This window comes from Gossypium raimondii, chromosome 12 (assembly GCF_025698545.1).
Source record: "Gossypium raimondii isolate GPD5lz chromosome 12, ASM2569854v1, whole genome shotgun sequence".
Lineage (NCBI taxonomy): Eukaryota > Viridiplantae > Streptophyta > Magnoliopsida > Malvales > Malvaceae > Gossypium > Gossypium raimondii.
The window spans coordinates 53838664-53908927 of NC_068576.1; the positions used below are offsets into that span (position 1 = coordinate 53838664).

The 70264-nt window shown below is 31.6% G+C and overlaps 8 protein-coding genes and 1 long non-coding RNA gene across 18 annotated transcripts; 3 read left to right on the plus strand and 6 right to left on the minus strand.

The window, feature by feature from the left end:
- Positions 1–1474: 1474 nt before the first annotated feature.
- Positions 1475–4308, minus strand: LOC105765240 (uncharacterized). Of its 5 annotated transcripts, none has more exons than XM_052624816.1 (8): positions 4033–4308; positions 3259–3411; positions 2829–3162; positions 2396–2540; positions 2166–2302; positions 2014–2073; positions 1848–1911; positions 1475–1746 (listed from the first exon to the last, which is right to left on the minus strand). In XM_052624816.1, the coding sequence occupies exons 3-7, from the start codon at positions 3018–3020 to the stop codon at positions 1876–1878; spliced, it is 570 nt and encodes a 189-aa protein (XP_052480776.1). In that variant the 5' UTR covers positions 3021–3162; positions 3259–3411; positions 4033–4308; the 3' UTR covers positions 1475–1746; positions 1848–1875. The 5 variants fall into 5 exon arrangements, with proteins under 5 accessions (XP_052480776.1, XP_012439696.1, XP_052480775.1 ...); XM_012584242.2 differs by having other exon boundaries at positions 1475–1750; XM_052624815.1 differs by having other exon boundaries at positions 1848–1916.
- Positions 4309–10413: 6105 nt separating this feature from the next.
- LOC105765242 (serine/arginine-rich splicing factor SR45a) lies at positions 10414–13138 on the minus strand. The gene is made up of 7 exons (XM_012584244.2): positions 13000–13138; positions 12553–12575; positions 12407–12466; positions 12189–12300; positions 11799–11948; positions 11020–11083; positions 10414–10905 (listed from the first exon to the last, which is right to left on the minus strand). The coding sequence occupies exons 2-7, from the start codon at positions 12573–12575 to the stop codon at positions 10721–10723; spliced, it is 594 nt and encodes a 197-aa protein (XP_012439698.1). The 5' UTR covers positions 13000–13138; the 3' UTR covers positions 10414–10720.
- A 981-nt stretch (positions 13139–14119) lies between these two features.
- Positions 14120–16359, minus strand: LOC105762276 (uncharacterized). The gene is made up of 3 exons (XR_008191844.1): positions 16191–16359; positions 15956–16042; positions 14120–14356 (listed from the first exon to the last, which is right to left on the minus strand). It is a non-coding gene; the product is annotated as an uncharacterized LOC105762276 (long non-coding RNA).
- Positions 16360–24407: 8048 nt separating this feature from the next.
- Positions 24408–25803, minus strand: LOC105765241 (uncharacterized). The gene is made up of 4 exons (XM_012584243.2): positions 25220–25803; positions 24997–25131; positions 24777–24905; positions 24408–24671 (listed from the first exon to the last, which is right to left on the minus strand). Exons 1-4 carry the CDS (start codon positions 25610–25612, stop codon positions 24573–24575), a joined length of 756 nt encoding a protein of 251 aa, XP_012439697.1. The 5' UTR covers positions 25613–25803; the 3' UTR covers positions 24408–24572.
- A 7271-nt stretch (positions 25804–33074) lies between these two features.
- Positions 33075–35576, plus strand: LOC105765243 (uncharacterized). The gene is made up of 8 exons (XM_012584245.2): positions 33075–33320; positions 33417–33438; positions 33913–33969; positions 34055–34136; positions 34581–34676; positions 34774–34898; positions 34992–35010; positions 35097–35576. The coding sequence occupies exons 1-8, from the start codon at positions 33221–33223 to the stop codon at positions 35343–35345; spliced, it is 750 nt and encodes a 249-aa protein (XP_012439699.1). The 5' UTR covers positions 33075–33220; the 3' UTR covers positions 35346–35576.
- Positions 35577–40737: 5161 nt separating this feature from the next.
- On the minus strand, positions 40738–42907 carry LOC105765244 (V-type proton ATPase subunit E). Its single transcript, XM_012584246.2, has 6 exons — positions 42651–42907; positions 42444–42544; positions 41951–42107; positions 41622–41815; positions 41228–41327; positions 40738–41070 (listed from the first exon to the last, which is right to left on the minus strand). The coding sequence occupies exons 1-6, from the start codon at positions 42750–42752 to the stop codon at positions 41035–41037; spliced, it is 690 nt and encodes a 229-aa protein (XP_012439700.1). The 5' UTR covers positions 42753–42907; the 3' UTR covers positions 40738–41034.
- A 2153-nt stretch (positions 42908–45060) lies between these two features.
- Positions 45061–48368, plus strand: LOC105765245 (BTB/POZ domain-containing protein At1g63850). 4 transcript variants are annotated; one of them, XR_001124808.2, is made up of 3 exons: positions 45061–46492; positions 46706–47772; positions 48000–48368. XR_001124808.2 is itself a non-coding variant. In XM_012584247.2 (3 exons), exons 1-2 carry the CDS (start codon positions 45503–45505, stop codon positions 47645–47647), a joined length of 1932 nt encoding a protein of 643 aa, XP_012439701.1. In that variant the 5' UTR covers positions 45061–45502; the 3' UTR covers positions 47648–47689; positions 48000–48368. The 4 variants fall into 4 exon arrangements, 3 of the variants coding, with proteins under 3 accessions (XP_012439701.1, XP_012439702.1, XP_052481100.1); XM_012584247.2 differs by having other exon boundaries at positions 46706–47689; XM_012584248.2 differs by having other exon boundaries at positions 46706–47677.
- Positions 48369–48995: 627 nt separating this feature from the next.
- Positions 48996–50842, minus strand: LOC105765247 (phosphoglycerate mutase-like protein AT74H). The gene is made up of 5 exons (XM_012584249.2): positions 50296–50842; positions 50072–50191; positions 49524–49737; positions 49361–49441; positions 48996–49266 (listed from the first exon to the last, which is right to left on the minus strand). Exons 1-5 carry the CDS (start codon positions 50837–50839, stop codon positions 49173–49175), a joined length of 1053 nt encoding a protein of 350 aa, XP_012439703.1. The 5' UTR covers positions 50840–50842; the 3' UTR covers positions 48996–49172.
- Positions 50843–64495: 13653 nt separating this feature from the next.
- On the plus strand, positions 64496–68481 carry LOC105765248 (homeobox protein BEL1 homolog). Of its 3 annotated transcripts, none has more exons than XM_052625029.1 (5): positions 64496–64936; positions 65116–66218; positions 66496–66878; positions 67320–67380; positions 67496–68481. In XM_052625029.1, exons 2-5 carry the CDS (start codon positions 65307–65309, stop codon positions 68156–68158), a joined length of 2019 nt encoding a protein of 672 aa, XP_052480989.1. In that variant the 5' UTR covers positions 64496–64936; positions 65116–65306; the 3' UTR covers positions 68159–68481. The 3 variants fall into 3 exon arrangements, with proteins under 3 accessions (XP_052480989.1, XP_012439705.1, XP_012439704.1); XM_012584251.2 differs by having other exon boundaries at positions 65194–66218; XM_012584250.2 differs by having other exon boundaries at positions 65200–66218.
- The last annotated feature ends 1783 nt before the right edge of the window (positions 68482–70264 follow it).

The following is a 70264-nucleotide window of genomic DNA, read 5'->3' on the forward strand; positions in this document are numbered from 1 at the left end:
AAGGACCTCATCATCAAAGCACCATTCCTCACCTTGTACCTTCAAAACACATATTTTATTATGACTTCGCCAGGCCATCGCTCTCTTATGAAATATGATGTATTACGATCCCCATGGAGTAGCCAATCTGATCTAGATTTCTAACGCTTAAAGAGCTCCTCAGGGTCTAAAGTATTCTCCAGTTCTCTCCTAAGTTTAGATTCCAGATTAACCAACTTCGTAGAATAGCAACGTTTACGAGCAGCTTGGTTCCCTTTTAGACGTCCAACAACTAACCTCTTGTGTTTTTTACCTATTATTCCAAAGGGGTCCCGATTCCACACTTTAACCTCCTTAGTAAAACTAGCAATCAAATGCGTCAAGCAGCCCAGCCTACTCCAATGACGAGCTCCAAGTCTTTGAAACTATCGTGGGTCTCCCAACCAGCAAAATACCGAAAAGGTCGAATCCAGCTATTACTTAACAAGTGGCCCACCGATACTAACAACGCGTAGTGTCTGACGACCTGATTTTATTCAGCGCCAGAAACTTCAATTTTGAAATCCAACTCTGCAAAATGAGTTGATTGAAAATTTAGTTAAAATAATTATGTGTTCAGTAGGAAATAATAATATTAATATACCGAGTGATTAAATTGATTAAGCTATTAAATTACAAAGTGACGAAAATTATAGTGAGATTTAATTGAAGAGAATTGAAAGTCTTTAATATGCAATTTTATCAAGGACTATGAAAAATTAAACCAATTATAATTCGTAGAAATGTTTTCGTATGATTATATCATCAAAGTCCATTATCCATCATTAAACCATATTTTTAACTAATAAATTAAAGTTTAATTAATGTTAAATTAACTAAGTACATATTTATAATATGATAAGTGGGAGAGTGGAGAGGTGACCATTATCCTCATCCTTTCACCACTGGAACCAAAGAAAGGAAAGAAATAAAGAAATTGAAAGTTTTCCAAGCTTTTTTTGTCTATTCAAAATTCACAAGTTAACGATGAGATCGCGACATCGAGGATCAAAGGCGAAAACAGGCAACAGGCTACGAACTCGATTTGTGCTCTTATAATTTGACTTTGATTTATATTTTATTAAATAACTAAATATAATCGAACAATAATGATGTCAAACAAGAATCAAAGTACGAACTCAATTCCTTAATTTGTTCAAATTACGCTAACATATGTATATAACTGTTTGCATTGTGATCAGGTGATGCTATTTATATTGAAATATTATTTGATAAATGTGTTGATTATGGTATCATGTTATTTGAGTTATAATATGATTTAATGCGGCTTAGATATGTCGATATATATAAATATATTCAGGGTTTAGAGACTATGATCTGACCATCCATTTGATGTTATGCCACCCCCCATATGGGCAATTGATAACACATATCAACTATTTTCAGCAGCAATAGTTTTAGTGTAGTTCATTAAAGGATAGGTTGTATAAGGATATATGAACTAATGGGAATGGTAGATGTACTGGAAACTAACAAAGGGCATAAGCCCTATATTACAAAGTTAGAGAAACCGGGGAGAAATCCGGTCGGTCAATCGACAACTCTTGCCGAATTAGTCTTTTTTCTAATCTAAGGTTAGAGCGCTAAAATATGTATGTCCTACATACAATGATGAAAACATTCATAGTTGCTCACTCTGCGCGTCGTCAGTTTTCAGTCTCTTAGCAGCGGTGATGAATTCCGAGATCACCTTAACCTCATTTAGCGCTGGCTGTATCGAAAGAAAGGATGTTAGATTCAACGAAAGCCGTGAAAATACGGCACATTTGTATGTGCGCATGAGCCTCTTAACAGAGAAGAGAACTGACCTGTGACACAAAATGCCGCTGCACCGTATTAAGTATTTGTTCCCTTGGTGAATAACCATTGATGCTTCCCTTCAAATAAAGATAAAAGAACCCCATGAATTCGATGAATTCGATGAATTCGATAAATATAATAATTCATTGAAGGCGAGAGTTAGTAGGGACCGACAAGTTTGAAGTGCCTGCAATATCTTCGCAAGGAGTCAGTGTCGAGTCTTGCCAAATTTACCTTCAAAATTAGGAACACATGATACAAGTATATTTAGAATCATAAAACAATGGCATAGATGATACATACTGCAAATTTTGGCTTATACTAACCGATTGTGTTGCATGAATAATGGATTGAACATCTCTGTAACCTGTACGATTCGTTGATTTCATGGATGCAGATGGCAGCCATGGTTTTGTATTTCGAACTCTGGGTTTGGCAGGCCTGTGGAACTCAATGTTACTAGCTGTCCAAAAGCAAAAAAAAAAAAACATGAAGGGGCATGATCTGTTAACATGAAAAAACAAAACAGAAGGTTAAGAACATTCGTTTGACTTACGGAAATCGCGGTCCTTCTCGCCAATGTCCGATCCACTGCTCGAGTTATCAAAATCAGGATCATCATCTACTTCATTCCCTGTAGGATGTTCCAACACACTCAATGCATTCCTCTGAAGCTTAACTTCAACCCCATTCTTCAAAACCTTGAAAATGGTCACAAAACAAGATTCTTCAATCACATATATAAACAATATTATTAAGGAAACAACATCATAAACACAACAAAGTTGATGTCTGGTCCATCCTGTCGGACTAAAAGCTATAGAAAACTAATCAAAAGTTAAAGCTACAAAAATCAGTGTGCAAAACAACTTAATCATTGATATATATTGACTATGGAGAGAATTTGCATCAAATAGTGGAATTTAAAAGGGAAAAAAAAAGAGAAGAGACTATAATAATGATAAATGAAAGTAAAGCTGAAAATATACCAGCCAGTGCCAACCACCTAGGCCCACAGCTTTCTTGACCACGCCTTGCAAGCCAACCAATACAGATTTTGTTCTATTATTTCCCGTGACAATAACTTTTGTGTGTCTCGGAAGAACCGAAAGCTCTTCATCGCCGCTTTCTTCCCTGAACGGCGACAGAACCCGAGAAGAACACAGTTCATGCTCCAACATTTTTGTTAATAATTGTCGAGACAAAGCTAACTTAGAGGAATAAGCAGCTGACTTTAGCTAATCAAAAACCCCATCAGCTCCATCAGTTTCCACGTTTGTTTTTGTTTTATTAATGGAAGATTCTGAGTCTTAGGTTATGATTCTGTAAAAAAGGACAAGGTTTTTTTTAATGAAGTACAGAGAGAATCGTAAAGATTAACTAAATAGAAGCCAGAGAAGAGAAAGGTTGATCACTGACACGAATATTTAGAGGAAGAAATGAATGCGGGTTTTGTCTTCAGAGAAACCGATCACTGGTTCACGAGACTTTAATTGATCTCAATAAATGAACTCCCACGAAAAAGAAGACGATGCTAATGCTATCTCATCATTAAGCTTCCGCTCATATCACCTGAAACAAGCAGAAATGGATTAAAACTTAAAACCCTTTTTTGTATTAAGAACTTTAAAGTTGAAAACAATCCAATTTGCAATATATTAGTCACCAACCCATGGTGGGAAAAAATAACTTTTTAAAAAGCTGGATTATAAATATCAATAGCCAAGAAAAAGTAGACCAATGAAGACAATTACGTTTGGTTGCTTAGAAATTTTAACTATAGAACAAAAACTTAAAAAAAAAAAAACACTCATGAACCATTTAAAGGAAGCATCAGAAAAAAAAAACTGGTTACATTCTAAAACCCTCCATTAATCTAAGAAGAAAAGAGATAGATAGAACAGAAGAAGATGTAAGATTCTCTTGGCCGCATTTTCTTTGAGGAAACTTTAGTAAAACAAAAGTTGAAAAAGGTCAGAATTTTGGCATTTAAAAAGAAAAAGAACGCTATTAGTCACTTTCAGCGTTATGCTCAAATTCAATAAACAAAACAGCTAAAACCCAAGTGAGAATTAAGAAGCTATTTGGTATACAATCCATTAAAACATAAAGCCTAAAAGGCTATTTTATAAAAGAATCTTGCATGGAATAAAAGAAACCCCAAAATTAGAAGAAAAAAAATTCTGATGGTACCTGAAGAACACGATAAAAATGCAAAACGATTCAAAAGAAAGAAGAAAAACACAGTACAAAACAAGGAATGTGTTTTACGGGTCGGGGATACTGGATTTCGGGTTCAGAAAATTGGGTTTGTAAGCATTTCTTTCTAATAAAAATAAAAAGAGGGGGAAAGAAAAACGCCTATTAGTTGAGCAAAGAGAGAAACTGTAAACGCAGAGGTTTTCGAGAGAAAAGAAAAGTTTGAATCGAAAAATGGGAAAGGGGGAGAGAGAAAGCACAGTGAATGCTTATCAACTGCCATGGGAAACGACCTGCCATGGTGTCGTACGGTCGGTCCTTTCGTTTTCCTTTTGTAACCGGGCAATGCAATACGCCATTGAGTTTTATTATGTTGAAAATGGCTCGGCTAACGGCTATAATGAGCGGAGTGGCGGTATTCAATGGATGTGGGACCCAGAGGGATATGGAAGTGATAGTGTGGGTCCCATTGGATTTATTTGTTTGGTGAGGAAATTGTTTTGCATGGTTCCTATTCTTACCTACGCACTCTCCCGCACACGAATTCTTCATGACTGCGTTAAATGTTGTGGTGTGTCGCCATACCCCCTAAGCTTAAATCCCTTAATTTTGTTCCTAACTTCATTAGTTTGAATTTCTATTTTAGGTTAAATTCTGCTATTATTTTTTTTTGTAAACTTTTGTTATTACACCTCGTATTTTCTTTTATACTTTAATTTTGTCATTTTTGGTCTTTGTATTATTTTGAAATTTGATATATCAAATATATTATCGCGTGTAATGCTATGTCTGTTTGTTGTTTTCATATATTACTCACAAAAAATTAGCTAATGGATTTAACAACGGTAATTAAAACTAAAATTTTGAAATTCAAAAATTATAGTCACTGAGAATGATCTAATATGCAAATGCGGACTAAATCATAACTTTAATCAAAATATAGGACTGATGACATAATTTAACCATACGGATTTAATTGTTACCATTGAATCAATACTAAAATTTCGAAATTCGAAAAGTAAACGAGCTAAAATTAAAGTACATGTACAAAATTTACAATTTACGCAAAGTACGGGTCTAATTACAAAATTTGACCCTTTTATATTTTATGAAGATTATGAATTTAGTATTTATATTTTAATTTGATCAATTTTAATTTTTATTCTTTAAGAATTTATAGTCCTCGACAAATCTTAACCATTGAATTCATTTTGTTTGATAAAGTGTTGAAGAAAAATCAATCAACTGTGAATTAATATTTTCATAACTTAATTTTTCAAAAGCGTTTGATAACCCACAATGAAACCTATTGGATAGATTTTTTGCTACAAAAAAAAGTGTATATAATGATAAGTAGATAGGGACCTATGTATCACTTAAATAGAGAGTAAATTTAATGGTATTTTATTTTATTTTATTTCATTTATGATTATATTATTCTCTGTCAAAATTTTAGTTGTATTTAGTGTTTAATTTTAAATAAAACACCAAACATATTTTATAACTTAAATTCAATATTTAATTTTTTAGTACTTATTTTTAACACTTAATTTTTCAGTTTATCAAGCATGGCCTAAGTTATGATATTTTCAAAATCTATTATGCGAACATATTATCATATGTGTAATGTCATGTCAACTTGTTATTTTTACATATTACTCACTAAAGATTCATGTAATAGATTAACGATTATCATTTACATCGATCTTGAAATTTTAGAATTTGAAAAGTATAAGGACATAGAGAGATCCAATTGGAGTATGTGGGCTAAATTTGCAATTGTATATATAGTATAGGTCCAATAATTAAATTTGACCAAATGGATTTAACTCCCATGGTTTCAGTTGGGATCAAAATTCTAGAATTTGAAGAATATAGGGACTAAAATTTATCAAAGAAAAATACAAGGATTAAATCCACGACTTTTGTAAAGTACATGGACTAATACTGAAACTTAACTTAAATTTTATTTATTTTAATTTAATTATGAAAATTAATCATTTAAACTCATCCAGTTTCTACTTGAATGGATTCGAGTATGAAATTGATACAATTTTAAAATATTCAAAATTAGAGAAACCCCGAATTTGAAGTATTTCAAACTTAAAATAATTTAGACAAATAACTATAAATTACTTGAATGCGTAATAATCTAATTCTAAAACCCAAATGACTTAATTCAAACATTGAGTATTTTATTAAAAAAATGGGTAAAGTACAAAAATACATTTTAATCATTTATGTTTGAAGTGTTACGTTTTAATCACTTATGTTATTGTTTTGTTACGAAGTGATCACTCTGCTGTTAAGCTTTGTTACCTCCCTAGCGACTATCCTACGTGGCAATCCAAATAGGTTTTAAATGCCAACTTTGATGTCTAACTGAGATGAGAATAGTTTTCAAATCAAAATGGAAAAGAAAACTAAAAGAAAAATGAGACGAATGGTTTTTCTTCAGTTTAAAGTGTAATTAATTTAAAATTTTCGATTAATTAAATTTATTTAATTAAAAACCTATTCTCGTCCCAGTTTGACATTCAAGTTGGCACTTAAAACTCATTCGGATTGCCACGTATGATTGCAGTTAATGAGTTAACGGAGCTTAACGACAGAGTGACCACTTCGTAACAAAACGATAACGTAAGTGACTAAAACGTAAGATTTCAAACATAAGTGATTAAAATGTAATATGAGGCAAACAAAAGTGACTATTTTTGTAGTTTATCATAAAAAAATTTAAATGAGAGAGAATGTGTCTATTTGTATAGTTGAGCTCCCCCAATTCAATGGTACAATTTAAATTACATCGAGGCTAATATTAGAATCCATCTACAATATGCAAGTCCTAAGGGATTTAAACATTATACAATCTTATCCCTTAAGATTTACAATATTCATCATGATAGCTCTACTTTACTAGAATGTTTCATTGGGCCATAAAAACTTCAAATAGATGGATTTTTTCGTATGTTACATGAATCAAACCAATTCAAGTGGGTCAAATGAGTCTCATTTAATCAATTGATCTCAATGGGTTGTTCCATGTGCATCTGTCGCTGATATTGATCCGCGGTCTGTGACAAAAGTACCTGCAAAGTCCTTTTATTACAAAGACTGAATCAAATTAGTCTTCGTACCATTAAATGTATCAATTTAATCCATGTATTGCTTAAAAAAATCAAATAAGATAAATGAAGCTAGCATTTTATGTTTAAAAAATGATATGAAAATTATTATTTTTATTAGGGATGATGTCATATTTGCTACTTGTACTATTATAAAATATCCAATGTGGCACATCCACTTCCACAAATTGTCCATTGTGGTACATGTACTTCCATAAAATGTCACCATGGTACTTCTATATTGGACATTTTCAAAGTATAAGTGTCGCATTGGACATTTTATGAAAGTATATGTACCATGATATGACACATATTAATAGTTCAGGTATCACATTAGACGTTTTATGAAAGTACATGTACCAATGCGAGATCATCCCTTTTTATTTCAAACTAGATATTTTTTGCGTAACCATAAAAAGTTTTAAAATACAACTTTATTATACAATAAATGTTAATTCTATTCATATTTGACATATTATTTAATTATTTTTAAAAATATAATAAAAATTAAATTTATTCATTTAAAATTAAATTGATCCAATCTCTATAATAATAAAAAAGTGTGTAAAGTATATTCACAAATTTAATTAACAAGTTTGTCCAAAAGTTGGATTTATTACATTTAGAAAAAACATTAAATTATTTTAAGAATTTTCAATTAAATATAAACTAAAAAATATTTTTATTGAGAGGGTTTTGCATAATAATATTAAGCGATTTTAATTTGTTGGATATCTTTATTCCTAGAGTTGTTTACAAGACGTCCGACAGCGATTTTTAACGGCTAGGATTCAACTGATTATTCTGACAGTGGGCAACTTTGTCATTTAGTTTAGCACATCTAATATCCAAGCCGCCGATTTTGTTCCCATGCATAGCCAAGCCGATGACCGGTTGCTCCCGAAAAAGGAGAAGCATGTGAAGTACACGTGTTTGAGATCCAGCTGTCACATATTTATTAGGTACTATTACACCTGTACATACTTGTATAAATACCAGATTTTGGTTAAATACGTTCATAAATATATGTATATTTTTATTTTTATAATACTATTTAATTTTACATAATTAGTGTGAATAATAATCACTAAAAGATAAATAAAATATTCTAAAATTTATTTTTGTATCATGATTAAAAATGAACAATGGAAAAATATTTATATTATAAATACATTAAATAATAATGTTATTTTGGGTTCTAAAATAAACTACATATATATGTTATCACTGTTGAGTAATATTATTATTTAATATATTTTTGCTTTTGACCTTTAAAAAAGGAAAAGTAAAACTTTTTTGTAAGTCTCTTTTGATTGTTTTGTTATTCTTCATCGGCTCACAATGTGTCGTGGCATTATATGGTTGGTTTAAATTTCGTCAGGAATGGACATGAAGATAAAAATTCAAATATTACATTAGATATTTTTAAAATGAAGAAAATTTACCATTATCACTAAAATAAATTAAGTTCGCTAAATAAATTTATCATCTAAAAATATATCAACTATAAAATTCAATTATTGAAATATAAAATAATTCCAGTATGACAATGATCTCATGTTCAAGCTTTAGTAAATGTACTTTAGTATTTTTTTATCTTTTATATATTTTTTGCATTCCTATAATTTTATAATTTTTTTTTTGCAATTTTTAAATATTTTAAAGGCTTTTAGAATGATGACGTCACAACAACGTAATTTGTATGACATGTGATAACATATAATTGATTATCTAGTTTTTTTAATATCCAAAGGACTAAACCGGGAGCGTTTGATATCATTAGGGATTGAAGTAGGTCAAAAATTACTTTAAGGATCAAAGCGGGAAAAAGAAATACTTCAAGGACTAAAATGTGTATTAAGCCAAAAAAAAAAAACCATAGGTATTAAAAATAAACAATATAAATATATAAGTACTTTCACTAATATAGAATATAAAAAAATATTGTTGGGGAAGTCATACTTGCTTCAAGAAAAATCTTCGAAGTGTCTTTCGCTGGGAGTTGATAGACCTCTCGACGATAGAGGTATTGCGCATGGGGTGTCTATACTCAAATTTATCCTTGAGTTTTCTCTTTAGATTTCGCAAAGACCCTCGATATGTTCACAAAGTGGGAGCACCTCATCCACCAAGGAAATGTGAACACTTAACCGTGGTGGGAAATATTTAATCGTGGTACCACTTGAGGAGGTGAGACTCGTTCTAAAAGAAGTATTCAAAATGTCATATGTTGGGAGCAAATGGACCTCTTAACGATGGAGGTATTGTGCCTAGGGTATTTGTGCTCGATTTTATCTTTGAGTTTTGTTTCTCAACTTTGCGGAGAGTCCTTGATGGGTTCACAGAGTGAGAGTAGCTCGTCCACCAAAGGAATGTGATCATTTGATCTTAGTAGAGTTTAAATTCGTGCCCTAAGAAGACAAAATTGGGAAACTAAACATAAGCAACCTACGCACAATACATCTACTATTGAGAGGTCTATTGACTCCCGACAGACGATACTCCAAAAATTTTCACAAAAAATCCAACATTCCCTCAATAAATATATTTTAGAATTAAATGAAATGAAATTATGAAATAAATTTGAAATGTAAATTTTTAGGTAGAATCTAAATACGGTATTTAAGCAAGTCCACTTGGAACTTTCTTACAAAATTCGAAAGATTTTATAATTTTCATCCAAATAAATAAATTTATTTTTGAAGTTTTGAAATGAATTGATTTGAAGTCCGCCCTTCAACCAGATTTTTTCCCAAAGTGTGGGCCATTACCCTAATTCCTAACCTTACATGTTTCCCCTCTTTTCAATTTTGTTTTTAATTTTTAATTCTAAATTGGGGTTTCTTAACAAATTTAATTTGGATACATATACTATTTAATATAATTATATTAATAATCATATGATAAAGATATTACCTACAAATCAATCTAAAATCTTAGTTCATTACTTAACAAAATACATTTAAATTTAATCTTAATTACATATAGATCGCAAACTTTGTAATATTTTACTCGTTCAAGAATATTAGATTTTAAAAAAAATTAAAATAAATGTAATAACTTAATTTTTACCAAGCATTATAATTTTATAAAATAATAAAATCCTTCTGGGCCTAACATAGTAATTTACTTGCTTATGGATATTTTTCTAATAAATTCTTGGACACATTTGTCTCATCTCAATATGTCAAGTTATTTTCCCTCAAAAATCGATCCCAACATGTTCTACTAAATAAAGCAAAAGGAGTAGTGCTGGTTAAAGGCTTTGCTTGCTGTCCACTCAAAATCAAAGTCCAAATGTTCATCACACTTTCACATGCTCTAGTGGTTTTTGGAGAAACCCCTTTTTTATTTTTCATCTTTGAATCACTCGTATCTAATTGCAAAAAACAAAGCCAAGTTTAGGGCACATCATAAATATAATAAACATTCAGATAGATGAGATAAAAGGGTGACATTCATAATGATCCCACACAAGGGAGTGCCCTCTGAGCGCGCCCTCCCAATATAAAGTCATATTTATCGCTTCTCCGTCGATATGGAGAATGAAATTTCTCTCATCTACGATGACCACTGCCATCACCAGACAAGGAGCGCTCTCTGCGCCTCCTATGTAAGTCAGGATCATCTCTTCTCCTACCATATGGAGAACGAGAACGGGGTCTCCCTCGTCTACCCCTTGAATGATAATCTCTGTCGTTTTGTCGAGGTGAATAGCTACGAGACCGTCTGTGGCCTTGTCCTGTGTAATTTTGGCATGTTGATTAACATATAAGAATAAATGACAAGGGTGAAACTTGAAAACATCATAAAGAATTTCCAAAAAAAGCAATAAAAAAAAAATACTAGTATCCACCTCTTCTATCTCGCACACCTTGATACCTCCCAGGTGTCGGTGTTCTTCCTCGGGACCTTTTTGCCTGCATTGTTAGCTCAAAAGTTAAAATATGGCAGATACAGCGAGAACTGGTGATTTACTCAAAATAGTTATTATCACCACAAACTGAAAAAAGTTCCTATGTTGACTGAACCATGGGTAGAGTTGCAAGGACTTAATATTAAGTCTTCAGTTAACACCAATCTCGGGTTCAATTCCTGGACAACCACTAAACCATTCCCCTTATCTGAAAATAAAAGACAGTTGCCTACATTACATGATATTGACATACACAAGAGGTTTACATAACCAACAAAAAATTTCTTAAGTATTACAACCATGCAAGATCTTTATTGTAATGAATATGATAGGATATTCACCTTCACGGAACAAGCAAGAAAAGACCAAAAAAATTGATGAAACATGCATGTCAGGCGGGTATTTCAAAATTGAAAAATAATAAACAGCCTCTCCAGATACTGTTACTGTTGTGGAAAAGGAAAAAAGGGCATGCAACCTTCTGCAAAATAGTGAGTTTGAATCCATGAGTTTGGAATGTCGATGCAGAACTCATGTCGTGAGAGGGTACAGGTTGAACTGTTAAGAGCTTAGTTTTCGATGAAGCTACACATACAAGACCTGCTGCCAAAATTTATCAGGCAACACTTCGGAAGAAAGAAGAAGTTAAGATAAAATTCTATATAAACGATTTAGCTTCGGTATAGACTAACAACTCGATCCTTCGTAGAAATTAATACCTTTTCCACAGTGATTAATCGACCTTCAAGCACTGAACGATTCAGATACTTGATGCAGCGCTCTGCACCCTCAACAGTTTCCATGGTCACGAAAGCAAATCCACGAGATTCTTTGGTGTGTGGATCAGTAACTAGATGGCACTCCAAAACCTGGAACAAAAATTCATCAGATCTAAATCCTCCACTCACTTAAGATCCTAAGGGAATTCTCGTTATATTGATTTATACTTTTTTTCACTACAATGGAGGTTCTTAATGAAAACAAGGTTGATGGTTCATACTACAACTTGAAGCACAACCCCGAAATTACCTCTTTATCGAGAGACATAAAAGAAATTGAAGCACTTGAAAGAACAAAGCATGTTGTCTCCATAAACAATCACTCCATACCTTTCCTTCATTGCTGAAATACTTCTCGAGATCAACAGCAGTAACTCTTGTGGATAACCCAGTAACATATAAGTTATTTCCTGGATTGGATGCATCCTGAGATTCACGGCTCCTGGGGCAATAAAAACTAAATCACTACAAACAATTTAAACTGTAAAAGCCAGATAATACATGATACTAATATACTAAAATAAACAAATAACTAAGCTTTCATATACCTAGACCTGGAGCGACTCCTACCAGACCTAGGCTGACGTCTTCTTCCCGGAGAAACCGACCTGAAAGTGTCAGTTTGAAGGAAAATTCAATTTACTTACATCAAAACAAAATCACCTAAGAAAAGAGGAGGGGGGGGGGAACTGACCTTCCTTCCCTTGAATATGACATCTGCCAATACAGCAAAAGACAAATTCAAGATTTTAAACATGAAAATTTTCACTTCCTTACCTCAATGATTTTAAAAATTCCTTTCTTTTTATATTTATTTTCATTATTTCCTACACTATCGGTCATTTTCTCAGCAACCAAACATAATAGTTTTCAGCCTTTTAAGTGATAAACAATAAAATATTCATGATTCCACTATCAATTACATAAAATTTATGAGTTTTGCTTCTTGAATCTTAATTTTCAGAACATGCAAAAATAAAAATCATAACACAGATTCATAACAATAAAATCACTGAAAATCCTTGGAAATAGAGTAGATTTATTTCTTTAAAAAACGATATTTTACTAAACTGGCGAGGCTCTCTAAACAGTCAAAATCTAAAATTATAAAGGAATAGAGGAATAAAAATTGAAGATTTACCTATTATGCTGAGAGAATTGCCGGAGTCAACTCAGATGCCCCAACTCAGTAGGCTGGTCTATGTTGAGAAACAAGGGAATCCATAAATGAATGGTTAAATTAAAAAAAAAAACTCACTTTTTCTACATAAATTGAGAGAAAAAAAAGCTTAAAAGAAAAAAAAATCGGGAACGTTAATGATTAAACTTGGGCTTTTTTTGCAGCCTTGAACAAAGCCCAGCCTGTCTAAGAAATGTGCTTAATTTTACTTTGCTGAAATATAGTCCAAGTTAGCTGATTGAGTTTTACCTTGATTGGCATTAATATTATTATCAGTATAGAAGGACGTGGGTTTTAGTACACTGAAGCGTATAATCCTCTTATTTATGGGTTAGGGAGAAGCTATGAATAATTTTAGGTATTCTGTCAAAAAGAACAGATATGATCAGAATTTATAATAAAATTGTTTCCTTCTACGTCTCACAAGTTTAATTTTATGCAGTATATATTTGAATAATTTGAAATCCTTCATATGAAAGTTGCGGAATTCTTATTATCCAAATCCGTGAAGGTAAAGATTAGGTACTGGTCTTGGCCCCTTAAAATTGGTAGATTATTAATTTAATTCTTTAATTTTTTATAAAATTATACATTTACATAATGATAAAATTATACTTTGACCTTCTCAATAATTTATAATTTATCTTTAATCTCTTAAAGTAATTTTCCTGCTTCGTCCAAAGAATCTAAATATTTGATTTTGAATGTTAATCCAATTATATTTTCATAGAGATAAACTACACCAAAACAGACTTTTAGCGACGGTTTTTTAGGCTTTTAGCAGTACTTTTTAGCGCCACTAAAAGTATTTGGAAGCGTCGCAAAAAATGTCGTTATAGACAACGTCGCTAATGTTTGTGGCGTTTATAGAAATAAACGCCGCTAAAGATCATGTTCTTTAGCGGCGCTTTTCCCACAAACGCCGCTATTGTTTGGTGACCTTTAGCGGTACTTTTTTTAAAAACGACACTAATTTTGAAATTTTTGTAAAATAAAATTTTTCATATTTTCAGCCCTCTTATAGCAACAAATCAAAATCAACCCAATCTAAACCAGCCAAAAGCAATAAATCTATATAATATTTTAAATTAAACAAATAAAATAATATTAATATCAATAAATCAAATATAAATCATATTATTTTTAAAAATGTTAAAAGTTAAAATGATAAAAATATTTATACAATACACTATGACGGCGGATGTTGCAACTGCTGAAACATCTTCATCATATTCTAAAATTATTGTTGGAGTTCGTCGTACTTTCTGCTCTGCTCTGCTTCCCTCGTTACAACCTCTACGCTTCCCACCATTTTCAGCTGAAAAATGGTATATTATTATATAAGAATTTGAAAAATAAATCAATTATAAGACAACACGCATGTAAATTAAATGTAAAATTACTTTAAAATTCTGTAGGATCCTCAGGTGTAATCGGAACATTCGAAGATCCAATTCCTGTCTGTTGTTCACTATTTGTTTCTGCGGACAATGCTTAAATCTCGCATTTTTCTTCTAGGCATTTTATCTAGTGAACAACAGACATGATTTAAATCTAAAACATCATAATTTTTAGTGTGTTGATTTTACTAATTCAATCAAAACGACATTTATTTTTTACATCGCTTTTTATTAATATATTTGTTAAAGATTTTTCCCACATCGCATATACATAAGAATTTAATACTATTCAATTAATTTCAAACTATAACAAAAATAACTAGGAAAATACAGTAAAAAAATAAATTACAAGGGTAATTTTGAATCTGTATATTAAAAAATTTAATTGAAAACAATAAAATTCTAATAATGCATAAAACTAATAATGTAAGCACTTGCTATGTATTTTACTAGTTGGTCGCATGAAATTAAAGAAAAGAATAATGAAATTAAAGAAAAGAAAAGAATAATGTAAGCATTTGCTATACGTATTCCATAACTCATAACCTGGAAGCAACTGCACTTTTTAAGTTATGTGAACAATGCAAAATCTTTGTTGGATTCATGAATTAACGTCACCATGCAAAATCACCATGCAAAATCCTTTTTTTTTCTTTCCTTTTTGGCAGAATATTGATTACCAAACAAAAAAAACAAGTTAACGTCAGAGAATCATTAAAATATAATTAAATTAAAAACTGAGATTGCTCAAAGTCCATTGCCTCTCAAGCTTTGATAATTTCGAGTTTCTTTCTAATGAGCTACAGCTTCTAAAAATGGATAAGATATCCTTTAAAATCGTTGCCTTCAAGCTTCCAACTGGACAACCTTGTTGTAGTACATATCTTGCCATATAGTCGCATTGAACAACTTTGGAAGGGAAATATAGTAAAAACTAATTCATCTTATCCCTGTCTTTTAGCTTAATTTAAGATGAATGGTTAAAATTTTATTAAGATTAAAAATTAGCAACAAAAATTAGTTTACTTAGTTTCTCTTTTCTACCTAAATTATTATTGTTTTCAGCAGCCCCTGTACAAGTTAAAAGTGTTCAACCTCAAAGGCACTAAAAATCTAATCAAGACACCTACAGTTTTTGAACAACTTTGGAAGGGAAATATAATAAAATCTAATTTGTTATTGTTTTGAGCAACTACAGTTTTTGGTAGAGCTTGACTTAAGTGAAACTCCCATTCGGAAGACCACCATATTGCATTCTTCAACTTAAAAACCACAAAGTTTTGTATTTCAATGGGCGCAAGGGAGCATCATCTAAGTTACGAATGAATCTACCTCCCTTATTGAAGTTAAACCAAACAGCAATGATAGAACCCATGCATATACACATACAAATTTAGGCATTTTTAAAACAGTTAGGCAACAAGGAAAAATAAAGAATAACCATCGAAAAAAATCCCTAAAATTGACAGAAACAAAACCCTATATGCTTCTCCCACAATCGACAGAAAAAGGCATACCTGGGATCGGAATTTCGCAGCTTTGAATGCTCGATTCGACCCTTCCTTCGGTTCAGTTGTAGCTGGACTTCTCCTCTGCTTCTTTCTCTTGTTCATGCGTATCCACATACAAATAGCAGCATTTTAAAACAGTTCAGTAGAAAGGAAAAAAGAAGAATAATGACCGGGAAAAATCCCAAATTTGACAGAACAAGAACCCTAAATGTAGATCGACAATCGATAGAAAAATGGTTACCTGGGATACAAATTTCGCAGCTTTGATAGATGGAATCAACCCTTGCTTCGGTTCTGAGTTCTCCCCTGGAACTTTTTCTTTGTATTTTTTCCCCTTTCGATTCAAGCTTTCCTCTGCGTTTTTTGAATTCCCAAATTTCCTTCATTTTCCGACAGTAAACGCAATAAGGCAAGTTAAAACTGATAAGTTTAATACCGTGTAAAAAACGGCGCCGTTTAGATAAATTTTAAGAGATAATTGCGGCGTTTTAGGGAAAAACGCTGCTATTTTTTCTGATATTTGCGGCGTTTAAATAAAAAACGCCACCAAAAAATAAAGTATTGAACGCAAAACGGTGCCGTTTTATTAAACTTTAATGCATATTTCCGACGTTTCGAGCAAAAACGCCAGTATAAATTCATTTCATGAAGCAAAACGGGAACATTTTGCGGAACATTAATTCAATCTTGCGCACTACAAGATTTTATTCCAGTAGAGAAACGGCGCCGCATTGGCAAACATTAATTCAGTTTGCGGCTTTTTATTAAAAAAAGCCACTATAAGATTTTATTCCAATAGAGAAACGGTGCTGAATTGGCAAACATTAATTCACTATTGCGCCGTTTTCTTAAAAAATGCCACTATAAGATTTTATTCCACTAGAGAAACGGTGCCGCTTTGCCAAATTTTAATAAATCCTTGCGGCGTTTTCACTAAAAATGTCACAAAAAAAATTTCGTTCCTCTAGATAAACGGTGCCGTTTTGAAAAATTTTAAAACATAATAACGGCATTTTCCGTAAAAATGACACTAAAAGAATTAAACTCCTCAACTGAAACGACGGCATATATAAAATTTTGAATACATATTTTGCGGCGTTTTTAGTCATAAACGCCGCTAATGTTACCTTTTCCGGCGTTTACAGAAGAAACGCCACTAATAAATCACATTCTTGTAATGAAATGACAACGTTTTAGAAAATTATAATACATGTTAGCGGCGTTTTTACTATAAATACCGCCAAACCTCTCATATTTTACAATTTTTTATATTCAAATTATTGTATATTGCATATCAATTTCAAATTAATAATCTTTACAATTATGTAAGAACTTATTTGATATATAAATTAAAAATACTAATTAATCTAAACCTTAAACCCTAACCCGACCCCAAATCTCTAATCCCTAATCCCTAACCCCTAAGCCATAACCCAAACCTGAATCCCTAACTCAACCCCTAATCCCTAAACCTTATTTAATATATAAATTAAAAAACACTAATTAATCTAAATCATAAACCATAACCCGACCCCAAACCCCTAACCTCTAAACCTTATTTAATATATAAATTAAAAAACAGTAGTTAGTCTAAACCCTAACCATAACCCAACCCCGAATCCTTAACTCGGCCCCTAACCCTTAACCCCTAACCCATAACCCCTAAACATTATTTAATATGTAAATTAAAAACACTAATTAATTTAAACCCTAAACCATAACCCGACCCCAAATCCCTAACCCCAACCTTTAACCCCTAACCCCTAAACCTTATTTAATATATAAATTAAAAAACACTAATTAATCTAAAACCTTAAATCATAACTGACCCCAATCCCCAACCCGACCCCTAACCCCTAAACATTATTTAATAAATAACTTAAAAAACACTAATTAATCTAAATCCTAAACCATAACCTGATCCCGAATCCCTAACCCCTAAACCTTATTTAATATATAAATTAAAAATACTAATTAATCTAAACCCTAAACCATGACCTGGCCCCAAATCCTTAACCCTTAACCCTTAACCATATATTAAACCCTAAACTATAATGATAATTAATTAAATATTTTAAAATTAACCATATACCTGAACCATATATATTAAACCCTAAACTATAATGATATTTAATTAAATATTTTAAAATTAATACTATCGTATCTTTTACAATTATATATGAAATTATTTAATGTATAAATTAAAAATCAATTAGTCATGTACTCAAAAAATTTAAAATTATTTTAAATATAATAGTATTTTAATTTTTCCATTTTTAACAAATATTTTTCTATGTTTTTTATTTGAAATTATTTCTACGTCTCGTTATTTCAAAATTATATATTTTTAACAAATATTCAATTAAAAATAATTTGAATTGTAATTAATATAAATAAACAAATTAAATAGTAAATAGGCAGATAAAATATTTTTGCAGCGCTTTTTCAAAAACGCCGCTAAAGCCCCGAAAGGTTAAAAAACGGTGCCGTTGGGCTTAGGTTTTTTGCAAAAGTGCCGCTAATGCTCATTTTGAGCGGTGCTTTCAAGAAAGCGTCGCTAATGCTCGATCTTTAGCGGCGTTTTATGTAAAGCGCTTCTAATGCTCTCTTTTTAGCGGCGTTTTTTTTCAAACGCCACTAAAAATGCCGCTAAAAGCCGGTGTAGTGTGTGATTGTTTTTATACAAAACTAAAATATACCCTTTGCTATGCTTGAGGAAATTGGATTAAGACTTTAAACAATATTTAGAATAATATTAATAAATAAAAATATAATATCAACATTTAAGTAAATTTATTTAGATTTAACATGTCATTATGATAAATTTATACGAAATGTAATTGAGTACATAAAAAATAATTATACGCAATATAAAAATAGCAAGAACACAACATAAGTATATCAACGTGTTAATATCCATATTAAATAAGTCATTGACATGTAATGTTTTGCACAAATATAATATTTTAATCACATAAAATATAATACAAAAGGGACTCAGTTTAACTCAACATTGCAAAAAAAAATCATATTAATCAAATAATACTTTTGGATACAATCAATGTTAATTATAGAGGTAAATATCAATTTTACACATTAACTTAGATTTATCGTGTAATATCATATGCTAATTTTAATTTATTTCAATTATACATTTAACTTTTATTTTGATTCACTTATAAATATTTAAAATAAACAAATTCAATAATTTTCATGTTAGGTAAATAAAAGTAAACCTAAAATGATATACTATATCGAGTATAGTGTTAATGATTTGTAAAATTAAATTAAATTTAATATTAATGTACCACATTGCATAAAATTAAAGTTTATGTATGGAATTGAATATTAAATCATATATTTCATGTACCCTATTTATGATAATTTGTATTTTAATTTATACAAATAACCAAAGCCTTTCAAAAGTTTTTTTTTTTTTGCTACTATGACATTTTTATTGTTAAAATGATCTTTTTTACATATATTTATGTGTGATTAAAACTGTTATGGTATTTACCTCTACTCAATTCTTAGACCAGCACAGTTTCCATACTAACCCACAACCACGCCAGCATGTATAGGTCGTTGATATGCAGTTCGCTTGCATGGGTTCGCATCACCATGCAGGCAAACCTCCATATTCCAAGAAACAGGTGTTGACCCTATACATGTTAACCTGTATGAAGAACTACTTAATCTTAGTATACCAAATCATGAAACCGTAACATATAAATAGAAAATTGGCTTTAATGAGTACACAAAAAACAAACCCTTTCAATTCTAAAGCAAACAATTCTAACGAAAGGAGACGACTTTCAAAGATAGTTATAGTTTGTAACAAGTAGTCGTATTGCTGTATACGGAGAAGGCTGCTCTTGTTTTAGAATGAAAGGACTTTTGTTTGAAATAGTTGACGGCGATATTTCCTAGTGGTGAATGATATACAGTATTGGCATTGAACAACATGCAAGACAATGGCGAATAGCAAGTTTTAACAAAGAAACTTTACATCCCAAAGCAAATCAGCAGTTGTGTTTGGTTCACAGCTCAAATTGATAGCAGGAAAGGTTTGTAGTGAGACATGAAAATGGAAGTTGGTAAGAGACCCCACCCTCACCAACACCACTTTTGAATCTTTTGACATATATAAAAGAGAATTTATGGGATTCTTCCACTCTGCAATATACTATTAGTTTCACTTCCCAACCATTACCAATACCTAGCTAGGGTCTCTCTAGCATTTGACTACTTTTTTAGCGACATCCCCCTTGTAGCATGAATCTCTCTCCTTACCTTCTATTTGCTGTTTTAGTCATAGAAAAGCAAACCAAAGCGAAAGCGAATCTTGTGTACGAGTATACGTTTAATATGAGTATATTTTCATTAGAAAAAACTTTCTTCATCATCAAGTCATGAAAAAGGCAAATCTGAGAAATTTCCCTCTTCATTTTCTTGAAAAATTATTGAGTTTATTAAGCAACCAGGACTAGGTAGCATTATAACACATCACCCAACAAAAGGAATACACAAGACAAAGCAAAGTGGTAAAGTAGGGTTCTGATTCTATATAGCAAAGAAAAAGCAGGAAATAAACATCACTTCAGTCAAGGTAAAAAAGGGAAGTAATATTATAAAACAAATGATTAAAAAAACCATCACCCAAGAGCCAACATCTTCCATTTGTAGGGGAGACATCAAGAGACTGTAACAGTACTGTTTAAACACTTTAATAGGCAGTAAAGTGGGGAGAAATCACCCAAAGATGCCATTGTTTGAGTTCCATACTAATTACAGCAACAATGGCAGGTAGTTTTGGTTTAAGCCTTTAATATCTTTACTTTTTTATATAAACTACACTGGTAGTCCTAACTATCGGTAAGTTTTTTGTTTTAGTCACTCAACTATTCAATTCTGTCTTTTTTTGTCACTTGTAGTTAAAAGACTATTTCTAATGTGATAGCTTTTAAAATTGATATAATAACAAATTTAATCCTCAACATTTATACATTGTGTCAATTTAGTATTGATTCTAAAAATTGTTTCAAAGAAAAACAAAACCGAAAAAGGGATCAAATTAGACAATGCATAAATGTTGAGGGATAAAGTTGCTATTATGCCAATATTTTAAAACCTACCAACTCATTTTCCTTTGGCTAATGATCGAAAAAGAAAAATCGAATAATTGGATGTCAATTATGTAATTTTTCATAATTAAATAATCAAAAAAAAAATACTAACAGTTGGTTGACTAAGGTAGTTTACCCTTATTTTATTTTTCTGCATATTTATGTTGTTTACCCAAAGTTACTTTCATTATCACAGGCATGAGATCTTGTAAAGTAAAATGAAAAGGGTTGGTCCATTCAACCAATCATATCCCATCCATGTGCATACTTATGTATGCTAATATATTTAATAGTTGTAGCCAACAAAAGCCCTTTTCTGCATATTTAAGGCCGTTTGATTCTATTCTCGGCATCCCAAAAGAAAGAAGTTCTTTTTTTGTGTGTAAAGTTTCTAATAAGTCTACAAACCAATCATCTAAATAACTATAGCCTGCAATGCAATGATATGATATTGAAGAAGTGGCTTTTAAGAATCTTTTTTTCCAATATTGAGTTGGTCAAAGTGTGCATGGAATCTTCTCCTTTTTAGTGCCTCTCTCCATATATATAAAATATATATTATTATGATTTTTTTTTTTGGTGTTTTTCTCCCCCCATTAATGTGGGTGGTCTATCTGGTCTCTCATTCATTCCTGCAAGAAAATGTTTGATCATAAATCCTAAATGCTTGTCGTTCTCTAGTTGAGCAGGTGAAACTAAAGATCTTCAAGGGTATTAAAAGTCAGTAATAACTCAATGTACGTTTACAGGAAAGTAGAGATCTTCAGCTTTATTTTTAAGGGTAAATTACACTAGGAATTACTAAACTATTAATAAATCTCTTTTTTATCACCTAATTATAGAAAGGTATAAAATGGTCAGTCAACCTATTAATAATTTTTTTTCTCACCCAACTATGAAAAGTTATAAAATGGTCACCTAATTATCAATTTGGTCTTCTTTGATCACCGACAGGTTAATGGTGGTAACTTTTAAAATCGGTATGATAGCAACATTAATCCTCAACATTTATAAATGATATCAATTTAATCTTGATTTTTTAAAATTAACCCTAAACATTTACACATGGTGAAATGTTGTATTTTTTTGCAATTTTGCTTTTCTTGGTGACATTAAGGGTTAATTTTAAAAGAATGAGAAAAGATGAAAATTATTATATTGGATTTTGGGGTGTTTCATATTTTTGTACATTTTCAATCAAATTTAATTGATAAATTTATCTTTTAGTTTTTTAGGGAAAGGGTCACAAAGAGTTAGTTTGTTTTGGTTGCTAACATACAATGTATTAGTATAAGTATATATGTAGCTCAGCAGAAAATGAAAAATCATGTAAAATTTCATTTTGACAATATTTCAAAGAATTACTTTCTCATCTATTTTAGATTCATTTCTTCTCTGTATTCTTTACCTTTTTCCAGTACTTCTTTCACAAAGAAAGCAAAACTATAAAGAATACCTAATTACACCATGTGTAAATATTTAAGGTTAGATATTTTTAGAATCAAAGTTAAATTGACACAGTATATAAATGTTGAGAGTTAAAATTACTATTATGCCAATTTTAAAAATTGCCACCGGACCAAAAAAGAAATTTACTGATAATTGGATGATTACTAGTGTAATTTACCCTTATTTTTATCGAATTAGCAGCGCTATGGAAGAACCTTCATTGAAGTTCTAAGAAAAAAAAAGCCATTGCCCTTTTGATGACTTTAAAAATAAGAAGATTATAGTTTAATTTCTAGCTTCTGATACAAGGAGCTGCAAGCTGCCATTGCCAACCAGTCTAATTCTCTTTGAATTCCCATTTTTCAAAATATAAAATGCAGAGGTATAAATTCCAGATATAACTATAAGCATTAGGTTAAAGTTCTTGAACTATAAATATCATTTACAGCCTTGAATTTCAATCATCAAAGGCTTTTCCATAGGCTAAATCATTATAGACCCTGGATTTGACTACACTAAATAGAGTTAAAAGCATGTGATAATATAAACTAATCCTCTACCCTTGGACTTGGAAATTGCTTTGACTGTTCTTTCATTGGAAGATATTTTTAGGTTCTGTTTTTTTTCTATTCAGGAAAATATATTTGCCTTTCTTTTTCCTTCTTAATTACTTTGTTTCCTTTCCTGTTTTAGCCATTGGATTGTATTTCACCTTCTTTACTAAAAAAATGGGTAAATTAGTTTATGTTCATTGGATTAAAAAATAAATTGATTATTTCTGTTAAAATTCTTAACTATTTCTATTATTAAAAATTAGAGTAATTAACGGAATAATCAAATAGTTACACGTGGCATGACACATGTACCTCATATTGACATATAAGAACTATTTTTTAACGATAAAAATGAATGATATTTTTAACAAAAATATCAGTTTACTTTTTGGTCTAGCCTTTTTTAATAAAAGGCGACAAAAACAAAATCCAACCCATAATATAAGGACCATCATAGTACTTTTACTTATTTTGTGATGTGCTCGAATCTTCATTCATGTTAGCACCTCAAAGATATAACATCCAGTGGATTTAAAATTCGAAGTTTCACGTCTGGAATTTCTTCTTCTATCCTATACTGTTATGGATTTATATAAGGGAATTTTTATGTTGGTAAACAACCCTTTTTGTTTGTGTGAACAATTCAACATTCTGTGATGAACATTGAAGGGCATAAAAATACATAGAAAAAGGAAGATACCATTTCTCTTTAACCAAACCTGTAGACAAAAAATGTAGCATAAACCCTCCTAAAAAAACCTACTGGCAAGTGACATATTCCAATGAAGATTACCCTTTTTTGGTAACCGATCACTGGTAATTCTTTTTATATTAAAAAAGAGAAAAAACAAGTAAAGTTTGCAAGTTGCAGAACAGTTTCTGTATTGATTTTGATAGGAATTGGTAAAGATTAATCAAGTTCTCTTCAAGTTGTTATAAAATGTTCCATAATAAGCCCTAAAAAAATGCACCTTTAAACCAGAGGAACACATGGAATTTGAGACTTTTGATCAACATGTTCAATATTCTGGTTTTAAATTCTAACACAATTTACTTGAACAAGTTCATTAATTAAACAGATTTTCAACCACCAACATATGTTTGACCCCCTTTTTTTTTTTTATCTTCCAATTTTTTTAAAGTAATGGATCCAATCCAACAAGTGAAGATGCTAGACATGATCATTAAATATACACATATATTATTCAAACCTTTCAAAGTGTTATTGGTTATGGGCACTTCACATAAAATATGTTATCATATAATAATATTAAACATGAATTATTAAGTTTTTAAGATATTAATTTCGAGTATTGGGGATGAAAATGCTTTTGATGATATGTAAAAGTATTTCAAACTCTCAATATAATGGCTGCAGTTATTCACACTAATTAGAAATTACAATTATTTCTTACTCTAAAAAGGCAGCCATGGCGATTTTCCTAAAGATACTAGACGGCTAAAAAAACTACACTAAGGTTTTTTCCCACACCATCAGAAGTAGCCATGGTGGTATTGAAATTGATTTTGACAGAAACTGTTCATAAAATCTCCTCTTGCTAGTGTTTCATCATCTTCAACCTCATGCAATACCTGCAAAATGAAGCAATAAAAAAAAGAGATATTTACATTTTACATGCACTTTTAGTATCCAAAATATATTAAGTAAAAATCGTTTTAATGGTGTATTAAAAGTACCCATAAATCATCTTCCTCTTCATCTCTGGTTGAACATGCAGCTTTGGGAATCTCAATAGCTTCATCGTTGCGTGCGAATCTGCCACGTATACGAGGACGGCTGTCGGCTAGTGTTTTGCGGCATGCATACTTTAACATCAAACATAAAACCAAACCATGTTTAGAAGGTTTTTTAAAACACAATGGATCCAATTAATGTGGTCTCTAAATAAATCAAAACCTTAATTGTTTTGTTGAAGTTCCTTTGATTGCGCTTTGCTCTGTACTTGGAAATCCTTTCTTGTCTCTCTTCTGGGTTGTAACGTCCTACTTTAAAGGGTGTTTGTGCTTCCTCATATGACTTTTGGTTCATATTCTAAAGCCAAAGGAACAAAACAAGAATTGATCCCCATTAGGAAAAAAAAAACAGAGCAAGAAACAGGGGACAAAACAAAGTAACAAACCTCTAAATCTCCATTGCAGGTGTTTTGGGGCATGCTCAAAGCTTGGCCTTGAAAATTCTCTGACGCCATGAGAGGATCGAAACAAGGTTGAAATGAAAAGTTTCTTCGCAAGTACTGACATTCTTCATTTTTAAGTTCAAAGCCATTCAAGTTGTTGCAACTTTCTTCATACCCCTGTTCTAAATTCGGACCAAATGACAAACAAGACTGGAACTGGGTTCCAAGTAATTGGTTTTGACAAGTGGGTTGATGATCAACAACTGGGTTTTCTTCTGGGGTTTGTTTATTGTTCAATAAAGCTTGAAGATTATTATAATCTAATGAAGAATCGTTGAGAGGAAAGGAAGGAAGATCAAACAATGAGTGATAATCAATGGTATCAGTGGAAACCATTTCTTTACTGTAGAAACCAAAAACAGAGCAAAGAGGAAAAATAAAGGAAAGTTTTGGGTTGGTTTTACTTATTTTTCTGTTCGGCCAAGAAACGGCCAGAATGCATAAGGTGACAAGGCTCAGGCACTGAGTTTGTTCATTAACGTCTTCGACATTATTCCATGGAAGAACAAGACAAAGGGTCTCGGGTCTCGCCCTTCGAACAACAGCATTTATATGTGGGACTGGAGATGGAATATATGTATGTGTAGAATTTTGAGACGTTAATCTAGTATACGAACGAACCCTTTATTCGAACATGTTGGGAAACTAGACGTAAATGTGGCCCAAGTTGAAGCTATGTTTCTGGCAAAAGGAGACTCAAGGTGTACCCTTGCCGAATGCCCCAAGGCCCAAACCATGTCGTCTAAGGCAGAAAATAGCTCCCTGCCTCCAAAATAATCCGTTTGATGATAATCAGGTTATCAAAAGTTCGAAGACAAATATTTTAAGGAAAAATTACCATCAATGTTACTGAAGTATCAGTAAGTTTATATTTTGATCACTCAACTTCAAAAAGTTATAAAATGATTATTGAATTATTCAAATGTTGTCATTTAAGTCACTGGATTGTTAAAATCGTTGTTGTATGACATTTTTTGTTCATACCGCTTGCTCCAATCGAAAGATTTTCTTTCTTTTCTCTTTTACACTTTATTTTTTTCATGAAACAACTTTGAGCGTCACGAATCAGCGAACCAAAATCCAACAGCTTTCTTCTTCGATCTCCAACCATAACTATCAGATTGATTTGGATATAAAATTTGTTCTTTTACTCGTCGATGGGTACTAGTTGTCGAATGATCCTTGGAGCTCACTACCTAAACTTTTACAAGAAAAAAAAAAGAAAAAAAAAAGAACTTAACAACCCCGTGACTTAAATAAAAATTTTCAAATAATTCAATGACTTGAATGAAATTTTTAAATAGTTTAGTGATCATTTTGTAACTTTTAAAATTAAGTGACTAAAATATAAAGTTACTAATAAATTTAATGACCTTTAAGTGTAAAGTGACAATAACTTTAACTACCACCCCATACAAATCAAAGACATCAAATATTATTACATCAACATCAAAAACTAGACATCTAGAGATTTCAACTCATGCCATCAACATCTTTTAAATATTTTTTATCACTTCAACCTATGTTTACAAATTTTTTATTTAATATTTTTATACGTTTCAAATTTATTACATAAATTGCCCATTCACATTATTTGTATATCTATACTTATTATTATTTAAGTGTGATTAAGATGATGTCACATCAACTCAACACCAACTCGATTAATAAAATATTAAAATGATTTTACATACTTTAAATAAATTATACTATTATGAGGGTATTTTCTCCTTTTCTTGTTTAAAAAATTACAAATGTCGAGATTTGAACCATGCTATCAACATTTAAAAAATATTTTCTTTAACACTTCAACTGAAGTTATAATATAATATTTTTATATTTTTCAATTTTATTACACAAATTGTTACGCGTACATTATTTATATATATACTATTATTTAAGTGTGTGATTGAGTTGATGGCACAAGTCAACTCGACACTAACATGGCAATCCACGTGTATGTCCGGTAACAAAGTTAACACGTTAACCTTTCTATTCATTTTTAGGTGATTTGATAAACAATACAAAGTAAAAAAAAATGAAAAAATAATTAGAAAGCTAAAATAATTTTTTATAAAGTTGGAGGGTTAAAATTTAGAGGTTAATTCTCAATACAAGGTTAAAATAACAACGAAATCATTCTAAATTTTAAATCATGATACTTTTGAAAGAATTCAGTTATTCTTTATAAAACCTATGATAATATATAGATGTGAAAGATAAATTAAAGGTATCCGAATTCAAATACCCTATAAATCCTATTATATAAATCACGAATTTAAAATATAAATATGAAATTAATAAATTGTGCATATTAAATTTAAAATGTATAAAAATTTTAAAAATTTAGTCGATGGTAAATATTAGATATTATTAATTCAATTGGTGTAGGTTCAAATCTCATCATATTCATTTTTAATATTTGCTGGTTTTGTTAAATAAAAAGATTAAAGTGCCTTCAAATAATATAATTTATTTTAATTGTGGAAGGATATTTCTATAATCTTCCTAACCAAATTGATGTATGATAAATTCGTGATAGCAACTTATTACGAACTTAAATATAACTAGAAACTTTATCACATACGCGTTTGAAATTATTTAAAACACAAATGTATGTCTAAAATACTCTTGAATAATATAATTTACTTAAAATATTAAATGTTTTTTATTTCTTAATCGAGTTGATGCCTGTTGACTTGTGACACTAACTCAATCAACAATATTATTCATATATACACAAATATATAAAAATTTAGAACGTAGATATTCTTATAAAGTTTCAAATGAAAACTAAAATTGTTTTAGTTTAAATGATAAATAAAAAGTTTATATTCCTTGTCCAAATCTCATTATCAAAATTTTTTATTAATTTTATAAAAAAAACGAAAGCACCCAAGATAATCATATAACTTACTTTGCAAATAAATTTTTTTGGTAATTCTCTAATTGAGTTGGAACCCGAATGATGGGTGAAACTAAGTGAAACTAACTCAATAAAAGGCTTAATAAATAGTATAGATACAAATATATAAAAATTTAGAACACAAATGTACATGGCATAATGATTTATTTGGCACTCAAACTTTACAAACAAAAAAAAGTCATTTTAGCCATTCATTTAAATTTTTGACTCTTTTTGCCATTGAACTTGCATTGCTTGTCAAATCACCCCAAAATGGATGAGGAAGTTAATTTTTGTTAACTTTGCTGACATGACACACACGTGGCTTGTCGCATTAGCAATTAGTTATTTTTTAAAAACTTTAAAATATTAAAAAAATTATATCTTTGATAATCTTTTAACTATTTTTTTTATTTTTTAGAAAGAATTTTTACAATTTTTTAAAATTGTAAAAAATCAATTAATTGCCACATGGAAATCCACATATATGCCACATCATCAAAGTTAACAATTCTTAACTTTTCCATTCATTTAGGGGTAATTTGACAAACAATACAAGTTTAAAGGCTAAAAAAAGCGAAAAAATTAAATGAAGAGTTAATTTTTTTTGTAAAATTGACTGACTAAAAAACCATTATGCCAATATAGATATAAAAGTTTCAATAAAACTTAAAATTGACTTAGTTTAAATGGTAAATGAAAAGTTTTATATACACGGTGTCATTAGTTCAAATCTTAGCGTATAACTTACTTTGCAGTATATATATTTTAATTTCCTAGCTAAGTTGAAACTCGCTAGTGGTGACACCAACTCATTAAAATGTTTAATAAATAGTAAGTATATACACACACAACTAATGGAGATAATAAATTTTGCATATTATAATAAAATGTATAAAATATATTAAAATGAAGTTTTGATTAAGTGGTAAATTTAATTTTTAATAATTTAATTAGTGTGGGTTCAAATCTCATCATACGCCTATTTTAAAATTTTTAAATGAAAAACTAAAATTACCTCGAATAATACTTTTTTTAATTATGAAAGAACATTTCCATAATTTATTGATTGAGCTGGTGACTCAGTTGATGGTGCCACAAACTTAATATAACACTTAAAATAATAGTTTAGATTATGGAAGGACATTTTCATAAATTTCTGACCGAGTTGGTGACTCGGTTGAGGGTGACACCAACTTAGTAAAAACTTAAATAATAGTATAGATACAAATATGCAATTAACGGGGGTAATAAAGTGTGTATAATAAAATTAAAATGTATAAAAAAGATCAAAATGAAGCTTTAGTGAGCGGTAAATTTTAAATTTTTACAATGTAATTTGCATGGGTTCAAATATCACAATATGCATATTATTATTGTTTTTTTAATTTAAAATGTTAAAGTACCATCAAATAATATAATTTATTTTAATTAGGAAATCTCATATTTTTATAATTTCCTAACCGAATTGGTGCCAATATCACTCGTGACATCAACTTAATCATAGATTTTATTAATAGTATAGATAGATTTGAAGCCAACCTCCTTATTAAAAGGGTCTGATTACTTGATCCAATCAAATCTTCAATAAATGTTACTCCAAATAAATTGATGTTCAAATATGAACTATTATACACTCATGGTGTGGGCAATAATTACAGTCCAACAAAATGATTGTCATATGTCCATGATATAAGTAATAATTACAGTTTAACAAAACGAATTATATACGTTACGCATAGTTGGACTCAAACATATGCCTTATAGCATATAAGACATTAATGGTTGAAAATGCTAGGCATCCATGAGAAGTTTCTACTATGTAAACACAAAATAAAATCGTGAAAAGTACTAGGAGCTTCTATCGAAAGAGTAGGAAATTCTTCATGAGTTTTAATGCTACTAATTTTTTATTATTTTCTTGCGCGAAGAAAATTCGAGGAAGACAACCAAAAGGAGGAAAACTTTGGAGGGATATATAGTTGAATAAATGATGTAAGACTTTAGGGCCGTCTATATTTTAAACGACAATTTGTAGTCTCAATGTTATTTATTTAATTATTTTAATATTTATTAAAAATTCAAATTGAAATATTTATCATGTTTTTGGTGAAATGAAACATTTAGGGTTTTTTTACCCAGATATCTTTTAAAAAAATTAAATACTTAAATAGGTTGTCAGTTAGATTAATTATCGAAATGGTACGTTTTCTTTATTCGTGCCTATCTGACAGGTGCGAGTCAAATTTTTATATTAAAATATTTTATTTTTTTCTTGTTTAATAAAATATTATTAATTTTTTTCCGGGATCAATATATAACCCAGGTATAGATACGAAATACAGATTGAACCTATCTGGCAGGGACGACTAGTTGTGCCTAACTAGGCGCAAATGGTGGGGCCCACTGCTACTTAATTACTTATGCCAACAATATGTTCATGTATAAAATAAATTCATGTACATGCATTTAACTTTGAACTTTGATATTTGTGAGTGTTAAATTTTTTAATTAAGATTTTAAATAATTTTAATAAAAACATTTGTCAATATCTTAATTCATACTTATGGTCAACCATAAAAGTGCATTAAATGGAATTCAAGATTCATATCCTATTTGTTATTGTAGATAAAATATCCATATCTCTTATTTTTCCACACACGCAAAACTTTACTCCCATTGCTCAAAATAAGAATCTTAATTATGAGTTTTGGGAAACGCTTTTAATTGATACTATTAATGTATTATTATCAATTTTTAATTTTTTAAGTTGTTGTTAAGTATTGGTACGTTAATAATTGATTTATATTCTTCAATATTTCTACAATCATTTTTTTATAAAAAATTTGAAGTATATAAATTTATGAAAAGAGTCGATTATGATTAAACTTAGACAAATTGATACCCGAGTTAATATAAAAATAAATAACTGAGTTAACAACAACTATTAACATACCAATATTTAACAACAACTTAAAAAATTAAATGAGCTTAAACATCATTTGTTCAAATTCATTTTCAAAATGAAATGATTTTTATTTTTTATAAACTTATATGTTAAACTCACTAAATACTAAACTAAACACAACAATTTATAACTTAATCCTAAATTACTAATAAATTAATTTTAAAATAATTACAATCCTAAATTACTAACAAATTAATTTTAAAATAATTATAAAAAGAAAAAAATTACATTCATACAAAATATTAATCCAAAACTATAAACACTGAACATAAATAATTTATAATTAATAATTAATAACAAAAAAAATCACAATATTTTAATTAAACTCTTTAAAATATAAACAAAATTTACTAAAATAATACATTACCTTTTTTTTTTCTTTCTTCTTATTCTTCTTCTCCTTTCTCTCTTTTCTTTTTCTCTTTTGGTGGATGGGGTTTGGGGGACCATGCTTATAAGATCCCCCATTTGCAACTTTTTTCCATTGAAGGGACTAGACACAGCAGCAGCATGATGCAGCAACGGCTGTTAGCAGATGGAGCGGGGGAGGGGGCATGCATGCAGCAATAGATGCTACAGAAGGGGTACTGTGCGGGCAGAGGGGGCAGCGGGGTGGGGGTCATGCAGAAGCAGATGTTGCAGGAGGGGGGACTGTGCGGGCAGACCATTCGTGCCTACCTGTCAGGTTCGATTAGTCGTGCCTATTTCACAGGCGCGACCTGTTTTTTACCAGTATTTTGATCCGTTGACCGTATTTTTACTTGTATATATATTTAAATATTTTTAATAAAAAATATTAATATTTTATTTAAACAAAAAAATATTTTAATATAAAAAATTGATTCGCGTCTGTTAGATAGGCACGATTAAAGAAAACGTACCATTTCGGTAATTAATCTAGCTGACAACCTATTTAAGTATTTAATTTAAAAATATATATATTTAAGTAAAAACCCAAATATTTTCATTAAAATACCTCTAATTGTGAATGTTAAGTTTTAAATAAATTGCATCACTTGATATAACAATAGAATGACATCCTTATCCTTACCTAAAATTATAAAAGAATTTAAATTCATAAATTTATTAAACATAAATAACATAAAGAAAACATTTTGTAATTCAATAGCCATGAATGTGGGGAATTTTTTGAATAACCATAATCATTACTTTGATACTTTTTCTTTTGGAGATATGTATAATTATATATATATTTGCTAATTTAATTTGCATTAATGTAATTAAACGTGATTTAAAATAATTGTGTTAACAGGTTGGGTCAGTCTAAGCATGATATTAATATATTTTATATTTGTTTAGACCCGTTTTGTTCGAAATATAGGTTTAAAATTTTGCCAAAATCCATCCATATTATTTTTAATTTTTATTCTAAAAATATTTATATTAGATTATTTTAATATTTAATAATTTTATATTGAAAGTTTTTATATAGTCATCTTAATATTATTTTAATATTTACATTAGAGTGGTATTATACATTTTGTATGGTTTATTTTTAATGTGTTCTAAATTACATAATATATAAAAATAACATAATATAAAATATTATAAATTTAAAAATGGACTGGATTTGGACTTTAAATGTTTAAACTCGAGCTTGACACATATTTTAAACGAGTCTAATTTTTTTACCAAAACTTATTTTTTAGGCCTAACATCTTTTTTCAAACCGTTCTAAATTTTAATAGCGGGACTCAACTAATTTAAACCAAAAAAGTAAAATTTAAATTACAAAAATTAACAGCGTCAATAGAATAACCGAGGTCAGCAATTAAGGCAAATCACGTTATTTTATTCTCCATTTCCTTGGGCGTCTCGATTTAAAATTGAAATTTTATTAATTATTTTCCTTTAAATTCAAAAGTCTTTCTTAGTCTTAATGACTTGGTATTTAAGATAAATCTAAACTAAAAAACAAAAAGCCAAAGCCAAAGCCTGCCATTGACCCTTAACAATTCATTCATCAAAAAAAGCTTTTCCTCTCCATTACCATTCCATTTTTGTTCTGCGCTCTCTGTTTCTGTGGTTGTGTTTTAGGATTTGAGAGATCATGGCGTCGCAAGAATACTTGGACAAGATGAAGGTCCGTCAGGAGTATCGGAATCTCTGGCACACGGATCTCATGAGCACCATTCAACGCGACCCTCCTTGTAATTCTTCCTTCGTCTCTTTCTTTCTCTCTGTGTTTTTGTGTGTGTTTGTGTTTTTAAAGTTTGATTTATCGTTTATTAATTTAAATTTTGCAGATTGCTGCTTGGCTTTTTGGTGGTAAGTAATTCCGAATCTTTTTTGCGTGTCTTGTAGATCTGATTCTGACTCTGCTGAATTTTGTGTTTTCGATTTTTTTTTCTTTTGGTTTAGTTAGCTGCAATAAGCGCTGTTTTTTTTATATTGTGATGGTTTAGGGTTTAAAGATCGAGACGTGGTGACTGGATTGACCTGGTTGACTCTGCGTGATTTTTATGTTTCTGTTTTAATTTGGATGCTAAAATGTCTTTCCTAGAATGCCTAATTTTGCTGCTAGTGTTTTGATTTCTTAATTCTATCACTTACACTTTCACCGTGGAAATTGAAAATACTCGCTTTTTGCTTGGGTCTTCATTTCTTTTAGCCTCTATACTAGTAAATATGTGCAGTCTTGTGCAATATGTTGATGAATTGTCTCCTTCGCTCAACTTTTTGGAAACATCTAACCTTTAATTTCTGTCTCCAAAATACATTGCTGCTTTTGTTTTACTGCAGTGGCCCATGTGTATCCTACATGCTCCGGAAACGAGCTCTTTATAATGACATGTCAAGGTGATCGATGCATTTGATCCCTCTGTCATTACAAGTTTATGAAGTGATACCTTGGTTTAAACATGTCATTTTGTTTTCGTTGTAGGTATACATGTTGTGCTGGTTATATGCCATGCAGTGGTAGGTGTGGTGAAAGTAAATGTCCCGAGTTTTGCCTTTGCACTGAGGTAGGAAGTTTATCTATATGGTCTCTATTGCTGTCTTTTTTCTTCAACTTGCAACTTAATTTATAAGCTCACAGACTCGGTTCCCTACTCCAGACTACCCACAAACTATAGGAATATTAGAGAGACTGAGATTGAAAAAACCTACAGGGTTTTAAAGATAAACCATGTCCAATTCCGAGAATTTGGTAAACGATCTAGCTGTGGGGAAAACAATCCTTAGGCACAAAACACGTCCAATCTGGGAAAGGAGAGGGTGGAAGGGACATTGTATTATTTTATAAAGCGCAATGTTAAAATCGTCTAAAGAACCTACTTTTTTGTGATAGGCATATAACTTTTTGTGTGGTTTTCTTTCAAGATAATTTGTAAGTTGGTGTGCCAGTTGCAGTGAGCTTCCATTCTTATCTTGTTATCATTTTCATATAATGTGTTTGTCATTTCCAGGTTTTCCTCTGCTTTGGAAACTCCGTGGCTTCAACCCGGTTTCTGCTGCAAGATGAATTCAACATTCAAACAACAAAATGTGACAACTGCATCATTGTAAACTAACCCTTTCTACAATTGATGTATATCAGTATCTGTAATTCCATCTGATGTTCTTGGCCAATGATTAAACATATTGCCACTTAATATACAGGGTTTCATGTTTTGCCTGCAACAAGTTGCCTGCATATTTTCCATAGTTGCAATGATTGTTGGAAGTGATGAGCTTCAAGATGCTGCACAGTTGCTGAACTGTTTGGCTGATATGGTTTATTGCACGTAAAGTGATCTGTTCCATTCTGCCCTATCCATCTTCTAGTTAATTTTGCATTCAGAATACACTGACGACCCGTTTATTTTAACCTTTTGCAGGGTCTGTGCATGTATGCAGGTATGAAGAGTTTCTAATACATGCAAAATGACATTTTTGTTATATCCTTATTTTGAACCATTTCTTAACAACATTTTTGATTACAGACACAACATAAGATTGAAATGGACAAACGAGATGGCATGTTCGGTCCACAACCCATGGCCATTCCCCCTGTTCAGCATATGTCTCGCCTTGATCAACCAATCCCCCCTGCAGCTGGCTATCCACCAGCAGCATATGGACAGCCTTATCCACCACCTCAAGGTTATCCGCCGGCCGCATATCCTCCTCCTCAGTACCCTCCAGCCGGTTATCCAGCACCTGGTTACCCACCATCTGGTTACCCTAAGTGATCTTTCTATGGTTTACCTTTTGGTTTCAATTGCCTGAATCTGGATTACTGACTACTGAGTCATGGATGAAGCTGGTATTCTTTATAAAATTTGACTTTGCATGCTGTTGGGATTTATATATAGTGTTTATATATATTATATATTATATTGTGTGATTTACTTTTTTTTATAGCTGATTTAAACAGCAAAAGGGTTAAATATTAAAACTGTCAGCTTGTTTATTCTCAATAATTTTCTTTTACTTCATGTTTCTACACTATTGAGTTTTGATGTTTATTTATAAACTTTAGCTTCAATTTTGGTATAATAAAATTAAATGCATGTAATTAAATATATGACACAAAACAAAGGTACGGTCGGGGAGATATATGACGTTTTGCTTTGAAATATTTTGGTGTCATTGTCACACCTAAAATAGCGCGCCACTAACACATCAAATGCCTGATATTTTTACAAATGAGGATGAAGAATTAAACTATTAGTCTGTTTGAATTCTTATTTAAGACGAAAGTAAATAAGAGAATGAATCCTCGAACTTATTATTATAAATGCACCAAGACAGCCGTTGGTCCTGCCAATAGCTCATCCTATATGCGGATCCCACGAGCTGGCACTATTTGCACCACACACCCCCACCTTTTGTCTCATCCCTCGTCTTTTCGTCCTAATTTATATACAAATTTCATGATTGGCTTTTGGAAATGGGAAATTTCTGAGAAAGGCTTTAGAATTTCTATAAACTCAAGTGTTAGACAAAATACTACAAAAAGATATTTCCTAAATTATTTATTTAGGTAATATTTACATAAAATATTATGAGATTTGTAATTGTTTGTTTAATTAGCCAATGTTTTCTGTAATTATACATAATGTTATGAATGTTGTAATCATTTGTTTAATTAGCCAATGTTTTGTATAATTGTGTCCCACTAAACATTATAAAAGTTGCAATTCTTTGTGTATTTGTGTAATTAATGTTCCATTCATTGCACAAAATTTTAAGCCCAAGTTATAGCACTTGCGTCTGGTTATGTTTTGTCCGGTCGTATTTTTGATGTTTTTATTCTGTTTCTTCCAAAATGCATGTTTTTTGTGGGCGATTAGCTTAAGTTTGACCAATAAACCGGACCTATTGAGCCATTAATGGACCGATTAGCCAGACCCAATTAGACCACATGAATCGAACATATAAGCTAAAATCCACAACTTGGGCCTATGAACCCTATTCATGAACCGAATTTGTGAACAAGACCCATATCCTGAACACATGAAACGAGCCTATTAGCAGAATCCGTGAATTGGATCAAAGCCCAAAAAGGGCTCTGGGGTAGTACAATGGACCCGAAATGGAGCCCAAACCCAAAAGAGCCTTCAATCTGCTAGGGTGGAGGTAGCCGGCGTGCACGCCTCCCGACAAAGACACCATGTTGCGACGAGGCTCTAAAGGCAGGCATCAAATCCTCCGTGGGGTTAGGTAGACGATTGGTGGAGTCATTCCCGATTTAAGGAATGTTTGATATGTTAAATGATTTTATTTGGTGGAAGATTGGTGGAGTCATTCCCAATAAATGCATATGGTTTTAGGCTTCTGAGTTTAACGTTTTATATTTGGATGTTTCAAAGATGAAATTTATAACTATCTTCAAACTTATTAATTTGATGTTTGTTTTTATATTTGTTTGTATGAATAAATCACATGAGATAGTAACCAGAACTTTATCTTAGTATTACTGAATCATGTACATAGTAAACTAGAAGTTTATTACTTCAAATATATTAATTAATTGGCATCATCGATTAGACCATCCCGATTAATAATGATACAAAAATTGAGAATTTACATGGAAGCTTATTAAAGAACTTGAATATCCTTTATTTTAAAGATTTTTAAGTGTTGCTTGTTCTCAAAGAATATGAATTATTAGAACCTTGCTAACTCAAGTTGAGATTAAATCTCTAACATTTTTGAAAGAAATATGGACTTGTTTATCCAATAAGTGGATGTTCTATTAAGACTTTGGTAGATGCATCCACAAGGTAATCACATCTGAGTTATCGGTGTGCAACCCAAAGTTTACGAGATTACTTGTTTAATGATTAGTGTAAGAACAAAACTTTCAAATTATGCAATTGAGACAATTCTTACTAATGGTTGTGAATTCATTTCTCAAGCTTTCAATGATTATTATATATTAAATTGTCGGTGAGAGTAAATATCACAAATCTTGATATTTATGTATGTAAAATCGGCATAATGATATGATATTTTATATGAACCGACATTTGTATGCATCATGCCGATAAGTTTTGATAAATACCCCTCATTACCATTGTCTTTCGGTCAGGAATCAAATACAACCCATTTTAGAATTTTAGAATTTTAGAATATGTGATATATGTTCAAGCTGTTACACCTCAATGCACAAAATATGTACTCAAAGAAAGTTGGGAATATACATTAGTTATGTGTCTCCTTGTATTATTAAATGTGTTAAATAAATTGGAGATTCAATTATAACATAATTTGTGATTACTATTTAATTTGATAAATTTCCCAACATTAAGGGGAGAGAAATAATAGATGGATAAATAAATTACTTGGGATGAATTATCATTATCTAGATCCTCATAAAAAGTAATTTGAACCAAAAGTTTAAGAAGATAATTCACTTTATTACATCTTAATTGCTAGATGCATTTATTAACTTGATAAAAATAACTAAGTGTTATGTACCAATTGATATTTTGAAGTCTCAGTTGGACAACCTTGCTAGAAAAATGAAAGTATTGCATGCCTAAAGTACGGTAGATTGATTGATTCCAAAGACAAAATTCTAGTACAACAAAATAATAAATCAAGATGGTCTTATAGTAGAGGCAAGTGTTCCTAAAGAGACCTAGGCATAACTAATCATTAAAACTACAGAAAAGATTCAGGTACTTGAAGATGAAAATAGTGAAAATAAATATATTCCAATACGAGGAAATATGGAACTATGAAAAACAAAAAATTAGCGACAATGATTTTGCATGGAATAGTATTGTTGAAATAATGAAAGAAAATGAGGATTTTCAATAAATTTATTGAAAATATAGACATGGAATAGATTAGCCAAAACGAAAAGACATAATTTAAGTATAATTAAATTCGTAAAGTTTACGGATCGAGAGTCCAAACGTCTAAAGGTATAAAGCTAATGGAGTAGAAATGATTATATTTTGCAAAAATAAAATAAAATAAATGAATTTTTTCGCTAAGTCCGAGCATTGATTACAAAGAATAAATTTTACAAAAAAATAAATGAAGTTTTCGCTAAGTCCGAGCATTGATTATGAAAAATATTCTTTTATGGTGGATGCAATAACATTTAGATATATTATTAATCTAGCAGTTTATGAAAGATTTGACATGAGTCTTATGATTTTTGTTACAATGTTTACAAAAAGCACTATGTAGTGAAAATTTATAATAAAATCCTTTAAGGATTTAAAGCATATAGAAATTCCTAGGAAATTGTTCAATATGTTTGCCTAAATCTTTATATGAATTGAAATGATTCTACATGTTCGACTCAATGAATAATAGTTGAAGGAAGATTATAAAATGATCCAAAATATCTACATGTATTTTTATAGAAGGATAATGATCAAAGTTTGTTATAATTATTGTTGAAACTCCTTAAAAGATCAAAATATATTTCCCCAAATTTTTTTCTCTCATGACTTTCAAAAGAATGGTGATATAAATATTTAGAAAATACATTCAAGTGGTCATTTGAAAAGCTAACATTTAATATTGGAATACGTAGAATGTGAGATATTACATGATGTTGTTATGAGAGAGAGTAAATACGCACTGTATTATTTTTCCGTTAATTGAGGTTTTGTCCCACTAGATTTGCCTAGTAATGTTTTTAATGAGGTAACATGTTTTTCCTTTAGTAAAAAAATTTCCCCACAAGATTTTTATCTTTATAAGGTTTTATCAAGACAAATTATCTACAAGTGGACCCAAGGGGGAGTGTTTGAATATTTTATTATAAAATGGATATCCATCAAAATCATGATAAGTTTAATGTACTTTAGAACTCTAAAATTAATTAGAAGTAGAGTTTTATTTCATTTATACGTTTTATGTTTATAAATATAGACTTTGGAGAGTATTGTACACATCCCTATTCATTAATAAAATAGGTTCTCTTTTGCTCTCCTATGTCTGGTTATTTACTCTCTTTTATTCTTGTTTTATTTTCTCTATTCTTTTATTTCATAACAATTTTTATAATTCTAGTTTATATATCAATAAAAAATATAGGATGTTGAAATAAATTTATAACTTAATGTATAATGTTGTTCTTGAGTTTGACAATTTTTTAATGTGGTGCTTGTGTTTTTTTTACAATGTGGTACCTATATTTGACAAAAACTATACATTTTGGTACTTGAAGACAATAATATTAACTTTTTGTTTTTTATTTGGGTTTTAGAATTGATTTAATGATAATTCATTAAAATGATATTAAGCTTCAATTTATAAATTTTGATTATAATATTTCATGAAAATTGATTGTATCACCAAGCATAATTAAATTTATAAATTATGATTATAATAATTCATGATTTTTTAGTTTTTATTAAACTTAAATTTTATTTGAAAAAAATTTGATTAAAATAATAAAAACAATGAGTGTTGGTAAAAGTTTAAAATTACACGCCTAATTATGAACCATAATCCATAATAAGATTACACTTATTACACCGTGAGGATAATTTGGCATTATTTGAAAATGATATTATGAGATGGCTAAAATGTTGAAAATCCAAACAAAACAATCTTATTCTCTAATAGAACATTAAGAGTTGAAATGTAAGATTTGATCAATCAAACAACAAAAAAATATCGGTGCTTGACGCCATGGAAAACGTGTCGAACAAAGCCAAGCTGAAGTAGAAACTTGAGCAAACGCTCAACGAACAACACCAGGCATGAAACCCAAATATAACTTCGATAAACCACGAAGACAGGTCGAGCAAACGGGAGCCGTAGGCTTGACCAGGTAGCCGTAGGTCCAGGCCACTTTTCCCGATGGCCGAAGAAAGTAAAGACAAAAATGAAGACAAAATGTAAGAGGAAAAGAAAGCTAAGAAGAGAAAACAAGAGCAACGAAAAGCAAGGGTGGGGGAAGCAGCAGCCAGCCTCATGGCCAGCACGGGATATATATTGACCCCGAGAGTTCAGCTCATGGAATCCTCAAGTCTTGGTCTTCAAATTTCTATGCCTCGTTGACTAAATGAAACATTGAAGCCGCAAATGGAAACAAAACTTGAGAACGACAGCATCATGCTGAAGAAACAGGAAGCCACTAAAAGTGATGCAACTTCAACTGCTACGTTTTGCAGAAACCAGTGATATGAATAATATAACCATACTTGAAACTGTGTTCAGACCATAGTAATATGAGTAATCTTTGTCAAAGATTGGCCAGAAACCTACAACTCTCATATCATACATTATTATGATTCAGAAAACGAGTACTTTACCATCCTCAAAATGATATGAGCACCAACTAAACAAAAGTTTCACTAACTTTTACCAAACAAATAATCCGGGAAGAATACTATGAGAAATACATGAACAAACAACTTCGAAGCTATTCTTTCTCCATGGTTGATGACTCAATCCTACCCTTCAAGCAGCAACCTGACCAAAGAGCCACTTGCGGATCTGCAACGAGAGCAAATAAACTAAGTTGAGAGAGGGAGATAACAACACTGCACCAGCAATTTGCTTCTTCTAACTCGTCTTGAAGAATTAATGTGTAACTATGCAAAACAAGGTAGAACTAAGCGATATGCATCCCAAAAAAAACTACCAAACGCACCTCTGGAAGTTTTTTATTGAATGCAACATCCAATCGTGCATCCAAGGTGTTCTCACACACAATCTTTCCATCTCGAGATGCTATCACAACACCTCCTGAGCTGCAAACCAGGGGAAAAATGGGATCAGTATTAAAGTTTTATCGGTTTACTTCATTTCTTTTTCCTTCTCTTTTCAGGTAGGGGAAGGGCAGAGCGTAACATCAAGGGGAGGTTGCTAAGATAAAAAAAGAAAAGAAAAGAAAAGCACAACTAAGCAATATTTCATACAACTACTAGAATCATAATACTCAACACTTAATTACTACCTCGAGACAAACATTCACGTCCCTAAGGGTCAATCCTCACAATCGGTAACATGTACTCTCGCATTTTCATAGAATTAATCATGCATACCAGAAAGGGCCATGAGCATTGTGATGAGAAGGTGCAGGAGGAAGATTGACATTGTCAATGAATATCTCTGGTGGATGAACATTCACTTTGGAAGCATATTCTTCTTTTGCTGAATCCAGGACAGACTCCACCAAGGGCACATCATCTTTGCGACAGCGCAGTAAGATAGCAGGCTCTTTCAGCCTGACCAAACTCTGCAATAAACAACATACTTTCAACATTCAACTGTACATGAAAATCATTCAATTCAAGAACTCCCAAGATTTTATCTAATGCTGCAATTTTGGAATATTTGCAAAAATGGTTTTATAATCTTGCCATTCACTGACCTGAACAATTACATCTTTCAAAAGCGTTTTGTACACATGGTGATCACGGCTCACGTTCAGAAGTTCCTTGGCTGCCGACTCTTTCATTTCATTAACCACATCATCTTGAGCTTGAAGGACCTTAATCCTAGATGCATTAAGCTGCATCGAATACTCACTGCAGCAACAGAATAAATCTTACTCTTATTCGTATCCTTCTATTATCCTACGTGTCAATTTGCATCAAAACAAAAACTAAATTCTCTTTGCTGTCGCATTAACTATCATTGTGAGAATCAACTTCTTCAATTTACTAGCTTCACCCAAATCACATTATAGTTTCAGATTACTAATTAAACCAGAGTCATCTCCGAACCTGACTAGTTCTCAATTACTAATGTAAATCTCAGCTTGACTATAGAAATCCAGTGTGATAAATCAGTTGAACTAAATACTGAAAATTACAGCAGAACATGAGAAAATAAGCAGAATATTTTAAAAAAGATCAACTCACATCTTCTTTCGAACTTCGACTTGCTTCTCCTTTTTCTCGTACTCTTGCCTGATCTTCTTCTTCTCTGCCTCCACCAACTGGAGCTTCTCGATGTTGAATTCCTAAAACACGAATCAATTCACCATCAATTCATCGGAACATCCAAAATTCACAACATTATAAGCCAGAAAGGGGGAAAAGAGAGAAAACGAATTAAAATTGAAATACCTCTTCCGCTGAAACAGAGATCTCGTTAGCCTTCTCCTCTGCTTCTTGGCGGATGAATCTCACCATCTGCTGGATCTGCCTGGAAACATCTCCGTCGTTCATTTTCGCGGGGATCTCGATTTGATCGGAAAATATTGTAGAATAAGGTATTTTTATCTGATTCTCGATCAGAAAAGATAAAAAAAATTGAAAGCGAACAGTGAAGGCAACCAATTTTTATACATGCTTCCCAGAGGTTTACGCTGAAGAGCCGTTTGCTTAATTATTTACTTTTTAAGAGAAAAAAAAAGGGTCCCATTTGTTTATGAACTACTATTATTTTGTAGTTATCCTCATAATGACGTGGGACATTTTCTGTGCGTACGATTTTCGAGAGTATCAAATTATCAACCGTCCGCTTATCGCCTAGTGTTTAGATTTTATTTTATTTATATACTTATTAAATTATTTATACACAATTTTTTATTATTCCAATAAAATATTATTTTGCCTCAAATTTTAAATTTTGTTTTTGATACGGGTGACTTTAATGTAAAAAATTAGGAGCAATTTATTTTAACGGTCACTTGTTAAAGTTAGTGTAAAAAATCGGGATTTAATTATTATTATTTTGTAAATATTTGAGGGTTTTTTGATACGCTTTAAAAGTTTAAGTATTAAATTGAGTAAAAAATGCAGTAATTTAATTGATTTTTATGAAAAGTTTGAAGGAAGTTTAAATACTTAATTAAATGTAAAAAAGTTAATTATTTTTAAAAAAATTTGAGAACTTAAAATACGACAAGTGTAATATAATTAACTACAAATAGAATCAAATCATTATAATAACAGATTAAAATTCACACGTACAACGAAACTCAAAAACTTTCATATTAAAGGAATGGCGTAAAAAGGCAAACTCACAACCGATCTGAACAGTTAGATGTATAACAACTTGATGGGTCTATTTTTAAAACGGGACGAAGCTTAAAATCAAACCCACTAAAATGGGTGGCAGGCCTAGAATTTGATCGTTTAGATGATGATTTTGTTCTAATAAAAAAAGGGTTATCTCTCCATCTGGTCCATTCTTATCTCGTAAAAACCAACCAAAATTAATATGAACCAAGGCCCACTTTTGTAGGTCTACCATCACAAATTGACCATCATATATGATATTTACACATGGCATGTAAGGCACTCTCCTGTGTTTTCCAATCATTAGTCCTTTTAATATTATTATTAACATCCAACAAAAAGCACACATTTTTATTATTAATAATAATAAACTACAGGTCAACAATGTGTTCATTGTATGTGTAGAATAATTGTTTAATTTGATTAAAATTGTTTAGTTCAACACTTGATTATAACATATAATGTATGGGAGGAATATATAAATGATCATAAATAGCAAAGAAAGGGAAAAAAAGGGGCTAAGAAAGGAGTGCTATATGAATGCAAGTCACATGTTATCCATAAGTAAAGTTTGGTATTATATACATGTATGGGGGTGGGGGTGGGGGTGGGGGTGGAGTGGAGAAAGGCCCAATGAATAAGAAGAACTGAAAAGGAATGACACAAGTTGTGATGAAAATAAAATAAAATACAAAGAGACAACTCCTCATTTGTCCTCCTTTAGGGAATAAATATATGTTTATTAAATCCAAAACTTGATTTGCCTTGTGACTTTGGGAATTGAGGATCCCTTTCCCTTGCCTTGCGTCACATGTCTATTAGTCAAGCACAAATCTACACTTTTCCAACTTGGCTTGGAATTTAAACTGAATACCAATTTGGTTTAATAAATTTATATTCTATCATGTTATTTTTATACATTTTAATTATTTTTGTATTTAGGGAGTTGTCCATATGGAATTGGCAAACCATTTATTCATGTGAATGGCAAATTATTTGGGTTAAAACATAAAGCGAATTTGGGAGTCCAAATCAAAAGATAACATAATATCATGTGGGTATAATTAGCCCAGTTTAAAAATCGAGTTATTTATTTAAGCATTTAAAATTAGAAAGAATTAGATAAAATATTAAAATCAAAAATAAATTTGAATAAAAGGAGATTTGAAGAAAATTTTAAATTCCTAGAGCATGCCAAATTTGAATAAAAAAAAAAGGTGTTTATTGATTTTACCAATAAAATTTAGTAAAGAGAAAATTAATGACCAAAATTAATAATTAATAAATATTTCCAGGAGGTGGGGAAGACCGGGCTGAGCGTCCCAATGAAAAATAATCTCCAAAAAAAAAAATCACAAAATCCCAAATCAAAAGTCACAAATCGCACGCAAAAAACAATACCAATGCGGCCTAGTGAAGCAAATGAATGACTAATTTAGAAACAAAAGACAATCAAACTTTCCATCTAATCCATGCACCCCCACTGTAAAATAAATTATAAAAAAACAACAGCAAGTCCGATGACCGATACAATGGTGGCCCCCCATGTGAGATTGCCCTCTGCTCCTTCTTCTCCTACCTTTTCCCCTCTCTCTTTCTTTGCTTTGCCACTCTCATTTTTTAATCTCTGTAACAACAACAATTGCAAAAGCACCCCCATGTTATCGATCTGATTCAAAACACTCCAATAGAAAACAGAACAAAAGCTAGATCTCATCTTTTCTCCTTCTATTTCCTTTGTTTTGTGTATTTAATGCCCCATTTTCAGGTTGGCTCTTTGGTCATGTTTTTCACTTGAGTTCTCACCCACCTGGCCGCTTGTAATTTCCTTTTTTCCTTTTTGGCATCCACCGCCATACTAAATGCTTCTGCCCAGTGCCAATGCTGTAAACTAAGAGACAGTAGCATACAGTCAAGACTCAAAAACAATAGAGGGTTGCATTGAATATCATTTCATGGCAACAACTACAACTACAAAAATATCATCTGCTCAGCTCAAAGTACAAGTCCAACCCATCAAGCCTAAGCGCCGCAAGTGCAAGGAAACCACCATTTCTTCCTCTGCTTCGTCAGTGGCTACTGGTTCTGCTGCTTCCGGTGCTACGAACAACTGTGCTGAATCGGGTGGTGTTCATGGAGTTCTAAGCCGGAAACTTGACTCGCCCACCATTGTTTCTCCTGATAGCTCTTGGTGTTGCCCTGCTTCCAAGCCCCTTCCAACGCCCCCTCCTTCGCCACCTCCGCAAGCTCGCCGTGTCCCGGACCAGGGGTTAACAGATTCTTTGTCGGGCTTCAGGATCCGATATTCTCCGGGAAGCGTATTGCCTGTCATGGACTTTACGGGCGGAACATTGCTGTCCAATGGTCATTCTCCGTCGAGTTTCAACAAGTTCAACTCTGCACTCACGGCGGGTCTCTTAAACCCGATGTCCCCACCGCCTCCAGCGGACAAGATACGGTCCAGCCCGACACTTTTCGAGATGATGGCTAGCGAGCCCGATATCCATCAAAGAACCCAAAACCAAGCTCAGATCCAAGCACCCATTTCAGCTCCGAGACAAAACCAACCCCCGCCTGTTATGGATAAGCAGGTATTGACCATGCAACGAATTTCGGATCTTTTATCGACCCGGAGCCCTGGGAACCAGTTTAACGACCCGGGTTTGAGTGATATAAAGCTGACCTTGAGTTCCAAGGATGGGATTAGTGTGTCAATGAACGTTCACCGGCAAATACTGGTGGCTCACAGTAGGTTTTTTGCTGTGAGGTTATCGGATCGATGGACAAAGCAGCAGAGGAATGGATCAACTGGGCCGTACATTGTGGAAATATCAGACTGTGATGACGTTGAGGTTTATATAGAGACCTTGAGGTTGATGTATTGCAAAGATTTGAGGAAGAAGCTAATGAGAGAAGACGTTTCTAAGGTTCTTGGAATTTTGAAGGTAATGTTTTAGGTTTTTTTTTTTTTAAATTAATTAAAATAGCAATTTTGTTTAAATGTATACTTAAGAATTGGCATGAAGATTAGCAGTAACAGTTTCAATTTCCCATTTTGAACTCTGAGCTTGTAACATAGATTGAAGGATTAGGCCATTAGTGGCTTAAGTATTTAGAGTGTTGAAGTGGTGGTTCTTGTGATGTTTTTGCTTTGTCAGGTTTCAGCGGCAATTGGATTTGATGCTGGGGTTTTGTCTTGTTTGGAGTATTTGGAAGCCGCTCCTTGGGCTGAGGATGAAGAGGAGAAAGTGGCTTCTTTATTGGCGGAGCTCCACCTCGAAAACGTTGGAGCCGGGGAGGTTTTGAAGAGGGTTTCCGTTGAAGTTGCTAATGGAACTGATGAGGGTGGTGATAATGAAGAAGTGCTTCTCAAGCTTTTGCATGTGGTTCTTGAAGGCAAAGATGAGAAAGCAAGGCGTGAAATGAAAGGATTGGTCTTTAAGATGCTTCGCGAGAATTCATCTCACAACGATCTCCGGAAAGAGTCCTTATATTCAGCTTGCGATAGCTGTCTGGAATTGCTTCGACACCATTTTTTCCGAGCAGCATCTTTGGATTTGCAGGATGCGAGTCAGATTGCAAGACAAGCAGATAATTTGCACTGGATTTTGGACATTTTGATTGATAGGCAGATTGCTGAAGATTTTCTAAAAACATGGGCTTCTCAATCTGAATTGTCCGATTCTCATTCTAAAGTTCCGGTTTTCCACAGGTTTGAAGTCAGCAGAGTTACAGCTCGGCTATTTGTGGGAATCGGAAAGGGGCAGTTATTGGCATCGAAGGAATTAAGGTGCCTGCTATTACAAACATGGTTGGTGCCATTTTACGATGATTTTGGGTGGATGAGGAGGGCATCGAAAGGCCTCGATAGACATTTAATCGAGGATGGGCTTAGCAACTCGATTCTCACTCTGCCTCTGGCTTGGCAACAGGAGATTTTTCTGGCTTGGTTTGATAGATTCTTGAACTCTGGTGAAGATTGTCCCAACATTCAAAGAGGTTTCGAAGTTTGGTGGAGGAGGGCCTTCTGGCGACGCAGTGGTGAACAAGAACCACCATTGCCAATACGAGTCATAACAACAGCCATCGAGAACTCATAAAGTTCCTATCTCCATGGTGCAGAACCAGTGGTACTATAATGGGTTTGTTTCTCCTTCTCATTTTTTCAATGCTTTGGTCCTCGTCCTACACCGTTGGCTCAGTTTAATCGAGTTCTCATAGGAAGGTAACATGATTGGAGTGTCATATTTATATATATATAGGTATATATGAACTAGTAAATTAGAATTCAACTAGGTATGCATCCTAAGCATAAATAGTGAATCTACTAAAAGCTGTTCATACTAACACCATCATTTCTTAATCTCTATGGAAACTTTCAGCCAAGATGGTGTTAAATTTATGGCTTTATGATGTTAGACTATTATGAAAATTCTTGATTGTTGAATGCAGTGCATCCTGTAAGATGGTACCAGAGGAGGTGGATAACTACTTTTGGTGGCTTGCTGGCATTGATATCATAGGTGAAAGTACCATATATATATATGTATATATATTTAAAATATATATTCTTTGCTGAAAGAAAAATGATGCTAGGGAATGACTTCTTTACTGGTTTTCCTGTGGGAATAAGTATAACCCAGTAACAGGTTTGGAATAGCTTTAGGCAAACATATACTTTCCTTAATCGAGGATTTTGGTTTTGGCTCTTTTGAAAAGAAGATATTGGCTTTGACATTGAATCACTGATTCTCAATTTCTGTAAAGTTAACTACAATATGTATATTCGTATCATGTTTGAATTATTTTTTGGTATCATAATCATCTTGCACTCCAATGAATGTGTTCTCCTCTTGAATCGGATCGCACCGGCAACTCTATTGTGTTCTGTGTTTCTCAAACACAATTATGCTGTTTTTGACTAAATATCGTTCTAATCTTCTTTGTATCTAACACTCTTGAACTTGAAAAAGGAGATTAGAGGGTGTGTCAAAGTTGTCTCCATGTTCATGCACATGTATAATTTTGAACAGATATTATAGTATAGTACGTACGTTAATGAAAAATATTGTTTATAAATATTTAAGAGTTTACTATTATTTAAAGGGTCTCAATTCAATTATGAAATTACCTAAAACTCATCTCCTTTATTAAATAATATGAGAAGGTTTTGTCATTTTACATAAAGTTTAGAATAATTCAATGATGAAATTTGAACCTAAAATATCATAGTATTGCTATACTCTATTATAAGGTAAATAAATCGAGGAAGAGGGAAGAAGGGTAATATGATTTAAATCTGTGTTGTCTAAGTCTGTTCTGGGCAAGTCTTGACTTATATATATTAAACAAACAATTATTTAATTTTTATTTACTTCAGATTTTACAAGCATATTCTTGGGTTAAATAAATATAATCTTGTGCAAAAAAATATCACAAACCGAGAAGGAGTTGAATTTTGCTTGTTAATTTCTCATTGAACTAATTCAATATCCCTTGCCAGGGCCTGTCATTACATTGTCCTATAGAATAATGGCTTCGACAACACTGGCATTACCTGCCATTCCAATCACGTGTTCCTGAGCAGAATCATGATGTAATAATTCAACTTTTCAGCACCTTGTTTCATGTTATGCAGCCCTCATCTTCAAAGTGAGGGAAGAAGGAATTCACCATCGGGCAGTCATAGTTCAGTTCTCCTATTCTCGCAGTCTTTTGCCTGAATTTATAAAAAAACCAAGCACAGGCGCCATTACCAGGATGTTTCTGTATTTAAAAACTTCAACAAATTTGAGTGTGTGAGAGACCCTTACCATTCTTGGTCAATCAACATTTCATCTGTCAACCCAAACTCTCTTAGCTCTTCTTCATTGTGATGCATAGATAAGCTGTATCTGCGGATTTTTAAACAGAAGATCACCATTGCTTGCACTTATGCGTGTGTGTGTGTGTGTCCATTTTGGGCTGAAAAAGTACCTTCCGCCATAACCTTTTTGCATGACAATCAAGTTACCATTGCCCATGTTATTGAGTCCTTCAAATTGTTGCACAGTCCATTTATACCATCTCATTAGAAACACACGCAAGGCTAGGCCATGTGAGACAATAATTAAGTTCACGTTTGGGCTTTGTTCGCCTGGTGGCTGAAACCGTCCAATATCAATATCTGCCTTAAGTGTTTCTCTGAATCCTGTTTCATTTCATTATATAAAAAGTTTAACAAAACTTTAATCATTGGCAAGGTAGAAAATCTTTGGGACCGAAATTAAATTTTAATTTTTACTATAGTAAAAATATAATTTTACTATTCTTATATCTTTATAATTTTTAAAGTATTAAATTAAATTTTTATCATTTATAGAGAGACTAAAGTATAATTTTACCATTACTAATTTAAAATTTTTTAAAAATTAAAACACCTAAATGAAAAAATTTTCATTCAAGGGTCCGGGCCTACCAGCCCCCTGGCTACTCTGATCATTGGCTAATCTACTAAAAAATGCCTTATATTTTACTAGTATTACCTGTGATCCTGTCATAGACATCTGCTGCTGATTCTCCATTAGGAAAACGGTAAAAGAAACGACCATAGCGCAGCCGAAGAGCTTTGTCAAGTCTCATTTTCTCCCTGTCCTGAAAATTCCCTTTCGCCAAACACAATCATGGCGAAAAATGGCAAGCAAATTAAATATTTAAGGCGTTATCTAAATGACAGCAATCGATGCATGCATGAGATAGAGTGACCTACCAAAATCCTGCTCCCGTATACGAGGCTCTTCCCTCATGCCTGAAATTCTAGACCGCTCGAATGCAAGACCCAAGTGCCGAAGTGTTTCGAGTGTCCTTTTATAAGGTGACACGTAGAAATAGACCTTCCAATCATTGGCTCCATCTTTCTCGATCATTTCCCTTATCCTCCATCCACATTCCTCGGCCTCAGCCTTGCCTTTCTCGGTTAAATCAATCTTGGGATCAGGAACTCGTGTGTAGACCGTCTCATCGACGTTCCCTTCACTCTCTCCGTGCCGTACAAGTATTATCCGGCGAGGCCTAGGCGGACGAGGAGTTGATGATGTTCGGGGACGTGTTGAAATACCCTTTTCAGGGAAACCAATAGTGTTGGTCTTTATGTATCCATTACTAGAGATTTCAAGGGCTTCTTTTCCAGTTCCAAGGCATTGTGTAGGATTATAAGTGGGTAGTTTTCTTCGCCAAAGTGGGAGAAATGATGGTGGTGTGGAAGTAAGAGTGGCCACCATACTTTGAGAGTTCAAAGGTCTGCTTTCACACATGAAGAATTTAAGAAAATATATATAAGGAAAGAAAATATCATCTCAGCTTGCAATGAGGACCATGAATTTAATGGGACACATGTTACTAATAATAGTGGTCCAGGCAGCTTGGAAACTGAAGAAGACTATAAAAATTTGTACGGTCCAATTCCAAGTTCACAGGGAGCTAGACGGAGCTCGTTTCTTCGTCCATCATTTTCAGTGGGTAAGGCCTTTCTTGTTCACTTGCGCTTTAACTCCACGTTTCTGCAAATATGGTGTCGTTTCCATTGTTTTGCTCCATCTCTCGTGGATGTAAATGGATGTGGTACAACTTTGAAGAGACTTTTCTAACCTTTTTCTGTAAATTTAAATTCAAGTACTGAAAAGACAAATCCAAAACCAAATACGATGAATCAATCAAAAAGAGTCCAGGTGCCACCCTTTGACAATTATTTTCCATGTTTTGAGAGCAGTGGCAGACGAAAAGCTAGGCGATGGCTGGCTGAATTTAATTGGAATCTCAAAACTACATCCAATCCATTAAAATACAAATTGATTTAACCTGATTTTGATTAAAAAAAAAGAGAGTAAAAATTGAAATAAAATTTAAAATTATACATGCAATTATGCACATCAAATTTGATAAAAAGTACCATAAAAATTTCTATATTCAGAGTTTGGTTGTGTTTTGTTCCTTCTACTCGAAAGATGGGTAAATTAATTATTATACCTTAGATCAAATATCAAAATTGGTCATTTCTATTAAAAGTATCATTCATTTTTACTATTAAAAATCGGTGTGACTGATGAAATAACTAGACAGTTCTACCTAGTGTACCACGTGTACCTTGTGCTGATGTATAGGGACCAGTTTTTAACAGTAAAAATGGATTGAATTTTTAACAGAAGGATCAATTTACTATTTGATCTAATGTATAGAGACCAATTTGCCTATTTGTTGAGCAAAGGGGCAAGAAAATACAATTTGATTGCTACTATAAGAGCCCCTATGGTACTTTTACAAATGAAACTTTGATTGTGGTTCAAATATGTAAATGAAACTTTAATTTTGATTCAATTACACGTTTAAAGGAATAAATACATCAATTTATTTGTGTATACAAGATATAAACATAAAATGACGCTACATTGATAATTGTGTTAATAGTTCATGAGAATTGGAGCAAATAAAAATTTCATATATAAAATTATAAATTAAACTAAAATTTATACATAATTTTGAGATTTATATCAAATACTTTCGATAATTACACGAATCCAAAACAACATGAATACAATTTAACTCGATCAAGTAACTCAAAATAAGTTAAATCGAAATGGTCAAAATCGAAAAGAAATCCAAATATGTAATGACTCAACTTATAACTCAAACTTCACATAATTAATTCAATTCAAATTAATTCCATCTAAAACCAACTAATCTATTGATGGGCTAGTACTGCCCTTAGTGTAATTATTTCGTCATTAATGCTTTTAACCTTTCGAACAAATTGATAAATAAAATTTCATTGTTTATATTATTATCTTTTGTATTTATTCTCAATGGTTTTTGTATGAAAAGAAAAAAAAAACATGTAAGCAAATATTAGTTCACCTATTATCTAACATTTAACCAATATTAAGTTGCATAAAGTGGACGAATTAAGCAAAATAAGCAAATTGATTCAAGGGACTATTATGTTGTCTATCAAGTCTAATTAAAGAGATACCTTATCTTAGGCATCGGAGCGGATTACTCCCAGAAATATAGAGATATAGGTGTAATTGTCTGGATTGACAATATCCAAGTTGAATTTATCTTAGATGGATTTATTCACTTATGATATTCATAGTATGACCTATCTCAATCCTGAGTAAGTAATTGACTGTATGTATGTAACTCATATACTTCGATATATTAAAAGCCTGAGTTCAATTGGTAATAGAGTCGAAAGCTGGTATATTGGGTATACAACTTATGTATGGCATAACTTTACTTACAACGGTAGAATTCATGGCCTAAGAAAGGGTAAAAGTATCCCCTCACTAGCATTGCATGGTTGATGGAAAAGAAACGTGACCACGAGTTATTTATTTAGGATGAATGATTTTATTATTGTGTGTTAGTAATAGACTTTTTCATTAAGGAATATGTGATTGTTACCATGAGATAAAATAGGATCATATTGGGTGAATGAATTTAACTCAAAGAGACTAAAGAAGAGTTCAGTCATGGTATACAATAAAGGAGGGTTCAATAATGGTACTTTTATGCTACGTTTGGTTGGAGTATTATTTTTCCACGTGTTTTAGTCATTGGTTAGCTATAAACTAATCACAATGGGTGATTCTAGTCATTTGCATGACTTATTTATGAAAAAAAATGAGAAGGAAAAGGTTTTACTTATTTTGAAGAAGTCTTATTTTTTACAAGAATTTTTACTTATCTTTGTAATTGCATGTTTAAATTTATTCTAATTATTCTTTATTTTATGTCTAACTATTGTAGAACATATGTGTTAAATAAGCTCTTTACTCATGTTATTACACTAGTGACCAAACCTAGCATTAGTGTATTAACTTCATAACTAAATAATGTTGTAATTAATAGATGAAGAGTCAGGACTTAATTACAAATTATTTGAGCCCTAATTATATATGTTCAATTGGCCCCTTCGCTAGCTCAACACAACCCTTTACGGGTTGCATTTCAACCAGTATGTTAAATAAATGAAAATCATGAATAGAGAAATAGATTGCATATATCACTATCTGCAGTGAATGCATTTTATTACTTGAAACAAGATATAACTTAGTGATTAATTTAATTTTTAAATTATTATTTAATTGATTATAATTAAATAATTGAAGTTCAAAGTGAAAATTAAAATAATTAGTCATCACAATTTTATAGAACTAGAGAATTAAATTTATTTACTCATACTTTCTAATTTGATAAAGTCATCATGATTTTAACGAAATTAGAATTTGGTTGAGAAAATAATTTAATTGAGAGAATTAATTAAATTTATTTTAATTATTTAAATAAATAATAGTTTAGGAATAGAAAACTGATTACTGGGTTGAATAAATTATATAAGTTAGTTTGAAGACTGGAGAACACATAATTAGACCTAATACATGAAAGACCCGATATAACCTATTGTAAGTAAGGTGGGCGGCATATTGGGATATACCGGTGCATGTCATAGCCCACTATGTAGTCCTAGTGGGCTTATAAGTTTGTTTTCATTAAGATATTATTATTTTGTCCCTTCTTATTCAAGTAGAACTCTTGAAATTTTTTCCTATAATTATAGACTAAGTCAAATATATCAGATATTGAGCATAATATTCTGTCAGAAAATAGTGAATTTTATTATTCTCAAATAATTTTTATTTTCGTGAGAACTCGAGTTAAATTTCTTGCCTACAAAAAGATTTAATTTTCCCCACTTAAAAACTAAAAAAAAAGAAGTTTTAATTGTGTCATTGGTTTGTGACTTAGAGTCTACTCTCTAAGCAGACCGAGGGTTTGAGAATAACAGAGAATATCTATTAGCTAAAAGTCAAGAAACGACCAGGATTACTAAATCGAAAATACAAATAATAATTTGATAAAATTTATTATTATAAATAACATAAAGCTCGAGTTTTATAAAATTTTTAAATTTTCGCTATCTAAACAAACCAAATTTCTAAACCAATTTCTAATCTATAGGCCTTCCTTCATGGAACATGCACACCCTTTTATGTCTTTCAGAGATAAATGATGAAATTTCAGTTTAATCATATTTGAGATTTAATCTTCGTATCAATTTTATTTAATTTGACCCTTTATTTTTACAATGACATTAATCAATTCAAATAGTTATTATCCTCAATTATTTCAACCTTTTGAAATAACTAACAAAATAATAAAAATAGATCGAGGCTAAATTATGTCAAATTAATGTGTAGATAATCCTAACTTTAAACATGGTAAAGGGATTATAAGTATAATTTGACTTAAAACATCTATACCTAACACAATCACCTTAATTTTATTTTTGTTTAATTAATATATTTTAATATTTTAAAAATCCAATTATAAAAAACATTTTGGTACTTCTAGAAAATAAACATATTCTCAAATATTTTTATATTATTTTTGTTATATGTTACAATTATTTTTAATTTTTGTGCGAAAAGATATTGATAAAATAACCGATCAATATGATTTTCATGTTCTTATTAATGAAAAACTTGAGTTAAGTTTTAATTTCACGGACATTTTGTTTAATTTAATAAAAATAGTTTTAATTATTTCTTTTTAATTAGTAAGGAAATAATTTGAGTAATTATAATTATTTTATAAATATACATTAGAATTCATAAACATCTAATATTAAATTAAAATGTCATTTTAAAAAATTAAAAATGTAACTAAAATTATATAAAAAGTTTTAAGCTATTTTAATAAACACTTAAGATTTTGACACGATTTAGTATCCTATCTAACCTTTTTGGGTTGACCTCTTTTAAATGAAGGAAGGATTTGAGATAAAAGCAGGGCCGGAAAAAGAATCTCTTGACGATGAAAAAATGCACATTTATACGAATCAAGCTGAATTTAATGATTAATGACTTATTTGAAGCAAAACATTGTACATGCATTCAATCCATTCTCAATAAAGACTATCCCAATTATCTCAACAATTTACCTATACAACCTCGGTTGATACTAAAAAATAAAGTTGATTGAATTTTAGTTCGACTGGTATGAATGCTGTTGTTAATGTAGGAGGTCGTGGATTCGAGTATTCTGAAACACATTATTATCCTATTGAATAAAATTATAAAACAAATATTTATTGCCCCAAAGGAATTCAGTGAAAATAATTTAAAATTTAAAAAAAAATTCCGATCAAACCCGCTTCTAAGTACACATAATTCACAAGTATAGTCGGGAGATATATATATTCAACAGCGTCGATGGTGCTAAATTAAGTATGAATGGCATAAATTGGGCTTATTAAGTGTTTTGAGTTAGAGACGAACAATCGGCCCCAAAGCCCACACCGTGACCGGCTGGACATGCTTCATTATTATTAGTTTCTGAACATCCATACCCTATTAATTATACTCAAACTTAGCTCTGCAACTATATAGAACATAAATCTGTAGAACAATGGCTCCTTTCTGTAGCCCTCATTAATGCCGACATTCAATTTAATGATGTTCTTAATATGACATTTGCAAGGAAAGGAAACTCGTGTATTGGTTTGATTGTTAAAGTATTCACCGTCTCAGGTGTAGCTTAAGTTTGAGTCATATTAATCGCGTTGCTGTTAGGGGTTTGACTTTTTATTATAATTTATCAAAGTGAAAATGTTGCAAAGAAAAATAATGTGATAAAGTGTTGATGCAGAGAGATAATAGCTCTTGAAGTATTTAGAGAATTAAATACTAAAATACATCCCTAAAAAAAAAATTAGAGAAACAGATTGAATGTTTCAATTGTTTACAGTAAGTCGTTTTTTTTTAGTTTAATTGGTTATAATTTTGTTGTTTTCATCCAAAAAATTTATTCACATTAAACCTTGAATGATGCTCTTGTACCTTGGCTTCAACATACATAAAATTACTACATGACCACTCACATTTTTGCCCTAAATTCGGCTCCCATATTTGTAAGTCGTTTTCTTTGTCCATACATGTCTTTTCATAAAATATTATTAAAACTTAACTCATTCCATGGGTTAATTTAAAAGTCAAGTGTATTTGTCCATATAGATGGTTACTAGTTAAAAAGTTTAATAACAAGATAAGCTATGAGGGGCTCATCATTCTCGATGATTTGGAGGATCAATTATGAAAACATTGTATTTTATTAGGGTTTATAATCGTGAAGATTACTTCAACAGCACCAAACATACAGGTTTAAATATTTCTTTTACTATTATTTATCACCTAAATGCTTTATAAAACAAAATAGAAGCAAAGTAGCATTTATTTCTTCCTATTTTAAGCCATCAAGACTCGTCTTTAATCAACTTTCTTATTACTACATTAATATTAAGATTAGACCCAAGAGAGAGTAGCTTTCATAGATTTGTCTATTAGTGAAAAGGTTTTCTTAATCAACCAATGAAAATGTTAGGCACGAAGAAACTTCTTGTGATTGACAATCCAAGACATTATTTACATTACATTATATTTTATATATGCATACGTGCAATATAATATGGAAAAAAAGAGTTCAACCAGTGTGTAAACTATATAGGAAACACAAAAAAAAAATGTATGTATACACACATATTCTCCACTTGAAGACAAATTAATTAAATTAAATAAAAACCCCAAATGAATCCTATTTTTAAATAATTTGAATGTATTGTCATTTGCTTTGACTTAAGTCTTGTCGGTGACTGGTTTCGTGTTAGCTGAAGGGACGATGATGATTCATCCAAATTAATACTTTGAGAATATTCTACATATCATTTTGTTTTATTAATTAAATAATTCATAATATCAAAAAGGAATAATTAAATTCATTAGTACCTATAAGGTTGTAGGTTTAGTATATGTTCTCCAACTAAATCATTCTTAGTCCATATACCTTTTTAAAATTTTAAATCCATTAACATGCTTTTTTATGAATAATATTTGAAAATAACAAACCGACATGAATTTAAATAATACCGTTTGGTTAGAACTAAAAGTTTAGAATTCAAAAACTACAAAAACTAAACCTTACACAAAATATAAGGACCAATAACAAAATTTAACCTATGTATGATGATATATTTTCCAATACCTTTGACTGTTTCAATTAATATGAAACATTAAAGAGTCAAAATTATCTCCAAGTAAAACTTGACCAATAAACACCACAGTGGCTGTTGAGATTTAATTACATAAGATTCCAAAAAATTGGGTCGACCTCAAATGGACCCTCCGTTTGGAAAAATATATGGTCTCACCATTAGAATATATCAAGGCGCCCTCTACCCTTTAATCTCTATCTTATCTCTTCATTAGAATAATAATTTGAATAAAAATATCTTTGGGGTTAGTTGGAGACTTTGAAAATTCAGACACACATATACATATTATGATTATGAATTTCATCATATGTTGGTTTCTGCAACATATATTCCATTTAATGATTAATACATGATTTTTTTTTTTTAGAAACAGTAAGTCTTTTGAAAAGCATAACAAAGTAGGGGTAGGTAGGTAGGTAGGTAGCCGAAGACTTAATAATATTAATCCTCGAAAATGATAGTATTTATGGTGCCGCTGTGGCTAGTAATATTTCTACACAAAATACCAATAAAATATGAGTATATATGACTCAGATTAAATCATTTTAAAACACAATTTTTCTTTAATCTAATTATTTATTTATTTCCATTCATCCGTTGGAAAGCATAAATGTCGTCCAAAAGCTTGCAAACAGATAATTTGAGAGTCAAACAAATTTGTTTTTTTTTCCCTTTGAGAATTTCATTTTTTTGTGATTGTTTTGTCACCAAACAGCTGTTTTATTTTGTAGTATTTGCAATTTGATTGATGTGAAAAGGATAACAATACTCCAAATATGATGATTCTAGTCGCTTTTTTAATTTTATTATTAAGAGAAATGTTAGAACACAAGTAGTACAAAGGTGCAATAAACTACAAGCAAGCCACAAAGAGGGCAGGCCTGTTAACGCCATGTTTGGCAAGGGAATCAGCTATACCATTAGCTTCCCCTCCAACATCGTTAAAAGAAACACATCTAATAACACCGATAGAATGATCAATCTCATTAAACAAGGTCGACCATTCTTACTGACAACCCACGAAACCGCAACCATTGAATCAGACTCAATCACCAAAGGCATGCTTAGAGACCATTGGGAAGAAGCAAAGATATCTTAAAACCCAAACCCCTTAAAGCAGGTTCGTCCCAATGAGCACAAGAGAAGTGTTCCCGAAAGCATTCCCAAGTTGCATTTTTAACTAGGTTCGGACAAGAAATCCACTCCCCCTTCACAAGCAGACCTTCGAAGCAATTACTATCTCTAAATTTGGCTTTGCACTAGAAGAAACTTGTATTACGGTCACCTTCCTGAATCCACCAATTCTTAAACTTAATTTATATATGTCGCTGTCAGGTACTTGGATCATATGTAACTCTAATTACAACTTAGTTAGCAAATATTCTAATGAAGTCAAATCATGGAGACAATTGAGTTAAGTAAGTATGTTTTGAAAACTTTCGCATCATTTTTTTTTTCGAAAAAAATTGATTTGTAAGGTAGATTATACTGATAAGATCTGTGTTAGTTCATTTCATGTTGAATACTTTTATAGAGATAGATTCAAGGAATTAGATATTTACATTGATTGTAATTAAGTAACCCATTTTATGCTTATTTAAAATAAGGCTTGTTTTAGTTGCGAGTACGATATTCAGAAAGTACTTATTTTGTTTATTCGAGGAACTTTTATTAGTACATAATTGTTTTAAGCAAGTTGTTGTTGTTGTTTAGTTTGCAACTAAGTTTTCAATGGAGACCCTTAGTAAGGAATTGGTATGAATTATATATAGGAGTGAGGTTGAACTTAGTGAGCGTCTTAAACTTAATTTATATTTTATACAAGAAGAATTATAATTCATTATTATTTGGACAAATCCTCACAAATGTATGAAAACAATTTATATTTAATCACACTATATCTAGGTTTTATCCAATTCATTTGGCTTCGAAACAACTTATACCTTTTATTTTATATTTAAAGTTTTAGGTTGGATTGTTTTGGTAAGAACATGTCAATACAATTACTAAAAAATAATTTTATTTAATCATGAATAAAGGGAATATGAAAATGCTTAGAATGGTCTTTCATGTAAATAAAAGATTTTTCTTACAAAATTATTAACTTAAATGTGAAGAATTTTTATCTAATAAATGGAAAAGTCCTTTTGGGCAAGTTTTTCTAAATCTAAAACATAGAAAAGATTAATTTTTGGATTGATGTATCAATTCCACCTTTCATTTTCAGCTTCATGTTTAGAACAAGTTTTTGATGGATGACTAGCTTGTTTAGAGGAAATATGAGTAATCAAAGGGTATAGCAATGACATGAAACCACTTTTCTTTTAAAGTGGTAAAATTTATAAAATTATTCAAAAATGAACTTGAATTAATTTCATAAATATTATAAGCTTATAAATTGGACCACCAAAGAACAATTTTTTTTTCACGTGGGTCTATTTGTGCTCTTCTATAAGAACACAGTTGTTGTGACAAATTGGAATTTCTCCCACAAAAGTGGGAATAAAAGATAAAAGGAATAAAGACTTCACACTTCTCACTCCCAAATTCATAGTGTACCAAAAATGATATTTCAGGTCATAAATAGACTATACAAATTGATTAAGTAGTAATAACAAAAGAATTATATGATATATACTACTTTTTTAGCAATACCCACTTGCTTTAAAAATTAAAATTGTGCAACCAAGTGGATGGTGGAAACGAATTTGTTCCAATCAATGCAAACAAAAACAAATATTAGGCTGCCCTAAAATTTTCTTTCCTTCATGAACTATTATTAAATTAGCATTATTATTGCATTTGTGGGGACTGTTGGGATCAGATTTCCAAGGTGGAGTCGATGACCCTACCATTACAAGGTTTTAAATTACTGTACCATTGAGTGATCTTTCATGTTACTGCTACAAGATTTGACCCTTGTCGGCTTCATATTCCTCTCCCAAGTGAATATGTAATGAAAAGAACATTAATTTATATCTAACGAAGTTATCTATCTTTTTCGTTTAGAGGGTTAGGACCCTAAACCCTTTAAGCTGTATAATTAATTTTAATATATGGTACAATTATTAATAAAAATCACATCATTACTGATATCAGTTATCAGTCAACAACACATAAATAGCTTCACAAACAGCTCCTATAAGACCTAGTCTTTTTTGTTCATAATTTGTTGGGTTTGTCTCCGACCAATTTTATTTCTTTTGAGTGTTTTTATTATGCAAGTTACATAAACCGAATGTTTTGGTCTGAAAACGTACTGTGCTCATAATAATATTATTCTTATTACACTAAGAAAGATTGCAGAATTTAACTTGAAATTTAATGCATAAAGTTAGCATCGTTTTCAAAGTAGAATATATCTTTGGTTCCGTCATAAAATTATACCAAGAAAGAATGCAGACTAACACACTTTTCAATTATGAGGATGTTAATGCATGGGGTGGAACCGAAGGTAGAAGAGCTCGATATGTACTAATGGGAAATCAAGAGAACCCCATATACCCTAAGCACAGTCTTTGTACCAAAAGTACATTCTGCTGATCCAGTGTAAATATAAATCAAACATCATTTCACCTATATAATACACTGACACCCCCCATACCATTCACCAAGCAACTGGCCCCTAACAATAATTAAACCTGCATTGTTATGATTCTCTCCTTTAACAACACTCTCCTTGTTTGATGATTATAGCTAGGTCCAGTTCCAAAGAGTACAACAGAAGAAGAATATAACAGAAGAAAAATAATAAATTAATATAAAGTAAAAAACCATGGGCATGCATGGGATGATATGATCAGACAACCCAGTGTAGGCAGAGTGGACAGGCTGCCAGCCAACCAGCCACTGAAAACCCTATAAAAGTACACACACACACATATACTGAATTCACATTTAGGTATGGTGTGTAGTAGGCTAGGTAGGATGGTCCAAGATTATTTGTTGGGAAAAGGGTCAAAAGGACCACTCTATACAAACCTTAGGGTTTTAAACGAGTTTCAAAAAGAAAAGGAACCAATCTCAAAAGTGTGGCCTGGCTCAGATGTACACACAGGTCTCTCGCAGGTTATCTTTTTTATGAACTCCTTTCTTTTATACTGCCTTTGGGCTATAATCAAACTCTATTCCCCTTCACCCCCGTCTTTTCTGGGCTCCTACTTCAATCATTCGTACGGATTTTTTTATTTGATTTGTGCAGTGTAAAAAAATATAATAGTAAAAAAGAAAATCTTGTCACGTAATGTAAATGTTTATTAAAGGGTGAAGATCTAATGAAAGTTACGTAATGCAAAGGAAGATGAAGATGTTTTTTATTACTGTTGGGAAGTGGGAAGTGACAAAGTGTGATGAAGTCAGATAGTGAGTGAGTGAGCGAGTGAGGCTTGGGGTAGTTGCTATCGTGCACCAGGGGTCACAAGAAAGGATGACGCGGGCATTGGGGTAGGCGGGTGCGGGGGGGTTAGGGTAAGAGTTAAAGTAGGCAAGCGGCGGAGAAAGCTTGTTCGTAGGACCACCTGCTTTTAACGGACAAAAATTAAAGCTCTTTGCTCTCCTTCTGTGCTTTGCTCTTTTCCCATTCTCATTCTCCCGCGCGTGCTTTTTCCTTTCCTTTCATTACTTGGCTAATACCCTCTTAAGCCTTTATTTTTGGCTATATATGCCGTATTGACTTCCATACTTCAGAAATGGGGAATTGAAGGTGGATTCTGGTTAACCCCTTAATTTTTTTAATTATTTTTTCCTTAAGTATTTGCATTTAAAACACCGTTTTTCTTCGTAAAAATGGACAAATGAAAGTTGACGTAAAAAAACGTGATAGGGTGTGTCAATTTCAATACAAATTCCATGTCAAGCATATATTGCCGATGGCCTTTTTTTATTAAATAAGAAAATTATGCGATTTTTTAGATGTTGGTTGTAGGCTTGGAGCTACTTCAAATTTAGTTATTAATAGATTAATGACAGAAAATGACTAGAAAATGAAACATTTTGAATATTATTGCTTGTCAATTAAGAAATTTGTGGCTAATTGAGTAAATATTCAAATAATGCAAATATATTTTAACAAGTGATTAGAAGAAGTGAATGTGGATTTTTTAAGGTATTTATAATAAATTCAAATTCTGAAGTTTACATTGTTGACATGCTTTACGTAAATCGACCCTTGATCCAAATAAAATTATATTTAGACCGTAAAATGGATAAGAACACGTATGATTGTGATTATAAAAAATACAAAACCTAAGAAAAAATCTCCTCTATAAAACTCTATTTTTTTGTTTAAATAACGACTCTAGAAAAAAATATTATTATTAGAACTCAGGAGTCATGAGATTAATTCAATTGCGACTTTATTAAAACTCATTATTTTGTAAATTAATAAACTATAAAATTCTAAATTTTTTTAAAGAAATAACAACTCTAGAAAAATATCTCTATACTATTATTAACAGTGGTGACACTAATTCAATTGCGGCATTATTAAAAATCCGTTATTTTATAAAACAATAAGGATAAATGTACATTTTGGTACTTGAACTTGGCTTTAAAATTCAAATCGGCACTTAAGGTTTTTTGGGTCCAATTAGATACCTAAACTTGGCCTCAATGTTCAATTTTGTACCTAAACATTTTTTATCCAATTAGGTACTTGAACTTCATTTTTTTGTTCAATTTGGTACCTGAAACTTGGATATATAGTACAATTTGGTTCGAATAACTAAGTATTAATTTGGACCAAAAAGCTAATTTCAAGTACTTGATCTTGTGGTACATGAATTTAGTTTCATAGTTCAAATTGGTCCAAATAACTGAGTACTAATTTGGACCAAAAAGCCAAGTTCAAGTACCGAGTTGAACCAAGAAGTCAAGCTCGGGTACCTAATTGGACCAAAATAAACTTTAGGTACAAAATTAAACCCTAAATCCAAATTTAAGTATCTAATAGAATAAAAAAAACTTAAGTACCAAATTAAACTGTGAAATCAAGCTTAGATACCAAAATGTATATTTACTCAAATAACAAATATTAATTCAAGAATATTTTATTTTTATAAAATATAATAATAAAGTTTGAACATAAAACGCTATTTTTTTTATAATTTTAAATAAACAATTTAAATTAAAACCGGTTATTATATAGTTTTTACATTAAATGGAGTAAGAAAAATGGAAATGTTGAAAGGTGGTGAGGGCGGTGCGCGTGGATTGATAAAATAAACAAGGAAAATAAGGAGAAAAAAATGAAAAAGATGCGGTCCCATTCCATTGGCAATGGACTGTACATTAATAGAGCCATTAATTAGAATTAGAATTGAATTGGTGCAAACATTTGGACCACACCTCTTCTCTCCCTCTTTTACACTCCATAGCTACCTTATTTTGGGAACACTTTTCCACATTTCAAGTGCTCCATTTAACACCATCCACTCCAATCCAAAATGGGAACCCAGTTTTTTCAAGGAACAAAATTATTATTTTACATATTAAAAATTAACTTTTAAAAAAAAATATATAATCAAAATTCTAATCAAAATGTATGTTGGTTCACAACAGCTGCACCCCACCCTCCCCCATAAAAGGAAGCCTACAAAAACTCTGGATTTAACTCTACTTAAAGGAATTATTAATTTTTTTCTGGGATTCCTGCCCCCTACGAGGGTCTCCATTTGCATTAAAGTCTTTCCTGCAATTAATTGGTTTTGTTAAAAGATGAAAATGAAGAGGTCATGTGGCGGCTTTAAGGTTAAATATTTTCACCAATAGTATTTTTTAAGTGTATTTCTTTATTCATGATTACAAGGTATATATTATTTGTTGGTTATGAAATAATTGAGGGGGAGGTTTATTTTCATAGTAGGATGTCTATTTTGGATGTATTTTTTTACATCCATAATGCATTGACCCACTTGAGCTAGAGAGAGATAAAGCACAGGGAAGAAAGAGGAAAAGAGAAAGAGAATTAAGAATATATGAGATAAATGAGAAACTATGATAATGGCTATATGGACGGGTCATCATCACCTCTATATCTGAGCTTCCATTTCTAAACAATATATATATACACACATATACTTCTATGATCTTTCTTCCTAGGTTTGTATTTTCATGGCAGACTATGTTGGCCTTCTAACACAACAAAGTTTGAGATGAGCAGCTCTTTGGCAGTTACCTCTTCTCTTCACCATCATCATCAGCTCTTTCTTTGTTCTTGTGCTCATCATCAATCCTTCCCACTAAGAAAAAGTCTTTATTCTTGTTGATTCTTTAACAACATATTAGTTTCAACTTGTTCCTATAACTGGTAAGGTCTCCCTTTTATCTCTCTTACATTAAGTTTGGCCTAAAAGAAGAAAAGAAATGAAAAACCAAAGTTTTCTCTTTTTGTTTATCTTCTGTATGATCAAAAGGGTACTTTTTTTAAAAAAAGTCTCATAAATTTTTTATTTTGTTTTACAAACACTGATCTTTTGTTTTACCCAGCTAACTCTGAGAGCTTTTAATTGTTGGGTTTTTATGGCTTCCCTTTATTCTTGGAGTGAATCTTGATGGAATTATTAGTTGCAGAATCAGCATCAACTTTTGATCAGTATCTCAGAAGCTGGTGGGCAAGACAAGTATACACAAAGGACCAAAAAGAAGATTAAAAGAAAAAGAAAGAAAAACTGGTTTTCATGGCTAGAGAATCGTGTGAAGATAAATCAAGGAATATTGTGTCATCCACTGGATTTTGCTACTCAGAAGTTTCATCTGGTAACTCAACCATGCAAACCCATCTGGTGAATCAGATCCAAGGCTTTGAATCCAACCCAGAGATCTTCAACTTAACAACAGGCATGGAGATGATAGGGTTTGCCAAGAACCTACAGCAACAACAAGGTGACACCAACAACATGATCATGTGGAAAGGGTTCTTCAACAAACATGGAAACAACCCAGGAGCAGCAGGCCCTTCTTCTCCTTCTTCTTCCAAGCCAATCAATGAGTCAACCACTGATTTCTATCAACATGAATTCCACAAACCTGAGTTCACAACTGGGATATCTGAAACCAGTACTGGGAATCTAATAGTTGGATCTGAATCAGCTCCATGGCAAGAAAACAGGTTGCTTGTTGATGATTCTTCTTTTAGGTGTGTGTTCCCTTGTGAAGGGAACGAGAGACCAAGTCAAGGTCTTTCGCTCTCTCTTTCATCAAGTAATCCTACTAGTATCGGGTTACAGTCTTTTGAACTAAGACAAACAAGCCATAGTAACCATGATGACCAGCCAGATGATATGAGGTTTATTGGTTCAAGTTCAAGAGATGGGTTCTTTGGAAAGCCGGCAATTGTTCAACAACATGAAGGTCAGTTCCAAATAAGGGGTTCCAGGTACTTGAATGCTGCTCAAGAACTTTTGAATGAATTTTGCAGCTTGGGAACAAAGCAATTGGATACATCAAAGCAAAAGCAAACCCAAAAGACCACCAAACAGTGGGATGATGATGATGGAGGAGCTAGCTCTTCAAGGAAGCAATCACTATATTCCCTCGATTTCACTGAGTTACAGAGAAGAAAAACCAAGATGCTTTCAATGCTGGAAGAGGTATGTTATATGTGTATTACGTTTTCAACTTTCAGATCCTCAAAGAAATTTTTACTTTGTGGTTGATTTGAAGGAGAACTAATTCAGCATCATGGGACCTCCCCATAAATGCCCACATCGTGACAATTCTTGCTTTTCATTTTACTTTCTATTCCTTATCTTTTTTATTTCATGTCAGCTTATGTTTTTCATCTGCCTATATATATTACATGTACGAAACATAAAATTTCAACTCATCATTTTCACTCCTATCCCTTTCCTCTCTTTCTCTTGTTAGGTGGACAGAAGATATAAGATCTACTGTGATCAAATGAAAGCCGTAGTATCATCGTTCGAAGCAGTGGCTGGTACTGGGGCAGCATCAGTGTATTCAGCTTTAGCCTCTAAAGCCATGTCAAGACATTTTAGATGCCTAAGAGATGGGATTGTGAGTCAGATTCAAGCTACAAGGAAAGCCATGGGAGAAAAAGACACAGTTGCACCAGGCACAACGAAAGGCGAAACACCAAGGCTAAGAATACTCGACCAAGCTTTAAGGCAACAAAGGGCATTTCAACAGATGAGCATGATGGAGAGTCATCCGTGGAGACCCCAAAGAGGCTTACCAGAAAGATCTGTTTCAGTTCTTCGAGCTTGGCTGTTTGAACATTTCCTTCACCCGTAAATATCTCTCATCACACACTATTTTTATACGTAAAATACAAAGTAGATTTTGTGAAAGAACCAACGTTTTCTACAAAGTAAAAAACAAAACAAAAAACTCTTGCAGTCGTTTTACAGTACTGCAGGTTTAAATCATTTTTTTGCTTGCAAAAGCAATGCACAGTCTTTGTTAGTTTCTACCCATCACCATTCAGATTCTCACATGTTCAATCATTTAGCATTTCTTTCGCTTCCCTTATAGATTTGTTTTAGTCAGCTTCTCTATGTTATTTTTATCATATGGATTTGATTCTGTTAGTATAAATATATATATATATACACACCTGTAGGACCCATGTTTCCCTCACAAACAAGTTACCCCATAAGTTCCATCCATGGCGGCAAATGTTTCAAATACGTACTAACTCTGCATTTTCATGAATAAAAAAACTTTCGCAGGTACCCTAGCGATGTTGATAAACATATCTTAGCCCGCCAAACCGGCCTCTCAAGAAGCCAGGCATGTCCACATCCCTCTCTATATTTTATTTATATCCTCAATGGACCATATCTTCTCTTAAGCTTATTATAATCACATGCGGTTATTGAATCTGTATCATACCAAAATATTATAGGTATCGAATTGGTTCATCAATGCCAGGGTGAGGCTATGGAAACCAATGGTGGAGGAAATGTACTTGGAAGAAACAAAGGAGCACGAAAACAACATGGTTTCCTCAGATAATGGAGGTACTGATGGTGGCGATGATAATAACAATAATGACCGGTTAAATATTCCACTGGCTGATCAGAAACCCACCCCGGACCAGCTCGTTCGAGTTGACTCGGAGTGTCTATCTTCCATTATCACTACTAACCCGGAAAAAAACGATGGGAAAAGTGGTACCAAAACCCTTGAAAACCAGCACTTGCATCATCATCATCATCATCATCATCATCATCAACAACAAAGTTTCGGAACCTATGGTGCCACTGCCATGGAACTGGACTTCGCTTCCTACGGTGATCACACGGCGGGTGGTGGGGTACCTTATCATAACGCTAATCAAAGCTTCAACGGTGGAGGAGGTGTGTCATTGACATTAGGGTTGCAACAACATGGTGGGAGTGGCGTGAGCTTAGCTTTCTCGCCTGCAACACAAACTTCACTTTTTTACCGTAGAGACCACATAGAAGATTGTCAGCCAGTTCAGTACTCACTTTTAGACAACGAGGGACAACATTTGCCTTACAGGAACTTGATGGGGGCACAATTGCTTCATGATTTGGCCGGATAGCAAAGCAAAAGAAGGAAAAAAAAGGTCAAAATCGATCAGTTTGTTGGTGGGGTTCATTAGAGCTCTCATCAAATGATGAAAATGGCAGTAGATAAAGTAGTTTAGAGGTGGCATATATAAATACTGAAATACATATATATATACATATTGCTACACTTTGTTCAACGGTAAGAACAAGTTTATTTAACCTGCAAAGGCTTAATTTGGGATATGCCAGTTCAATGCAAGGTTACACATATATATTTATTTTCCTCTTTTGAGTGGGAATATTATATGTTTTAATTTGCAGAAACTTTTAACCTTATTATTATCTGTTTGGTATCTTTCTTTGTGCCCAAAGCTTAAGTGATTGAATCGTTTGTGGTTCTTGTTTTTAAGTTGAAACTTTATCTAGATATTAATTATTTCCCCCCTTTTCTATGAAGACAAAGTGATTTAGGAACACAATTTGGTTGGGGGGTCCTTAGTTTTGGAGATTAAGACAATTCCATCCATAAGAATTATCGTTTCAAAGTGAAGTGGTCCCTAATTCATCCTCATGAAGATGATGTTTCATGTCCATAAGAATTGCCTGCTTTATGATTTGTCAACTTTGGCATGGTTTATGCTTACTGCTTTTGCCAATGAAAAAGGTCCCTTTTTAGATATATAGTGTTGTGACTAAAAAAAGCCATTAGATTTTTCTCCTTTTTTCCAAGTTTTATGCATCGGTTGAACCACCAGTAAAATGGTAAAGAATTGGTATTCAGATTTGTTAAATACCATTTATATGCAGTGGGTATTAATGTTAAAATAGAGAAACCAATTGAAATACAAGTGTTCCAATGACTCAATCGAATCAAATATTATTTATTTATTTATTTATTTATTTTATAATTCATTTTAATTTCTTATGATATAAAAATAAATATATTGTTTTTATTTATTTATTTTTCATGTTACGATTTAAGATATTTATTGATTGGAATTAATCTTATTTTATTTACATTCCACTTATTTCGATTTCATTATATATAGTATAATACTATACAAATCCAAAACAAGTAATACTTATTTCGATTTATTTTTCTAAATAAAAGGAATTCTAATATCTAATATTTATTAGAATTTTAGAAATAAAAAACTTTTAATTTGAAATTCTATTTATTCTAAATATAAATTCGAAATTATAGAAATTTTTATTTTATATCTATTTATATAGCGAAAATAAGTTAAAAGTTTTCTTTAAAATCATTTTTAAAAAATATAAAATTATTGAATATTTTTATTTATTTTGAAAATTTGTTTTCTAAAAATATTAATAAAAAATTTTCAAACTTCAATTAAATAATACTCGATGGTTATATAACAAAACACTTTTTATCAAAATAAATCTAAAAATTCAATATGAAAACCCGAAACCAAATTAAATCAAATTGAATTATGAAGGATTATTATACCTTCCCACAATAACTATCATATTCACTTAATTTGAAATAAACCCAAATTCCAATATCTATTTTAGTTATGGTCTACAATTCATAGCTAGATATCTAAAAAAGAGGAAGACGTTATTGCAAGAAGATTGTGCCCTAATAAGATGTACGACCCATTTATCTTCTTAATGTTGGCTTAAACAAAATAGGCAAAGTAATCTTAACTCTAAAAGAATGGGAGATTAACCCAGCAATTAATGGATGCATTAAATCATCTTATACCTGACATAAATGCTCATTTAATTTAATTTTCTTCAAATTAAAGTGAGATACAAAAGAAAAATATACAAGGATAAATTTAAATTTCATGTAATGGACTGATGGTTAAGAGTATTCACTGTCTTAAGTGTGATCTGAGTTCGAATCATACTAATCAACATATTACATACTAAGAAAAATTACATATTAATATATAAAAAAGTGAAATATGTAAAGAAAATTGCATGCATGCCTAGTTTGCCTTTTCACATGAAGTCGACATACTAAGAAAAGCATTATTCTTGGAATGCAAAAAAAAGGGCATTTATTGCTTTTCTTCTTTTACGCTCAAATGGTCATAGCTGTTGCTGGGTTTGTAAGTAAGGAATAAATATTCTGGATTTTGGCATGCTTTTTTTAACTCTACATGTTC

Excerpts from the sequence above, each read along its gene's own strand:
- LOC105765240 (XM_012584239.2), bottom strand. The coding sequence starts at position 3,020 with ATGTTGGAGCATGAACTGTGTTCTTCTCGGGTTCTGTCGCCGTTCAGG. Across the intron at positions 2,303-2,395 it reads CGAGAAGGACCGCGATTTCC|CTAGTAACATTGAGTTCCAC; the intron begins GTAAGTCAAACG and ends GCTTTTGGACAG. Across the intron at positions 2,074-2,165 it reads TTATTCATGCAACACAATCG|GTAAATTTGGCAAGACTCGA; the intron begins GTTAGTATAAGC and ends CTAATTTTGAAG.
- LOC105765242 (XM_012584244.2), bottom strand. The coding sequence starts at position 12,575 with ATGTCATATTCAAGGGAAGGAAG. Across the intron at positions 12,467-12,552 it reads TCATATTCAAGGGAAGGAAG|GTCGGTTTCTCCGGGAAGAA; the intron begins GTCAGTTCCCCC and ends TGACACTTTCAG. Across the intron at positions 12,301-12,406 it reads AGGAGTCGCTCCAGGTCTAG|GAGCCGTGAATCTCAGGATG; the intron begins GTATATGAAAGC and ends TTATTGCCCCAG.
- LOC105765241 (XM_012584243.2), bottom strand. The coding sequence starts at position 25,612 with ATGGTTTCCACTGATACCATTGATTATCACTCATTGTTTGATCTTCCT. Across the intron at positions 24,906-24,996 it reads ACTTCAACAAAACAATTAAG|TATGCATGCCGCAAAACACT; the intron begins GTTTTGATTTAT and ends TTGATGTTAAAG. Across the intron at positions 24,672-24,776 it reads AAGAGGAAGATGATTTATGG|GTATTGCATGAGGTTGAAGA; the intron begins GTACTTTTAATA and ends TTCATTTTGCAG.
- LOC105765243 (XM_012584245.2), top strand. The coding sequence starts at position 33,221 with ATGGCGTCGCAAGAATACTTGGACAAGATGAAGGTCCGTCAGGAGTAT. Across the intron at positions 33,970-34,054 it reads CTTTATAATGACATGTCAAG|GTATACATGTTGTGCTGGTT; the intron begins GTGATCGATGCA and ends TTTTCGTTGTAG. Across the intron at positions 34,137-34,580 it reads AGTTTTGCCTTTGCACTGAG|GTTTTCCTCTGCTTTGGAAA; the intron begins GTAGGAAGTTTA and ends TGTCATTTCCAG.
- LOC105765244 (XM_012584246.2), bottom strand. The coding sequence starts at position 42,752 with ATGAACGACGGAGATGTTTCCAGGCAGATCCAGCAGATGGTGAGATTC. Across the intron at positions 42,545-42,650 it reads TCTCTGTTTCAGCGGAAGAG|GAATTCAACATCGAGAAGCT; the intron begins GTATTTCAATTT and ends TTCGTGTTTTAG. Across the intron at positions 41,816-41,950 it reads TGAAAGATGTAATTGTTCAG|AGTTTGGTCAGGCTGAAAGA; the intron begins GTCAGTGAATGG and ends TGTTTATTGCAG.
- LOC105765245 (XM_052625140.1), top strand. The coding sequence starts at position 45,503 with ATGGCAACAACTACAACTACAAAAATATCATCTGCTCAGCTCAAAGTA. Across the intron at positions 46,493-46,705 it reads AGGTTCTTGGAATTTTGAAG|GTTTCAGCGGCAATTGGATT; the intron begins GTAATGTTTTAG and ends TTGCTTTGTCAG.
- LOC105765247 (XM_012584249.2), bottom strand. The coding sequence starts at position 50,839 with ATGTGTGAAAGCAGACCTTTGAACTCTCAAAGTATGGTGGCCACTCTT. Across the intron at positions 49,738-50,071 it reads TGTCTATGACAGGATCACAG|GATTCAGAGAAACACTTAAG; the intron begins GTAATACTAGTA and ends GAAATGAAACAG. Across the intron at positions 49,442-49,523 it reads CAAAAAGGTTATGGCGGAAG|ATACAGCTTATCTATGCATC; the intron begins GTACTTTTTCAG and ends AAAAATCCGCAG.
- LOC105765248 (XM_052625029.1), top strand. The coding sequence starts at position 65,307 with ATGGCTAGAGAATCGTGTGAAGATAAATCAAGGAATATTGTGTCATCC. Across the intron at positions 66,879-67,319 it reads TTTGAACATTTCCTTCACCC|GTACCCTAGCGATGTTGATA; the intron begins GTAAATATCTCT and ends AAACTTTCGCAG. Across the intron at positions 67,381-67,495 it reads CCGGCCTCTCAAGAAGCCAG|GTATCGAATTGGTTCATCAA; the intron begins GCATGTCCACAT and ends AAAATATTATAG.